At 34.2% G+C, this 71,639-nt stretch overlaps 6 protein-coding genes, 2 long non-coding RNA genes and 1 pseudogene across 10 annotated transcripts; 6 read left to right on the forward strand and 3 right to left on the reverse strand.

The window, feature by feature from the left end:
- Positions 1–1,328: 1,328 nt before the first annotated feature.
- LOC108815944 (uncharacterized) lies at positions 1,329–2,649 on the forward strand. The gene is made up of 5 exons (XR_001943773.2): positions 1,329–1,343; positions 1,459–1,652; positions 2,010–2,211; positions 2,323–2,391; positions 2,471–2,649. It is a non-coding gene; the product is annotated as an uncharacterized LOC108815944 (long non-coding RNA).
- Positions 2,650–6,495: 3,846 nt separating this feature from the next.
- On the forward strand, positions 6,496–8,476 carry LOC108815734 (replication protein A 70 kDa DNA-binding subunit D-like). The gene is made up of 9 exons (XM_018588243.1): positions 6,496–6,616; positions 6,706–6,805; positions 6,895–7,016; positions 7,106–7,190; positions 7,265–7,424; positions 7,510–7,706; positions 7,802–7,925; positions 8,004–8,117; positions 8,303–8,476. Exons 1-9 carry the CDS (start codon positions 6,496–6,498, stop codon positions 8,474–8,476), a joined length of 1,197 nt encoding a protein of 398 aa, XP_018443745.1.
- A 7,606-nt stretch (positions 8,477–16,082) lies between these two features.
- Positions 16,083–20,798, forward strand: LOC108815732 (uncharacterized). The gene is given in 7 exon segments (XM_056991473.1): positions 16,083–16,471; positions 16,563–17,509; positions 17,595–18,156; positions 18,265–18,917; positions 19,004–19,136; positions 19,138–20,075; positions 20,169–20,798. Coding segments are annotated over 7 exon segments (4,194 nt in total). The 3' UTR covers positions 20,741–20,798.
- Positions 20,799–32,455: 11,657 nt separating this feature from the next.
- LOC108818380 (acylamino-acid-releasing enzyme) lies at positions 32,456–36,669 on the forward strand. Of its 3 annotated transcripts, none has more exons than XM_018591338.2 (17): positions 32,456–32,648; positions 32,790–32,948; positions 33,045–33,357; positions 33,457–33,681; positions 33,772–33,969; positions 34,068–34,142; positions 34,323–34,461; positions 34,616–34,767; positions 34,855–34,937; positions 35,027–35,148; positions 35,232–35,310; positions 35,405–35,585; positions 35,664–35,847; positions 35,927–36,118; positions 36,190–36,258; positions 36,347–36,423; positions 36,530–36,669. In XM_018591338.2, the coding sequence occupies exons 2-17, from the start codon at positions 32,810–32,812 to the stop codon at positions 36,594–36,596; spliced, it is 2,295 nt and encodes a 764-aa protein (XP_018446840.2). In that variant the 5' UTR covers positions 32,456–32,648; positions 32,790–32,809; the 3' UTR covers positions 36,597–36,669. The 3 variants fall into 3 exon arrangements, with proteins under 3 accessions (XP_018446840.2, XP_018446839.2, XP_018446841.2); XM_018591337.2 differs by having other exon boundaries at positions 32,457–32,625; XM_018591339.2 differs by having other exon boundaries at positions 32,461–32,625; positions 33,775–33,969.
- Positions 36,670–51,056: 14,387 nt separating this feature from the next.
- Positions 51,057–53,420, forward strand: LOC108816438 (serine/threonine-protein kinase STY13-like). The gene is made up of 6 exons (XM_018589009.2): positions 51,057–52,036; positions 52,122–52,231; positions 52,308–52,504; positions 52,597–52,771; positions 52,853–52,987; positions 53,069–53,420. Exons 1-6 carry the CDS (start codon positions 51,772–51,774, stop codon positions 53,276–53,278), a joined length of 1,092 nt encoding a protein of 363 aa, XP_018444511.1. The 5' UTR covers positions 51,057–51,771; the 3' UTR covers positions 53,279–53,420.
- Positions 53,421–56,170: 2,750 nt separating this feature from the next.
- LOC108816006 (uncharacterized) lies at positions 56,171–57,329 on the reverse strand. Its single transcript, XR_001943781.2, has 2 exons — positions 56,987–57,329; positions 56,171–56,623 (listed from the first exon to the last, which is right to left on the reverse strand). It is a non-coding gene; the product is annotated as an uncharacterized LOC108816006 (long non-coding RNA).
- A 670-nt stretch (positions 57,330–57,999) lies between these two features.
- LOC108815731 (uncharacterized) lies at positions 58,000–59,076 on the reverse strand (annotated as a pseudogene).
- On the reverse strand, positions 58,853–59,734 carry LOC130494537 (uncharacterized). The gene is made up of 3 exons (XM_056990463.1): positions 59,615–59,734; positions 59,071–59,497; positions 58,853–58,994 (listed from the first exon to the last, which is right to left on the reverse strand). The coding sequence occupies exons 1-2, from the start codon at positions 59,650–59,652 to the stop codon at positions 59,080–59,082; spliced, it is 456 nt and encodes a 151-aa protein (XP_056846443.1). The 5' UTR covers positions 59,653–59,734; the 3' UTR covers positions 58,853–58,994; positions 59,071–59,079.
- Positions 59,735–59,880: 146 nt separating this feature from the next.
- On the forward strand, positions 59,881–62,206 carry LOC108815018 (pentatricopeptide repeat-containing protein At4g14850). The gene is made up of 2 exons (XM_018587677.2): positions 59,881–61,484; positions 61,636–62,206. The coding sequence occupies exons 1-2, from the start codon at positions 59,896–59,898 to the stop codon at positions 62,099–62,101; spliced, it is 2,055 nt and encodes a 684-aa protein (XP_018443179.1). The 5' UTR covers positions 59,881–59,895; the 3' UTR covers positions 62,102–62,206.
- The last annotated feature ends 9,433 nt before the right edge of the window (positions 62,207–71,639 follow it).

The following is a 71,639-nucleotide window of genomic DNA, read 5'->3' on the forward strand; positions in this document are numbered from 1 at the left end:
CTTGCGGTTGCTGGATGTTGATCGATGTGGGTCTAGTCCTGTCGATCGACGGAACAGAGCATTCTGAGCCTGACCTTTCTCGCGAATTGTTGCCAACTCTTGCTGTAGATTACCAATCCTCTTGCTTAACCATTCGACATTGTTGTTGAGAGGGCTGTAGACGTCACCAATCCGTGTGTTGATGTAAGCAATCTCCCATTCATCTTTTTTAGGTGATGAACATTCTGGTTGGGTATTGGATGTAATCTGGCCGATATCGATCGATGGTGCTGGTGCTGTGTCGATCGATACTGGTGGTGTAGCTTCTTTCTCAAGCATGTTTCTGATGCTCTCAATCTCCATCCTTAGCACTGCCATATCACTTTGAAGAGCTTTATAGCTGCTATCCAAAGGCTGGAAAGTATCTTCCACCAGTGTGCGGAATTCTTCCTCCAGGTGTGCCTGAGCTCCCCACACATCAGTCACCATATCATCTATCTCATCCTTGCTGTAGGGTACTGGTGCTGGTCTGTATGCATGGTAAGGGTGTGTATGTTCTGGAAGGCGTAAGCAACTCTTCTCTCCAGGATTTTTCTTATGTGCTCCTTGGTGACAGGGATGATTTCACCATCAACTCCCCTAGCATGTCCAAACTCGCCTCTGTGGACACCAAATTCATCCCTTTCTTCCCATCTTAACATAAACTTAGATCTTTGAGATGCCGAAGAGAGAGAAGGAAGAGAACCAGAAACACAGAGACTTTTTACCTTCCAGACATGTAAGAGGATTCCTATCCATTGATTATCAAACCCCAAGACAAGAAAATAAAGTCAGTATTAGTGTTGGAGGTAGCTTTGGTTCCTTCAAACAAAGAGAGATGCTCTCTCCAGGATTTTTCTTATGTGCTCCTTGGTGACAGGGATGATTTCACCATCAACTCCCCTAGCATGTCCAAACTCGTCTCTGTGGACACCAAATTCGTCCCTTTCTTCCCATCTGAATTTTCTGGATCCGTTGGTATCAAAGGCACGTCGTCCAAACTCAATACGTATGTCGGTCGATCTGACTCTTGCGCTGTCGATCGATCTGGGTAACTCGTCGCCGATCGATGGTGAAGAAACGATATCGATCGATGGTGAATTCCCATGTTGACCGAAACGTTGAGGAACTGTATCCTCTGTAGTCCTGGGAATTTGGCTCATTACCCGCGGGACCCGGCCCATTAGGCCCGCTGCGGGGCGGGTGCGGATCCAAAAAAAATTCAATTTTAAAATTCGCGGGTCTGGCGGATTGAGCCGGGAAATGGCGGGGCGGGTGCGGGTTCTGATATTTTGGGACGCGGGTTAGCGGGTAACCCGCATATGGTAAGAAACATGTTGTTTTGGTTAGTTAGGTTTGTGTCGTTTTTGTGTTTTAAGTTATTAATGCGTGTCATTTTTGATTTTGGGTTGTAACTGTGTGTTGTTTTGCATTTTTCAGGGGTACAAAAATAAATTGGAAAGCCCTAATGGTTTCATCCATTTCTCCGCCGAACCCTAATCGCGTCTCATCTCTCGAAGGTCTCTTGATCTCTCCGGTTCGTCGATTCTCTCTGAATCTCAGTTCTCAGTCACTCCATGTGTCTCTAAGCTCGAACTCTGTCTTTCTCTCTCGCTCAAGAACAACTGAACAAGGTATATGTCGATCTCTGTCTCTCTCAACTCTACGTTTATGTCTCTGTCTCTCTCTGTCGCTCTATTTCAATTTCTGTCTCTCTCGAATCACGGCCTCTGTCTCTCTCGATCTATGTCTCTCTCGACTCATTGTCATTGTCTCTGTCTCTCGTTTATGTTTGTGTTTCTGTAAATAAATGTCTATGTCTCTGTTTCTCTCAACTCATTGTCTCTGTCTTTCTCGATTTATGTCTGTGTTTCTGTTTCTGTAAATAAATGTCTCTGTCTCTCTAGATCTTTGTCACTGTCTCTCTTGACTCTATGTTTCTCTCTTTGTTGAGTAAACATAATCTAACTCTTGTCTTTTTTTATTCATAGGTATGGATTCCGACAACCAAAATGGAGCTGACGGGTTGAAGTTGGGAAAACCACAACATATCTGAGTGTTGGCAGTGAGGCTTCGAGTTTGCCACAAGAAGCTTCAAAGGATTCAAATACAGAAGCTGCGTTCTCCCACGACATGATTAGGCACTGATATGTGCTTGTAGTTGACTCCGCGGCTATGAGCCATATGACAATGGTAAGTTACCTTTGTTTATTGCCTCTGGTTTTGAACTGAAACTTACTTACTTAGCATATATGTACTCTGGTTTTGATTTGAAATTGACTTGCTCTGTTTTTGTTTGGACAGAAACTGAGGTGGCCGATGCTACTGATCAAGATTAGAGGTTGCCAACGTTTGAGACCTTTGCATGAACGTGTAAGTGATTGTTACTTAGTCGTCTGCCTTCATTTCATCTATTTGCTTATCATTTATAGTGCTATGTAACTGGTTTCAGCTGAAGCACTTGAGGTCGTGAGAAGAACAAGTGGGAAGAACAAAGATGAAGAAGACCTGTATATAATTTCTTTATATATTTTTCAGTTTGTCTGTTGTTTGTGTGTCAAAAAACTTGTATTTGTCGCTAAAAAACTTGATGCATTTGTCTGTTAATTTTTGTGAATTTTTTTTTTATTATTATTGCGGGTAACCCGCTCGACCCGCTTGATTAATGCGGGGCGGGTACGGGTAATTGGTTTAAGTCTTAGCGGGTCAAGCGGGTAAATTTTGGATCTGAAAAATTAACTCGGACCCGCAGCGGGGCGGGGCGGGCGGGGCGGATCCGACCCGCTTCCCAGGACTAATCCTCTGCCATGGTGACGTGGTGGTTGTCTTGGACGTGAGCTAGGATGTCTGGATGGCCACGTTGCTGTGTGAAAAGCTTTTCTGGTTCATTGGCAACTTGCTATAAATTATATTTTTGTATTAAGGTTTTTATTAAAGATATAGAATATATTAAAATATATATTTTTATGAAGTAATAAAATAATTGATATAATAATTTATTTAAACTTATTTTATGTGTGTTTTCACAACTTTAATAGGAAATCATTTGAAAATTATTATAAATGAATAAGTGATTTACTTTAAATTTAAATAATATAATCTTAAGTTTTAGATTTTATAAAATTTTCTTGTATATATATATATGCTTCCAACACGTATCCGCTTCCAAATTTTTTGAAAAATTTCGCTTTTGCGTTTCCATACACTTTCGCTTCTACGTTTCCGCTTCCGTTTCCATGTAACATAGATACTAAACACAAATTAAAAGTTAAAACAGAGAAACTACTCAAATGGATCTAAAAGTTTAATATTCAGATAACCATACCCGAATCCAATCCAAACTAGAATATTTTGGATACTGAAAATATCGAAAACACAATTATATACTTTAATATATTAGTTTAAAATTTATATCTATTAGATATTCATTAATATGAAAATATCTAAAATAATAAAATATGTTCTAAATACTGAAATATATTTTATCCATTTAAATATTTAAATTGGACAATTTTAATGTAAATTTAAGTATTTAGTTTTACATTATTTAAATTTTTTAATTTTTTTTTAAAATTTTTAGGATTAAGTATATTTGGATTTTTGTTAAAAATTACATAATTAAAATAGGTATCCAAATTTAAACATGAACTGAACATGCAATGCTTCGAACCAAATTCATACCATATTCAAACAAAAAAAACTGTAAATATGTTAATCATATTAAAAAATTAAACTCTAAAATTAAAAATCTGAAATCTGATTAACTCAACTAAATCCGAACAGATATCTAAATACCCATCCCTTTAAAAAAGTATACGACATATCTCTTATTACAATTTAAAATAAATAATTTAATCAGTTAAAAGTAAGTGGTTAACTTCTAATGATGTTTTCGTTTGTGATTATTTAAATTTAATGTGTATTATTTACCGTTTTAGATGATCTTAACTCTTAAGATCACATGAAGAACCTGATGCAAGATCAGATCGAGAAGACATGGGAAACATATTATGCGGTACTCACATCAACATTAATCGGAATTTATATTATTGAAATCAATAAAAACTAATTTCTATGGGTATAAATATACAACCTTTTTATATTATGTCTAAGTTCAAACAACACAAATATTAGATTATCTTATATAAAATACATAATCTTAAAATGTCACCAACATTGTCTGTACAAACAATACAAATAATATTGGATGTCCTTTTTCTTAAAATATTATTTATATTTTATTTGCTTTTGCAAGCATTTAGAAATTAAAAAATGAAATCATTGCTTCGACAGAAGAATTGTTGAAAGTTCATATAACATGCAACAAACAGATATAATAGTTTTAGGTTTATCACCGAAAAAATGAAAAACTTCGATCACTTCAACCGAACAATACAAAATAAATATGGATTTAGAATGATATTTATATTTTAGGAGGTTAAAAAATGTAATACCGAACGAATATCCAGATTAAACAAACATAATATCTTTTTATCTTAAAAAGTATGACTGGACAAAATATCCGGAACTGAAGAACCGAACCGAAACTGACCCAAAAATCAGGGTCCCGAACTCGATCAGACACGTGGTGAATAACCGAATGGATCCTAAACTGATGTATCCGAAGAACCGGTACTCAACCCGATCCGAACTGAGAACCAAATAAGTATCCGAAGATTTCTGAAATAAAAATATATATTTTAAAATATTATTTATAATTATATGTATAATTATTTTAAAAATTAGAATTACAATTAAAAATTAAAAATATTAATTATGTTTGTGTATTTTCAGATAAAATATGATAGTTTGGATAGAACTACTCAAAAAAACAGTGTCTAATGAGTAATTTTAGTTATTTTTGTTACATTTGGGTAGTTTGGATAAAAATTACCCGAACCAAATCAGATTATATGGTTACTTTGAGTACTATTATCTAAACCCGTTTCAGATACGTTAGTTATTCAGGTATTTTCAGGTTCTTTTACATCAAAAGCGAACCCATCCGAACCCGGGAAGACCCGACTCGGAATTTTGTGATACTCGAGCGGGATTTAATTTTCAAATCCAAAAAACCTGATATTCGAAAGAACCAATCGTAGCCGGCGGATACCCGAATGCCTAGACCTATTAAAAAGATAACAAAATCAATAATCTCATCCCGTGCAAGGCACGGGTTATTACCTAGGAAATATAATATTTTGAAATCTCATGCATATATATATATATATATATATATATATATATATATATACTATTAAAGCAGCTGACAGTTTGTGAACCTGCCCCTGAAATCTCAGCCGATTTACCGAAATTTCTAAAAAAGAATTGCAAATCAGGGCTTTTCATTAACATCTTTAACCTATTTGCAAAAAATGGCTCCTCATTTACGACCAAAAAGATGAAAAGGCCTAAGATATATGTTTACACACCTAACGGGCTTACGATATATGTTTAAGAACCCACCTACATTTCGATATATAGTAGAAATGGAAACTGAAATTCAAAATCAAAATCGACATCTTATAGTTTTCCATTCTTCGCACATATTTTCGGAAACAAGAATTTCGTGATTTAAATTATAGATCGCACATATCTTTGATCGAACAAATTTTTGGAAAGGGATCAAAACAGTTCCATGAATATTCTTAATTATAAATGCCAGTGATATTATATAGAAATAAGTTTTCGTGATTTAAATCGGATTTTCCAAATACAAATCCTAACTTATGTTCGAATCTCCGATAATAAAGTGATGATCCCCAACTTTCTCTCCAAGTTTCAACTAAAACCTAAGCACCTCTCTTTAAATCGGATATTCTATAAATACCCATCACCCTATTCTCATTCAAACCCACTCCTTCGAACAAACCAAGAAACAAAAGAATGGCGAATAAAATGCAGATTCAACCATCCAGAGGTTTTAATGAGACGGATGTGGCCGCCGTGGAGGACTTGAAACCATGGAAAAACACGTGGTTCGTACATGTGAAAGTTCTACATTCTTGGAAACAAATCATCCAGTCTGTGGAGACCCTGGAATTTGTCTTTGCTGATGACAGTGTAAGCATTCGTTTTTCTATTAGAATATGGTTTATGTTTTATTTAACATTTTGTTCATGTATTCTAATGTTTCCATTTCATATGTCACGTTTAAGGGACACGAAATGTAGGTATATGGTTTATTTTTTATTTTACATTTTGTTCATGTATACTAATATTTCCATTTCATATTCCATGTTTAAGGTACACAAAATTCACAATATGGTTTATGTTTAATCTAACATTTTGTTCATTTATAATAATATTTCCAATTCATATGCCATGTTTAAGGGACACAAAATTCATGCAACATGTAGAAGGACATTGATTGAAAGTAAGACGGGGCTTCTTACAGTTGGTTCCTGGCGCTACATCCGGAATTTTCAAATTGCTCCTGCCGGTAGAGCATATCGAACCACCAATCATTCTTGGAAGATGAGTTTCAATCAGAATACCGCCGTTACTCGATCTAATCACGTTAATGACGAGTTGTACCTGTCTTTGATCGACTTTCAAACCGTATTGTCTGGAACACTCGATGATAATTTCCTAATTGGTAAACCTTTGTAATTTTTTCTGATACGTGTTTGATGCTTCGTATTATTTGTTTCCAAGTGTTGACATAGACGTTTTAATTACTTGCAGATGTACTCGGTCAAGTTATTGATTGTGGTGATGTTGAGACCATGCAGTGTACTGGGGGAAAGCAACGAAAGAAGCTTGAGTTCACTTTAAGCGATCTCAAGTAAGTCATTCTCATTAAGTCTTTTTAGGAACATATTTCATGAAAACAGGAACGTTATATTACTAACCTCTTTTCACGACTGTTTATAGTGATACCCGTTTAACATGCTGCATATGGGGAAACTTGGCGGACAAACTCCTTTCTTCAATTAATCAAGAAACTGGAATGGTTACTATGCTTCTCAGATTTGCTAAGCTTGGGAGATTTAGAGGTAACATAATTTGAGTTATTAACCATTTTACAACCACTAATACCATTTATATTTGATATTTACATTTAGAGTTTTTTGATAACTTATAGGAGAACTGCAAATCTCTAATGCGTTTGATGCTTCCGTAATGATGCTAAACCCTCCAATACCTGAAGCCGAAGCATTTAAAGTTTTGTAAGTCCATAAGGCTATACTCGATGGAATTAACTAATGCATCAAACTAAGTATTTCCTTTCTATTCTATGTAGGATCAACGATGATGCGATGACTCTAACATCATTCCAGAGTAATGACGACTCTCAAGATGACAACAACAACCGAGTTGGAATTGTGGGGAAGCGTGGTCAGCGTGATAAGTGGTTACTCTTTCCCACCAAGACCATCTATGAAATGATAACCTCAACTCAAGTAAGCATTTATATGAGTTAGTTATATTCTTATATTGTGTTTTTTTCCTTTGTTTAGTATTTTGTGAAATCTATTATAACAACAGGTTGAAAAATGTTTAGTGAAGTGCGTAGTGTATGCCATTGACATGGATTGGTCTTGGTATTATTTTGGTTGTAAATCTTGCAACAAGAGAGTGCTCAAAACCGGAACCACGTTTAAGAAATTGAATGGTAAAGAGATCGTTCAACATAATTGGTGGTGTGAGGAATGCAAAGACAGTGTCATCGATGTTTCACCAAGGTTTTATTTTAAATTTGTCTGACTTCCTCTAATATTTATTTTAAATCGATCCAAGATCATTTCTGAAAACTATTTCTTATTTTTTGTTGTAACAGATTTTGGCTGCACTTGATGGTCAGTGATGATTCAGGCATCTCGAAGATAATGATCTTGGATCATGTTGCTAACAACATTGTGTCCAAAACTCCAGAAAAACTCCTCAATGGAAGCTGGGAAGAGGTAACAAAATGAACAAATATTAATGTTTAGAACTTAGTGTAATTGAATTATACTTTTTGATATGAAATATTTATTCAGCTTCAAGATCCAACATTAGTACCAGACTGTATTAATGATTTGGTTGGCAAAGAGTTCACGTTTGGAGTCTATATTGACAAAGAAAATGTTGCTTATGGAAGTGAATTTTATAAGGTGGGAAAATCTATAAAGATAGACTCACTTCTGTTCCTGATCCAATCACACCAAGTCTATCGAGCAAGCAGTTGACATTAACCAGTGGTGAAGAGGTACCATTTAATATATTCCATAGTAGTTGAAGTATATATAATACATTTGAAATTTCTAAAGTATGATTCACCTTAATTATTTTGGTACAGGATTCTGTCTACTTAAGTGAAAATCAAGAACACTTCGATTCTAATTCTACACCCTCCAGTAAGAGAAAAGAAGAGGAGATCACTAATCTTATCGACCTCAGCTCAACATCTAAGAAATCATGTACAAGGTCGATCAAGATTGAAAAGGTCCAAGATGTGAATAAGAAACGTTGAAGCATACTCCTCAGTACTTAGCATTTCCTTCTTAGTTTGTTTTTAAAACTCATGGAAGATCTTGCTATTTGCAAGTTTAAACTATTTATGCATGTTTCGTTTATTTCAATAATTTATGGTAGTACTTTATTTTTATGTTTGAGTTTATTTTTAAATAATTTATTTTCACAAAGAGAGGAATAAATTTGGTATGGTTTGAATATTTTATGATTGTACTTCTATTATTTGATCGGGGATTCTCTTTTTAAACAAGTAAAGGTTGAGTGTCTTCATACAAGAAATATATCTACTCCTACTAATTCATTTACTTTTTAAATATATCAATAATCGAGTATATTCCTCTTCCTCAAAAAGATGATAATGCATATTCAAGATTGCAATGATTTTTTTTATGACAATACATTTTTTGTATTGACTGAAATTGAACAACTATAAGTATATACTTTTGATTATATCTAGGATCCTAATGATTATCCATATTTAAAAGTAATTTAAAATCAATAAATTAAAATATTTCTCTAACTCGAAAACCGTAACTATATACTTTGTATTATACCTAGGATCTTAATGATTATCCATATGTAAAATATCTTATTGTAAAACAAAAAATTAAAATATTTCTCTTACAACCAAAATCCGTAAGAAGATTCTCCTATTTATACTCACGGTTATATAACACTTTCGACAAAGGAAACAAAGCCACGCTTGGTAGTTGGTTTTTCAAATAAGATCTTATGGTTATTTTCAATATATCTCTCTTTTTTTGTTTGTCTTATTTAAATGCTTTACGACAATTGATTTTTTATATTAATCAAAAATCTGTTTTTCAATTGTTTTAATCGCCATTCATAACCACTTATAAACTTTCCCAAGGTTCAATTAACCAAACTCATCAAATTCGATAAATATCCGTGTTTCGAGAAAGAATAATGCATAAATTCAAAGTAATCATGATTTTGATATGACAATACATTTATTAGTTTGACTGTAATAAATTTTTTTCGGCATATACTTTTTATTTATTGTTAAAAAGATAGTTAAAAAATAAATAAATATATTTCTATCTCTCGAATACCCTAATAACTGCTCATCCTATAAATAGGAGCATTCCACGCTTTGTAAAGAAAACCCTAAAACCTTTAAACCGACTTCTTCAAACTTGGTCTCTTCAGTTTCCAAACAAAAGTAAGTTTCTCATGTTCCTTATCTCCCTTTTTTCTGTTAACGCTTATATTCATAGTTTAGGAATGGAATATATACTTAGATAGATTGAAACAAAATGTTAGATATATCGTGTAGTTGCATAGTTCAATCGGTTGATCTATCTTAGTTAGTTTGGATTTTGTTCTTTTATGATTTTGGAATTCCGTTTTAAATGATAACCGTTATTGTTAGTAAATCGTAAGTGAGTACGAATCATTGTATGGATTTCCTTTGTTTATAAGTGGTTACATTTTTCATATCTGTTCAAATTTTTTTTTTTTAAATGGTATAATGTTCTTATAGATCTGATCTTGATATTATATTTCATATAGAAGTAATAATTGGTTTTTCGAGTTGTCTTCTCACACAAGACTCTCCAGTTTCCTTTGTGTAGATTTTACAACTGTTTTGTATATATATTCTTCTTAACAGAAAACTTGAACCGTTTTTTTGAAATATCATCTGAAGATGTGATTATCTTTCTGTATATTTTATAAATGATTCATTTTTATATATATAAACATTTAAAATTTAAATGCTTGCAGAGTACTCAATGGCAAGTTCACGCGATCTTAAGATGAAGCAGCCGATCGTTGATGACTCGGCAAGAACCTTTGAAGATGGTTTCAAGGAAGCCAAGTTGGACACCACCGTTCACTACCGTGCACTCCTTCGTATCTACAAGGAGTTTCATGATGCTGTCAAGGCCAAACACTTCGAGGAGTGTGAGGTGGAGAGGCACGAGGGAAAGCTTGAGATGCTCAAGCAATTGGAGAAAGGCGCTGATCCTGTCAAGGAAAAGGAGAGGGTCAAAATGGAGCTCCAAATTGCACGGGAGAGGAGCGACGAGGTGAAGGTGCCAACAGGGGAGAATCTACCCTTTACAGCATGGGTGCAGCTGCCCCCAGTAAAATCTACAATTGAGTTAAAATACATAGAGATTGCTTAAGATTCCGTAGCCTAGGTGGTTAAAACTCTTCCCATGCCCCCACTGAACCTGGGTTCGAATACCTTGCAGCCCCCTTTTACCTGGTTTTTTTAACTTTTTATGTTTTTATGCCCCCATTTAAATTTTTTTCTAGATTCGCCACTGGGTGCCAAATCCCGATTGGTGCAAGTTGGGTGAATCTTGGTTGTACGATTGATCTATGTTCTAAGTCACTGCCCCCTATCTTTAAAATTTTTTTTAATTATCGTTTAATAAGTTCCGATCAAACTTGATCGGTTTATGTTTAATTATGTTTTATTTTAAACTTTTTAAAATAATGTTTAATTAATTTCGGTTTCCTTTATATTCCTCTATAATTTTAGTTTCGTTTTTAACTATATAAATTATCTAATCACTAAATAATGCTTGATTATATTTAGCATACAACCCAATAATAATTGTGTTGAGTTAATATGATCCTTAGTGAATATTAGGAATATTCACTTACACAATATCTTTTATTTCTGTTAAGAAGATGATGATAATTTGAAGTCACAACACCTCTATGAAATGATTGTAAGAGGGTTACCAAGACACTCAAAAAGATGGCAAAATCGAGAAAGAGGTTATTCATTTGACATATATTTTTTGATCCACTTATCAAGATACTTGATTATAATGAAACTGTTTTGATAAATACGTATTTATTACCAAGACCTATATAGAAATATATATTTTCTATACACAATTCATACTTACTAAACTAGATATTACTAATCTAGAAAGAGTAATAAATTAGCATACATATATAAAAAATCAGTTACTTTGTTTAACTCAAACATTTTTATTTATAATATATAGCCAATTTATTTAAACATCTCTAAATCGAATCTATATATGTATTCCAAAACAAGATCTTCTTGCGAATTTATAGGCTATCCAATATAGAAACACTGATAAAAATTATTTATATGCGATTGATAATAGTTAACCGTTGATATATATCCATAAACTTGATTTCAAGAATCTTTGTCTCAAGGAAATATTGCATGTATCAAGTAATTACGAATATATATATAATAAAAGATAGTACAAAAATCATTAATACAATCTGGAGCTCAAGCAAATATTACTAACTTTTTGAAAACTTGATTTGCCATTCTATCAAAGTATATTCTATCCCAAATATATACTGTCACAATATTCGTAAATTTCTTTGCATGCAATCACTCCTTATAATCTGTAACCTATATTTGTCACCTCCCTGTATAAGTAGCGATCTTTCACCATATCTCACGGTAAAAATATCAACTAATATGGCTATGGTTACAAACAAACAAATTACTTTGTTGAACAATAACAACCCAGTTAAACGGACTTGGAAGATTGAAGTCAGAGTCATTCATGCGTGGATAGAACCTGAATGGAAAACCAATCGATACTCATTCGAGTACATTGTCGAAGATAAAATGGTATATGTATACTGTTCAATCTATCTATCTTATTAAAACAGAAACATTCTGTTGGACCTAACATTTATTTTGTAAGTTTTTAAATTAAATACACCTTTATACTTTATAGTTAAACATACATTAAATCACTAATATTCCTTTTTTTATACTACTATCCATGTTTCCAAACAATATACTTATTTCTTTATACTACTATCAATGTTTCCAAAGAATATACTTATTTCTTTATACTACTATATCAATGTTTCCAAACAATATATTTTTTATACTACTATCAATGTTTCCAAATAATACAATAATTAACCTTAGTTATTTTATATCTATCATTTTCTCTTTAAAATTTTGTAGAAACATCATAATTTTATAAATTGCAAAATAGTGAACTTTAAAATTTCGATTATAAGATTACCAATTATGAAACTATTACAATTTAAATCTAATTAGATTACATATCGGTCATCCATCAGTTCAATCGGTTAGTCTCGGGTTTTAGTGATTTTTTAATATGAATATTTTAAAAACATAAATTGAATTGTCAGATCTTCTGATTAACCGGTATAATCACAATCGGGTTGAATTTAAAAATACTGATTTAAATGCAAAAATATTTTAAATACACACTCTTTAAAAATTACCAAAATATTTGTTAAATTTAGTGAAATTTTTCATCGTAAAATATTCCGCGCTTCAAAAGCGCGGGTCAAAATCTAGTTTGTTTTATTTATATAACTACAATACAGAAATAATTAATCCATGTATGTTACCCACTATCGCAGGGATGCAAGATACATTGTTCGTGTAAGAGTCTCTTGCTTGCTCGTGTTACTAATTTGCATGTTGGCCAATGGTGCTTCTTGGAGAATTTCTCCGTGGTTCCAGCCGTCGGGATGCACAGAAAAACCACCCATCGTTTCAAGATATCCATCATAGATTATACCATCGTCACCAAGATTTCCCCGACTACCTCGGAAAGGTAAACCGACGTATAATTCCTTCAAACATAACAAGCTAATAGTTTTATATTTGAAGTTAACATCTTTAACCTTGATGTATAATTCCTATTATACCAAACTTATTTTGAATTTCTAGATGAGTGATCATAACCCAGGCTGTAATTCTGGAGATGCTTCAAGTTCTTCTTCATTAAAGCGTAAAGAACGACAAGGTGAAAGTGATGACATGAATAATACAGCAAAGAAGATATGTGATAACAACATCACATTTGAAGAACTAAAGGAAGATTAGTTTTGTTTTGTTCCTTTTGGAGCTGTTAGTTTCAGAATTTTTAGCTTTTTTTCATGAATTTCACTTTGTGTTTTTTAGTACGCTTCATTTATATTGTTATTTTTTCAATAAAATTGGATTTTCATACGAATCATGGTTACTGAAGTACAACTCCATTTTTTGTGCCAAAAAATAATAAATAAAAAGATGTACAACCACATTCAAAGCGAATACCTAACTAAGATCAATCGAATATGTAACACTCTTGGTAAATCAATTGAGTATACTCCAATAGTATACTTTGGTAAACAAAATTGTATATTGTATAAAAAATTGTATATTGTATAATCATAGAAAATAATAAGAATTGATTTGGAAGAATATTTTTTAATAGCAGATTGATCACGTATTAAATATAAACTTATAAATTATTTCACGGAGGAGATCCTGCTATATTTTGTTAAGATTTTATGACTTATATTATGTTAAATAATATCTTTCGAGATATTGAAACCCGATTTTTAGGTCGTCTTTGTTAACCTATATGGATATTCAATTTTATTACCTACCCATGAATACACAATTTACGTAATTTCTATTGTTGCAGAATCTCAATGAAGAAAACGAACAAAGACGTCCCTTTAGGACCACACAATATCGTATCAGCCCAAAAGAGGAAAAGAGAGAATATAGCCAAGACAAAAGAATCAGCAAATACGCAGACATGTAGTTCGAACACGAACAAGACTTCAACTTTTGTGCCCCTGAGCAAAGTTTCACCTAGGGTTCTAGCTGATATATCCAACATTCATCCGCATCACAACAATCGCCGCCTATTGGTTGGTTCTTGAATTTCTATCATTGTGTTTTTTTAAGATTAAGATTTAATATAATTGTTTTATTTATGTTCTTCATTTCAGATAATTACAATAGAAGTTATGAGAATGATATACCAAAACGATTTAAGAGCAACTCTGATAAATTCTTGAGTAAGTATAAAACATGGTTGCATCCTATCTTATATGCCATGTTCGAAAACGCGGCCGCCTAGCCGCCTAGACGGCCGGATAATCGCGATTCGGAAGCTTCCCGCGGCGATTTTGCCAAATCGGCCATTAAAATCGGAAGCCAATTACTCGGCCCATTTAACCGAATAATCGGCCCAAACACCGATTAATCGGCCCATTAACCAACTAATCGGCCCAATTTAGGCTTAAATTTCAAAACTATTCAAATATTTATTGGGCTTCACAGAAAGTCTGGTGCCCAATTACTTTAACATTACTGTCACATGTATGCTCTATATATATAGAGCAAGATATTGCCTCTACTTTTGATTCTAAGCGATGTGGGACTTTTGTCCACCTTACTATTAAAACATGCGAAATAGTTATAAAATGAGGGGAGGGAGCGTCGAACTCGGGTTACTAGGAGAAAGAGATTAAGCCATAGCCACTAGGAAAAGGCAACATCATTGTACAATCAACCATCTGGTGATATATATACATACATGCATATAATAAAAATTCAAAAGCTAGTCTAGAAAAATTTGTATTGTTAACAATTAAGTTTTATAAAACAAATAAATATAAACTTCAATAATAACATACAAAAATAATAAATCTTAATATATTTATATTTTATATTTAATTTAAATAATATAATAAAATAAAATAATAATTAAAACTAATCCCCGCGTATACCCCGATTAATCCCCGATTTTTTGGTAACTCGCTAGGCCCGCAATCACCGCCCGACTAGCGCCTAGCGAGTTTTTGAACAGGGCTTATATGACAACAAATATTGTGTTCAAACTTATTCTTCTTCAAGTTTGTTATTTTATAGACTTTGACCCCGTGTTATGTTTATGAAATTAGCTCTAGGAAGCAATCAAAGTAATGTCAGCAATAATATTGGAGGATGTGACAGCATCTCTAACCCCAATCTTAAGAGAAAGAGATCTACAATCAGGAAAGGCTCTGACAGTACACCTTCTTCTTATTCTGGAATGGAAAATTCCGCCAAAGGAGTTGTTCTATCTGATATTACTAATATAAGTCCATCCGTCAACACCTGTCTGCCGAAGCATCAATCAACGTTTGCAAGTGGTTCATGTGTTTCAAAAATATCTGCCAAAGGTGTAAATATTTAAATATAGATTTTATAATTATTCATTATTTTGACAGTGATACTGTCCACGTTTGGGTTTTTTAGACAAAGGGAAAGGAAAGGTTGCTGTTGGAGATAACAAGTTAAAGAGGAATCATAAAACCAAGAGTTGTAGGAAAACATTGGAACAACAATTTGAGGGTTGTCTAGATGATTCGTCCAGTGAAGATGAAGACGATCAAGGATACCAGTGCTTTTACGAAGGTTAAAATTTATTTGCGTAGTTTAATTTGACGATTTTGAATGTACTTTCAAAGGTTGATCCAAATTTGGCGGGTTTTTAATTTTTAAAAATGTGCAGAAGAATCGGAATTATACAAAGACCAAGATTGCGACTGCAGTAGCGAAGAAAGTGACTCATTTGATCCAATAGAGTCTACAGATTGTAATCAGAGATCACCCAATGTGTTTCCAAACGAGACATCTTCATCAACCATTACCCATGTTAGAAAAGTGACATCTCGCAAACAATGTGGTATTAAATCTTTAAAGTTAACCAACATTTTCTCAAGAGGGTTGTTGTGTGGTTGCAGCTATTAATTGTTTTTTGAACACAGGTTACATTGATTATGGTGATCCTATTCACAAATGTCCAGATTGTGGAGCTATAATGTGGTACGGTAAAAGGTTAAACAACAAAAGAGCTACCCGTAAACCAAAGTTTTCTCTTTGTTGTGGTCAAGGGCAAGTCCAACTTCCTCTGTTAAAAGAGTCACCAACTTCATTGAGACAATTACTTTATGGAAATGATGCAAAAAGCAGATACTTTCGAGAGAATATCCGTCAGTTAAATATGGTTTTCTCTTTTACATCCCTTGGTGGCAAATGTGATCGGTCTGTTCCAAAAGGATGTGGTCCTTTAAAAATGTTTGTACTTTAAGGGGAGAACTATCATTTAATGGGAAGTTTGAAGCCTCCTCCAGGAGACCCTGCTAAGTTTGGACAACTATATATTGTAAACACAGAAAATGAAATTGCCAATCGTGCTTCCATTATTGGGTATTATTTTTTGCATGTCTTACTTATTTAAATTATATCCTTGCTTGGATCATTATAATACTGACTATGGTTTATATTTTATGTATTCCAGAAAGTACAGGAAGTCAACAGAATCGTCTAAAAAGGTAAAAATTAGAGAGGAAGTAATTGAGATTTTGCTGAAGATGCTAAACGAAGTGAACCCCTTCGTCCATCAGTTTAGATCTGCTAAGGATAGATTTAACACTAATCCGGAAGAATCATTCCATATGTGCATTGTTAGCAGTCGTGAAAAAGATGGAAGGACATATGACACTCCGACAGCTTCTGAGGTTGCGGCGTTAATTCCCGGTGATTTCAATTTGGACATGGATAAAAGAGATATTGTCTTGCAAGAGAAGCAAACCGGTTTTCTAAAGAGGATTAGTGAGATTCACCCTTCCTATCTGGCACTTCAATATCCTCTAATATTCTGTTACGGGGAAGATGGCTTCCGACTTGGGATTAAGAAACGAGAAACAACGGCTACAGCTAAACTTAAGAGGCAGGGTATCAATATGAGGCAGTGGTATGCATTTCGTCTACATGAAAGAGATAATGAATGTCACACACTACTGAATTCTAAACGATTGTTTCAGCAGTTTTTGGTCGATTCTTATACATCCATAGAGTCTAACCGGCTCTCATATCTACGGATGAACCAAAAAAGCCTCAGATCAGATAGCTATGACTCTATAGCTCAATCAGAAAACGGTGGTAAATCAGATATGAAGGACCAAGGCAGTCAATTTTTACTTCCAGCCTCATTCACTGGAGGTCCTAGATATATGAAGAACTGCTACTTAGATGCAATGGCCATATGCAAATATTTTGGGTTTCCCGATCTGTTATTAACATTCACTTGCAATCCTAAGTGGCCTGAGATCACTAGGTTTTTAGAAAAACGCGGTCTTATTGCTGATGATAGACCTGATATCATTGGAAGGATTTTCAAAATCAAGCTCGATTCCCTCATGTATCATCTAACGGATAAACAACTTCTTGGAAAGACAGTTCCTTGTGAGTTATTATTCTGTTTTTATAAATTTATAACCTGGGATTTTAACAGATACTAACTGTAACTAACTTTTTTACTCTATTTCAGCAATGTACACTGTTGAGTGGCAAAAACGTGGTCTACCTCATGCACATATTCTCTTATTTATGCATCCTGATTCTAAATGGACAACCACTGATGAAATTGACAAGGTAATATCGGCGGAAATTCCAGACAAAGAGAAAGACCCGGAACTTTATGATATTGTCAAAGATATGATGATTCATGGTCCTTGTGGAGCTGCTAATTGGAACTCACCATGCATGGAAAACGGTGTATGTTCGAAGATGTATCCTAAAAATTTTGCTGACAAAACTACTGTTAACAGAGACGGGTTTCCGGTTTATAGAAGACGAGAAGATAGGAGATTTGTTGAGAAGAATGGATTCAAGTGTGACAACACTCAAGTGATACCATACATCCGTGATTTGTCTATGCGATTTCGAGCTCATATCAATGTGGAATGGTGTAATCAATCAGGGTCTATAAAATACTTATTTAAGTATATCAACAAAGGGCAGGATCGTGTCACTGTTGCTGTTGAGCCTCCAAACACAGAAGATTTGAGTGAAAAGAAAAAGAACGAAATCAAAGATTTTTTTAATTGCAGGTATTGTGAAAGATATTTTAAATGACACCAATCTATAGTATATGCTAGTGTTTTTTTTTATAATGCGTAATTCTAACTCCTTCTTAAACTAACCTTTATATTATTCAGATACGTCTCAGCCTGTGAAGGTGCTTGGAGGATCTTTACCTTTGATATTCACTATAGATCAACTCCGGTTGAGAGAATCCAGTTTCATCTACCAGGGAAACAAATCATCGTTTTCAAAGATGATGACACATGGGAAGAAGTGAGCCGGAAATCAATTGAGAACACAATGTTTATGGGATGGTTTGAATTGAATAAGATCAGTGCAGTTGCTCGGACACTGACTTTGTCTGAGATTCCAACAATGTTCACCTGGAGTAAAGCAGCAAAAAAGTTTAATCATAGGAAGAGAGGATTCGCTATTGGCCGAATTAATTACGCTCCACGAAAGATCGAAGAGGCTTTCTATCTTAGGGTTTTGCTTAACATCGTGAGAGGTCCAACATGTGATGACGATATTAGAACGTATCATAACGTTCTTTATGAGACATACAAGGAAACATGTTTTGCTATGGGGCTATTAGATGATTATCAAGAATACATTGACGACCTATTGCGAGCAAGTTTTACCGAGACTGGATGTTATATGCGTCAGGCTTTTATGATTATGCTCATGTCTAATACTTTGTCAAAGCCAGAAGTCGTTTGGGAACATACTTGGGAATTCCTTTCCGAAGACATTGAGTATATGAGAAGAAGGCTATTGCGTAGACCAGGTACATTATAATCATAAAATGATTTGTTTACAATTTGTTTGTTTTGACCTTATTATAGAGCCACTTATCCAAGTTTATATATTCAGATCTTTGTTTGACCGACGAAGAAAAAAAACAATATGCCCTTATAGAGATTGAGAAGCTTTTAAAGAGTAACGGTTCTTCTTTGGAGAACTGGAAATCTATGCCTCAGCCAATACCAGACGTTGTTAATAACAATGTATTTGATCATGGACGAGCTCAGTTATGACCGGGAAGAGTTAGAATCTGTCATTGAACATGACATACCAAGACTAACAGAGGAGCAAAGGAATATTTTCGATGAGATTACTGATGCTGTTTTCACAGAACGAGGAGGTGTATTCTTTGTAAATGGTTTTGGTGGTACAAGAAAAACTTTCTTGTGGAGATGTCTTTCTTCTACAGTACGTATCAAGGGTCAAATTTGTCTGAATGTTGCTTCGAGCGGGATAGCATCTCTTTTGCTTCAGGGAGGTAGGACTGCACATTCTCGGTTTGCAATTCCTATCAATCCAGATGAGTTTTCAACTTGCTCACTTATACGAGGAACTGATCAAGCGGATCTGGTGAAAGCAGCCTCACTTATAATTTGGGACGAAGCTCCAATGATGCACAAGCATTGTTTCGAATCATTGGATAGGAGTATGTTGGACATTTGTCGAGATCCTGAAAATAGACCTTTTGGTGGGAAAGTTGTTGTTTTTGGTGGGGATTTTAGACAGGTATTGCCTGTCATTCATGGAGCTGGAAGGACTGAGATTGTTATGGCTGCTCTAAATGCATCTTATATATGGAAGCACGTACAGGTGTTGCACTTAACCAAGAATATGCGGCTTGAGTCAAATAATTTATCCCCTGAAGATGCTAAAGATTTGGAGGAGTTCTCACAATGGATATTAGACATTGGAGATGGAAAGATTGGTGACGAAAATGATGGGGAAGCACTTATTGATATTCCTGAAGAGTTTCTGATTCTCGATATTGATGACCCAATAGAAGCTATAAGCAAAGCAGTCTATGGAGATTCCACTTCTTTACACGAGAAGGAACCTAAATTTTTTCAAGACAGAGCTATATTATGTCCTACTAACGAGGATGTGAACATGATCAATCAACACATGCTGGACAAGCTTGATGGTAAGTAAAGAGTGGATTAATATTTTCTACATAGTAGATTTTTTATGTGTATCTCATGGCCATTAGACTAACGTTTTAGGTTATCAAAAGCAGGAGAGGAAAGAATTTATTTAAGCTCTGATTCAATCGACGCTTCTGATAGGTTTTCAAAGAACGACCAGGCTCTGACTCCAGATTTTCTAAACAGAATTAAAGCGTCAGGACTTCCAAATCATAGCCTGCGTCTGAAAGTGGGTTGTCCAGTCATGTTGCTAAGAAACATAGATCCTGTTGGGGGATTGATGAACGGAACTAGGCTTCAGATTACAGAACTGTATGACTTCATGATAAAGGCAAAGGTTATTACAGGGGACAAGGTTGGTAGTATTGTGTTGATTCCCAGGCTTTCAATTACCCCTTCAGACAAAAAATTGCCATTCAAAATGAGGAGGAGACAAATTCCTATTGGTGTGGCTTTTGCTATTACTATCAACAAAAGTCAGGGACAAACATTGTCTGAAGTTGGTATTTTTCTACCAAGACCTGTGTTTTCACACGGACTTTATGTGGCTGTTTCCAGAGTGACTTCAAAGAAAGACTTGAAGATTCTGATTGTCGACAGCGAAGGCAAGCCTCAACGCCAGACAAAGAATGTTGTCTACAGAGAGGTTTTCGATAATCTTTGATTTATGTTTTCATCTATAATTTTTTTTAAGTTTTGCATATTTTTTGCTTTTATTTGCAGACACGGATTTTATGTTTTACGTTTAGTAAACGTTTAAGAATAATAACATAGCTATAAATCGAGCCTATCAGATTTTCATTTAAAGTATACATTTGTCCCTATTAATTGTAACAAGAATTTATATATAATAACACCAATGAAATCCAGAAAATCCCATTTAAATCCTCAGAACCGATAAACCTAAAAAAATACAAATCTTAAAACACCATTAAAACAATTGAAAAATATAATTTTCACAAAGGAACCAAACCCGCGCTTTGAAAGCGCGGATCAGAATCTAGTCTATACTATTAAAGAAGATGACTGTTTATGAATCTACCCCTAAAATTTATAAGTAACTACAAAAATTGCATGTACTTTTTTCCAGATTATTTGCAACCAATCAAAAGTCATTATTTTGTAATTACATTAAAGAGTATTTAATATAATTAAGTTCTTAGGCTTTTTGAAAATTTTGTTTCCTAAATGTTTGCACCATATCTTTCCAAAAAATATTTCACATTATTAATTATTTGAAATCATTTATTAAATGAAACTTCAAAATAAAATCAAGTTGAAATAACAAATGATTAAATCAAGAAAATCATAATACGGGTCTGAATTATCTCAACTCCTTAAAAATAGTTTCATTTAAAATAAAAACTAAATCACATAAACCAAATTTAATAAAATTATAGAAATTGTTTTGAAACGCACAAATGATTTTTTCAATACAAGAGTGTTGAATATATAAAAAAATTATTTAAATTAAAAAATCAGTGTAAAATAAGTTTAACTTGGGTTTAAATAAATAAAATGATATTACGAGTTAGAATTATTTAAAGTCTTCTAAAATTTAGTCATATTGAAAAAAATAAGTCATATAAGTAAATTTAAGATAAATTTCATAAAAAGTTAAAATATACAATTTATCAAAAATCATAACTTTTATTACATAAAATAATTTTCCAACAAAAATATACCCACCCTTACCTTTTTGTCAGCATTATTTGCAAACAATCAAAAATCATTATTTTGCAATTACATTAAAGAGTATTTAATATAATTCAGTTCTCAACTTTTTTGAAAATTTTGTTTCCGAAATGTTTGCAGCATATCTTTCCAAAGAATCTTTCATGTTATTAATTTTTTGAAAGCATTTATTAAAGGAAACTTCAAAATAAAACCAAGTTGAAATAACAAATGATTAAATAAAAAAATCATAATACGGGTCTGAATTATCTCAATTTCTTAAAAATAATTTCATTTAAAATAAAAACTAAATCACATTAACTAAATTTAATAAAATTATAGAAAATGTTTTGAAACGCACAAATGAATTTTTCAATACAGAGAGTGTTGAAGATTTAAAATATTTTATTTAATTTAAAAAAAAATCAGTGTAAAATAAGTTTTTTATTAACTTCAGGTTAAATAAATAAAATCATATTACATGTTAGAATTATTTAGAGTCTTCAAAATTTTATTCATATTTAAAATAACAAAAAATAAGTCATATAAGTAAATTTAAGATAAATTTCATAAAAAGTTAAAATATATAATTTATCAAAAATCATAATTTTTATTACGTAAAATAATTTTCCAACCAAAAATATACCCGCCCTTTTTAAGGGCGGATCAAAATCTAGTCTATCTTATTAAAACAGAAGTACACATATAAAAATACCCTTAGTTTTCAAATTTAATTACACTTCCATGCCACTGAGAATTAAATTGAGTTTCCTATTTTAATGCTTGTATTTTCAGTTAGATTAATGTCTTTTCCTTAAATAAATTTGAGTTAAATGTAATTAAATTGAATGTCATATTTTAATGTTTGTCTTTTCTAATTAAATTAATGTGTTTTCCTTAAATAAATTTTAGTCAAATGTAATTAAATCAACTTTAAAATACATCTATATTCAGAAAACTATTGAAACAAATATTAACAAACTATTGAAACACCCTAAACTATGTACAATTTGTTTTTAAAAGTTAGCTTCCACGTTTTTGGTGTTATAATATATATACCATATATAAAAAATTAATGATTACTACTATAACTTACGAATAAAGTATTTTGCATATATATTAGGCTGATTCACTTGTGTTTTAAACTTCCTAATTATAATTTTTTGGAATCTTATCATCAATTTTTTTATAACAAGAATATTCCAGCGATATCAGCTTCATGTTTTGAAAATAAAATTAATTTTATTGCCATGATTTTGTTAAAATTGACCGGTCAAATTATATCCCATCCAATTGGGTTTTTAGATTATTTGTAACTTATTTTTAGTTTGATCCAAACTTATAATATACTAATAATACATTTCAATCATACAATTAAATATGAAAAATGTCAATATAATTTTGATCCAGCATAGTATATTAATATATATGCACATCCAATCTTTATGTATATTTACATAACTGCTGCAACACACATCTAATAAAGAATATATAATACGATACAATAACAAAATATATGATATACATAAATCACTAAATAAACACCCGTGCGGTCGCACGGGTCAAGATCTAGTCTATATTATTAAAACTGAAGTACAATCTAGGTTTGTTTGGAAACATGAATAGCAGTCTTAAAAAAAAATTGTTTGGAAACATGGATAGCAGTTTAAAAAAATAAATTTGTTGGGAAACATAAATAAAGTTAAAAAAATTTGTTTGGAAACATGAATAAAAATATTAAAAATTAATATAATGTTGTTTAGAAACATGGATAACATTATATTAAGAAAAAAATAATAGACTTGTATTATTAAAAAATTAAAGTCTATTATATTACGAAAAACTATCTATTTGGACAAACTTTAAAATAAAAGAAAATGAGCTAATCTAACTACCTAAAACCATTTTTATCTTAAATAATCATAAAACAAAATTTAAACTTTATATACATATTTTAAATGAAAATAACAATTTAAAGTTGATTTATATCAAAGATTGATTCAAAAAAATATATATATACTCAAAATTTTATCTTTACAAAATATTTTCAAATAACCATTATTAAAAAAATGTTTTCAATATATATAAGAAAAATACAATACAAATTCCAATTTCATATAACAACTGAAATTATGGTTTTTATATCATATTAAGCTTTAAAAATATAATATATGTGATTATTTATATGATGTATGTATTTAATACTATTAATTATATGATTACTTATATGATGGTACGTATAAAATACAATTAATTATATGATGATATAAATATGATATACAATAGTGACTAGGGGTGGGCGTTCGTGTATCCATTCGAGTTCGTTTCAGGTTTATTTGGGTTACGGGTTTCCGGAATCAACGATTTCTTAAGATAGATTATATTTTTGGTTTGGATTCGATTCAGATCTTTGCGGGTTTGGGTTCGGATAACCCATTTAAATTATTATTTTTTAATTTTAAAATTCAATATACTTTAAATTTTCAAAATCTATAAACAAAATAATATATCACATATAAATTTGAATAACATATGTAAAAATACTTAAACTTAACATATAAATTGATTTTTTAAAATATTTGGATAGAGAATCGTAATTATTTTAAGTAATTTTTGTATTTTGAGTATACTTTAAATATTTAGTATTTACTTTTGACTATTTGTATATATATATTTTTTTGACAACAATAAAAGTAACTATGATCTATGCTCTTCTGGTTCGGAGAACCAATCCGCAGGCCTAGAATCGACATAAAACATAGTAGAAGGGGAACATCTCGCACTGCGTGCCAGCTTGTCCGCCACTAGATTATGTGCCCTCGAAATATGCCGGATCTTGAAGGAAGGAAAGAAAGTCTTACTGCACTGGAACTCCTCTATATGTGTAGAAAAAGCCGGCCATTCCTCAGGTGATGACACCATCTTCACTAGTTGAGAACAGTCTGTTGCAAAAACTACGTCTGAGAAATTGAGGGTCTTCATGCACTCCATAGCCCAAATCAAGGCTTCACATTCAGCATGCAAAGCAGATAAGCTTCTTCGGAGATTCATAACTCCCATCATCTTCTCAGTTGAACCTTTGATTATGCAGAACCACCCCTGTCCGGAGAACTTGTCTTGTATTCTCCATGCCCCATCAACAAAGCAAATTCTCGATTCCTCTGATGAAACCCAATCAGCATCGACGATACTACTCTGTTGCTTATCCGGGGACAGTTGTTGTGCTTCTGTCCATACTTTTGCCTCCACCTCCGCCACCCTTAGGATTTCCTGCGGACCACCTGCTTTATTTGTGTAAATCTTACTATTCCTATTCTTCCAAATCCTCTAGTCTATATTTGAGAAGTGATTTGCCACATGTCTTCTCTACAATCGTTTTCACAAAAAAAATTGTGATGTGGCTGGCTATTAAGATTGATGACATGTCATATGGTTAAATATGACATGGACAATTACATTTAATGCTTATATATATTTTTTGAAATCCTTTTAAAATATGTCAATAACTCATATATTACATTTAATATTGATTTATATTTTTGGTAAACTTTGTAAAATATGTTAATAACTCATAAATCATCACTAAAATAAATATATTCAAATATGACATTTTGAATTTCGAAATATTATATAATTTACTTTTATAATTATTAAATTTTTGTTATCTAAAATTTTCTAAATTTTCTGAATTTAAAAAAAAAAAATCGTAATATCATTAGTTTCTTTTAGATATCTACAAATTATATAAATATTATTTAGTTTTAATTTTTGATAACTATACAATTTTATATGATTTTTAGTAATTTTTTACAAGTTGATTTAATACATTTAACCAAATGAAATAAATAATATTTTTATCTAAGATCTTAACTTTATATTTATACATATATATTCTTAAATATACCACATGTCTTCTCTACAATCGTTTTCACAAAAAAAATTGTGACGTGGCTATTAAGATTGATGACATGTCATATGGTTAAATATGACATGGACAATTACATTTAATGCTTATATATATTTTTTGAAATCCTTTTAAAATATGTCAATAACTCATATATTACATTTAATATTGATTTATATTTTTGGTAAACTTTGTAAAATATGTTAATAACTCATAAATCATCACTAAAATAAATATATTCAAATATGACATTTTGAATTTCGAAATATTATATAATTTACTTTTATAATTATAAAAATTTTGTTATCTAAAATTTTCTAAATTTTCTGAATTTAAAAAAAAATTAAATCGTAATATCATTAGTTTCTTTTAGATATCTACAAATTATATAAATATTATTTAGTTTTAATTTTTGATAACTATACAATTTTATATGATTTTTAGTAATTTTTTACAAGTTGATTTAATACATTTAACCAAATGAAATAAATAATATTTTTATCTAAGATCTTAACTTTATATTTATACATATATATTCTTAAATATAATTTTAAAAAAATTCTCTTAATTTTATGATTAATTAATGATATTTATATTAATTATTGGTCAAAATAATAAAATATATAATATTAATAAATTACATTTTAAAATATAAAATTTAACTTTTAAAAATTTATCACTACACATGGTGCAGGAAACACCTAGATTAATAATTGTGACATGGCTACTAAAATTAATGACATGTTTTATAGATTAATATGAAATAGAAAATTATATTTAATGTTAATTTATATTTTTGGTAAAATTTTTAAAATATGGTAATAACTCATATATTACATTTATTGTCGATTTATATTTTGGACTTTTTTAAAATATGGTAATAACTCTTAAATCATTATTAAAATAAATATAATCAATTATGGCATTTCAAATTTTGAAATATCATTTAATTTAAAAATATTTCAAAAATATATACATATTTTTAGAAAATTATAAAAATTAAATCATAAAATCAAATTAAATCGTAAAATCATTAGTTTCTTATATATATTTACAGATTTTATAAATATTGTTTAATTTTAATTTTGACAATTATGCAATTTTACATATTTAATTAAAATAAATAGATAGAAAAATCTGCCTAAGATTATAATTTTAGATATATACATGCACATTCTTAAATATATTCAAAATAAACAAAATTGTTTTTATCTTAATTTTAGTGTTCAGTTAAATCAAATTTATATTAAAATATTTATAAGAAAAAAGAAAATTTATAATATTAATAAAAATAAATATAATTTATATTTATCTATTAAACAATATTTTAAAAAACAAATTTACTGCACATGGTGCAGGAAAACACCTAGTATACCATATAATCTAGGGAAAATAACCAAAATCATAATCCTTCGGTAATCTAAGAGGTAATCAATATTGTAAAAAAGAGAAGACGTTGGGAAAAAACCCGGGGCTGAAGGTATAGATGACAAAGCCCATATCTGCAGTGCTGGTGGACATTCGAAAAAAAATATGATTAATCGATTCCTCCTCAGCCCCACATAAACAACACCTTAGATCGCAATCCATGCCTCTTGATCGCAGGTTTTTCGCAACCGGAATAATCCCCTTAATAAGTTGCCAAATAAAATGTCTCAATTTTGGTGGACATTTCAACTTCCAAGTATAACCTAGTAATGGGTTAATATCAGGACCCATAACTAATTGTTGAGGACCTCTATCTGGAAATTGTGATTCCACTTTGTACCCTGACTTAACTGTATATCTACCAGTCTATGTGAAAGCCCAACCATAGGAATCCGACCAACGGAAACGACTAATTGCCAACCCTTTAATGATATCGACATCATCAGGAATAATGTATTCATTAAGCAAGTCGATGTTCCAAGACAAAGTAACCGGATCTATGAAATAGTCCACCTGTAAAGAAGTGGATAAGACCTGAGATTGATTTTTGGGGATTGCTGACCTCGGGGGAGGAGCAGGGAGCCATTGATCATTCCATACTGAAATAGATTGTCCAGTTCCATCTCTTTTGATTAGCCCTTTTTGAACCAGAGATCTAGCTGAGCAGATACTTCTCCAGCCATAAGATGGGGAGTAAGATCTATGAAGATCCAAAGGATCTGTATTCCGAAAATAACGACCTTTAAAAACTTTTGAAAACAAACAGTCTGGTTTGTCTATCATACGCCATAATTGTTTTGCCAGTAGTGCCGTATTAAAATCTTGGAGATCTCGAAAACTTAGACCCCTGTCATTCTTATCCCGACACACTTTATCCCAAGACAGCCAATGAATACCCCTTTTATTACCGCTTCCACCCCACCAAAAATGAGAAATTGCCACTGTAATTTTCTTTGTAACTGTTTTTGGTAATCTATAACAAGACATCACATGGTTCTGCATTGCAGTGGCTGCCGATTTTATCAAAACCTCTTTGCCTCCCTTGGTAAGAAATCTGACCGTCCAACTATTAATCTTCTGATTGATCTTCTCATTCACATACCCAAAGCCCTGGACTTTTGATCCCCCTAGACTTTCCGGTATCCCCAAATAGCTACCCATCCCTCCCATCTTGGTAATCCCTAACTGATTTTGAATAGCGGACCTGTTTTCCTCTGGTACTTTGTGCCCAAATTGTAGAGACGATTTTTCAAAATTTATAAGCTGCCCTGATACAGCCTCGTAGTCTTTCAGAAAATTTAGGATCACCCCACACTCAGCCGAATTTTACTTACAAAAAAATAAACTATCATCGGCAAAAAGTAAATGTGAAATCGCAGGACTTCCTCTCGAAACTTTTAAACCCGTCAATTTCTTTTCTCGTACCTGTTTCTTAATATTTGCAATAAGAGCTTCTGTACACAAAATAAACATATAAGGCGAGAGAGGATCCCCTTGCCGTAACCCCCGTTCTGGGACGATACTTCCTTTGGGTTGTCCATTAAGTAACACCTTATATTGGACCGATGAGATCAATTCATGACCCTTGAAACCCATGTTGTACAAAAGCCCATTTTCATCAGAAGTCGTTCCATAAAGGACCACTCCACCCGATCATAAGCTTTACTCATATCAGTTTTAATAACCATAAATTTTTCCTTGCACGCATTATTAGTTCTCAGTCCGTGGAAAATTTCATGTGCAATCAGAATATTATCTGAGATCAATCTCCCCGAAACAAAAGCCGATTGCATCTCTGATATCAAATGTGGAAGTATTACTTTCAATCGCTGGCATAATACCTTTGAAATAATTTTATAGGCTACATTGCATAAACTAATGGGCCGCAATTCCGTCATCCGACTTGGCCGAACAGTCTTAGGAATTAGACAAATATTTGTCAAATTACGCCGATCATCAAAAATTCCAGAACTGATAAAGTCATTTACCATTTTTACCACATCATGTTTAATCACCGACCATGACTGTTGGTAGAAAAGAGCCGTCATGCCATCTGGTCCCGGTGCCTTTTCAGGATGCATCATAAATAATGCTTTCCTTACCTCCTCCTCCGTTGCCATAGCCGTTAATCTCCTATTCTGATCCCTAGAAACCAATTCCGGAACTTCCTCTAAAAAACTATCAAACTCCGTAGGAGAGGTAGACTGAAATAAATCATCGAAATATTTAATTGCAACCTGCTCAATCTCTGATTCTAAATTAGTCCAAATCCCCTCCTCGTTATATAGACCACTTATTCTATTCTGGATCCTCCGTTGCTTAGTTAAAGCATGGTAGAACTCAGTATTCCTATCACCATATAAATGCCATGTATTTCTACTCTTTTGTTCCCAATAAAGTTCCTCATCTCTATAAGTGCTTTCTGTAGCGTACTTATAGTCTCCTTCCCATAAGCTGGATTATCCTTCCGCCATACTGATATTTCGTGACGACAGTTGTGAATTTTATCAACTATTCCTCCCCTTTGTCCACTTCTATGCACCTACCAACCATGTTCGATGGACTCCATCAGACCCTCGCTTATCAAAGCGAAACTGACGACGAAATTTAAGAACTTTATCGTCTATTGTAGCTACTATTGGTCTATGATCAGACCCTACCATCCCCAAATATTCCACGAAAGAGCATGGAAACAAGTTGTGCCACTCATTGTTCCCCATTGCTCGATCAAGCCGACATCTAACCGTATGACCCCCGCGTCGTCCCCTCCAAGAAAGAGTGTTCCCTAAACTCGGGAACTCCGTTAGGCCACAATTTTGAATCGTATTATTAAAAGAAAGAAAGGAATCCGCATGGCGTAGAGGTCCCTCCACCTTTTCGTGATTTCCGGTAATTTCATTTAGGTCTCCAATGATAAACCACGGTTCATCCCTAATGATACCCATTCGTGTAAGCCTTTCCCATACCTGATCACGAAGACCTTGATTTGGTTCCCCATACACAAAGGACTATTTGTATATATTTTCCAGTATTTAATATATATTCTGGATGTTTTTATATACATTGAATATAAAATAATTAATGTATGTAAGTATATAAATCTATTTTCGGATACATTCGGGTATCCGAAATACTTCAGTTTCAATCGGATTCGGTTTCGGTTCTCTAAATACAAAATTTTTGAATAATTTGGATATTTAATCAATTTGGTTTGGGTTTGGTACTACTTTTTTGATCGGGATCTGTTCGTTTTTTTTTATTCAGGTTTTTTGTTGAGCCCTAATATTGACATGAAAAAGAATAGAAATACATTTTATAAAACATACATCCGCGCGGGTCAAAATCTAATAAATTTTTACAAAAGAACTAAATTGTAACAGTTGGTTAATATTCTATCTTCATTTGTTAATATGTTTTGAGTTATTCTCTAATTTATATTTAAAATAAATTATTATTATTATAAAATTATAATTTTTTATTGTAGTTAGTTTTATGATTTTGGGTATAAGTTGAATTAGTAGATCCACTCATGTTGTGAGTATATTGAGTTACATATGTTTTTTTCAAATTCAAACTTAAGTATAATTATTTTTCATTATATTTAAGTTAAATGAAACTAATTTTATTTATCGTTTAAATGTGCATGTATTTTTATAATATTTATCAAATTATATATTGGATGTTAAATTAATATTAGAAAATAAACGATGATCATTAGGAAATTACAACATAAGTAACTAATACATTTTGGAAGCTTATAAACACATATCAATATTTACAATAGTTAATATATTTAATAACTTTTAAATATTTTATGCCTTAGATTTATTGAATTGTAAGATGAAATTTATTTAAAATAATGTTAAAAATGAGAATTCAAATTTGCTTTGGTATTTTGATTATGGTTATAGTAATTTCCACAAACATTAAAACAAATAATTAATATTAAGAAAATAAATAATTTTAATAATGATAAATATAATATATCTTCCTCCTTAAAGTTTATAGTGTTATTATATTTTAAACATTTTATAATTAATTGATCAAAAGATGTTTGTTGTTAAATTTTTTTTAGTTGTAAATATATCTTAAAAAGCAGTAAAAAATATCTTGATTGTATCTGAGAAATCATATATAAGTAAAATATAATTTATCGATATTTTATGTAATTGAAATATATTATAGTCAACTAAATATATGAAAAATAAATAGAATATTTGAATACTAATTATAAACTATTTTAGTCAATTAAACATGTACCAATTTATGTTACTTAATTATTTTATGTAATCATCTAAGAAAAAGATAAATATATAAAAAGTATTTCTATTACTTTGAAAATATATTTTTTGTATTGTTTAAATATGTTTAAAGAAATAATATTTATTTTTTTAATATCAAACTTATGTGTGTGAATTGTTTTTTATGAAATCACATTATATACAAATATAAATTTTTCATCTAAGAAAATATTTTATTACTTCAAAGTATTTTTATGTTATTTAAAATATTTTTTAAATAGAATATTACTTTTTGTGAACTTTCCTTTTTAATGAAATCATATATATACATATATTTTCGTTTTTAAATTCGTTTTTTAAACTTTAAAATGTTTCCTTTAGTGAAATCATATTATATAATATATTTTCGTTTCTCAATTCGTTTTTTAACTTTATAAATGTTTTTTAGTATATATGTTATTTGTAAAATTTTAAGAAGAAGCTAATAAATATCAATAATAATATTTAAATGTAAAAATTTTAATTCATTAAAGGTATCAATGTAATCAACAATCGTGAGAGTAAACGTGAGCGCGACATATAGGAAATTGACTTCTCAAATAATATTATAGAGCTAAGATTATTTAAACTGTTATAAATGATTTTGAAAGCGTTAAAATAATTTATAAATCGTATAAAATTATTTTTCAAGACCTCATAAATGATTTTATGAATCGTTATAAATAATTTTATAAATATTTAGAAGTTATTTTATAAATCTTCATCAGTAGTTCAATAATCTTTATGAACGGATTTTTTTAAATAGTATTATAAATTTTATTATTGATTTTTAAATTATAAATGATTTTTTAAAAAATTTAAAGGATATAAAAATTTTTGTATAATTGTAAAGTTATTATATCAGTTCCAATAAATTATTATTTTAAAAGTTGTATAATATTTATGAATATTTTGATTGCTAGAAAGGAATTGAGGAGAGATTATATACATTTTTCTTAATTTTATAAATAGTTACTATTAATCATTTGATTCAGTTAAGAGCAATAGAGCATTGAGGAGTATGAAATATTTTTTTTTCAGTTAAGAACACTGAAGCATTTGATTCAAACTGAATAGCCTAACCATATAAAGTTTGAAGATAATGAAAAGTATAAATGGATCATGTAACATCGAAAGTTTACAACATAATTATTATATATTTTGTTTATTTAGATGGGGAGAATCTTTGCTCACCCACTCACTTTCTCCGTCAGTTTGAGATTTGACTTCCGTTCCCCTCATCTTCATCTCCCATACTCCCAGGTATCATCACTCTTTCAATCATCGTAAGCCCTTCTTCTCTTCGCTGTTTGTCTCTCGATCTCTTGTTATCACGATATGTTCTGATTGTATATTGGTTGGTATTTTAAAACTAAGGATGCTGAATCTGATTACTGGAACTGTTTTGCAATCATTATGTGTTTCAGTTGCAAAGCTTGGTTTAACCATGGATTCTTATGGAACTGGCACGGTTAAGGAATTAGACCAAACTAGTGAGGAAGAGTATGCAACGCAGTCCAAGTTAATCAAAGAGTTTATAACTATTCCCACCATTGACAAAGCTTGGATCTTCAACTCTGGTTCTGGTACTGATGACCTTTCTTTCACATATCAAAAGTTGACTACTTTGGAATTAAATATTATTTTTTTTCACTTTATGAATTGCTTTTTTTATATTGCAGGTTCTCAGGCAATGGTTGCCATGAGTCAAGCAAACCTTTTGGCTAATAAGAGGAGGAAGTTTATGTTATCTGGACATATCTCAAAAGAAGAAAGTAGTGACCAGTCTGTAAACTTTCACTGGGCGCCATTTCCTGTAGAGATGACAGGCGCATCTGCTTTTGTCCCCTCTCCATCGGGTCTGAAGCTCCTTGTGGTTCGGAATCCTGATGATAACGAATCTCCTACAAAGTTTGAGATATGGAGTTCGTCTCAGCTAGACAAGGAGTTTCATATTCCACAGAAAGTGCATGGCTCTGTATACGTTGATGGATGGTACTGTACCTTTTTTCTTTTTTTTTTTGCTTATTTCAAAGTCAAGGTCTTGAAGAAGTAGAAAAATGAGGGAGGCTTGTGTATGTACGTATGATGCAGGTTTGAAGGAATCTCTTGGAACTCAGATGAGACTCGTGTTGCTTATGTTGCTGAGGAACCATCTCTTCCCAAACCTACGTTTGACCATCTAGGTTATTACAAGAAAGACAATTGTTTGGATAAGGATATTGGAAGCTGGAAAGGTCAAGGGGATTGGGAAGAGGAATGGGGAGAAGCATATGCCGGAAAAAAGCAGCCTGCCCTGTTTGTTATCGATGTTGACAGGTTTCCATCAATCTCTCTCCATTGTAAAAAAAAACAAGAAATAATTACTCTTTTATATTTTCTGATTGCTGTCTCTCTGTTTTTTGCTAGCAGTGGAGAGGTTGAGCATATCAAAGGAGTTCCAAGATCGATAAGTGTTGGACAGGTTGTTTGGAGTCCAAGCTGTAAAGGCTCAGCTAAGTATCTAGTTTTTGCCGGATGGTTAGGAGATAAAAGAAAGTTTGGTATTAAGTACTGCTCCAACAGACCATGTGCTGTTTATGCGATTAGACTCACAGATGACCCGAAGTGAGTACTGTATTTCGCTTCTATGACTCACTAGAATACAACTCAATCATTACTTATTTTGCGAAATATGGTTGATAGAGTTTGCCCTTGTGTTCCAGAGATAACGCTAACGAAGCATTCCCTATTCATAATTTTACTAAAAGCATAAGCAGTGGTTTTTCCCCACGGTTCAGGTTTCATCTTATGAACTTCTTTCTTTGTCTTTCAAATTATTTATTTGTTTAAAAGCATTTGGTCTCCATGGTACTATGTTTATAACTGGTCCATTAACATATGTTAAGCTTCTCCTTTACTTATAGCAGTGTTGATGTGAAATTTTCATTTCGTATTCTTTTTTCTTTTTTCTCTCACAGCAAAGATGGTAAGTTTCTTCTGTTTCTATCGGCAAAGACAGCTGTTGATTCTGGGGCGCATGGGGCAACCGAGTCACTTCACAAGATTAACTGGCCAAGTGATGAGAAACTTCCTGAGTCAACAGATATTGTTAATGTGGTGAGAGATTACAGACCTTTTTCTCCCTACAGAGGCTTCAAACTTTCTTTGAGCTCACCGCTTTTTGTTTTCTTAACAACTTATATAAATCTTTCTACACCAATAATAGTTGTCTTCAAAATAGTAATTAAATTTGATACATCTTGTAATGCAGATTCAAGTTGTGAATTGTCCTGATGATGGTTGTTTCCCTGGCCTCTATGCTACCGGCCTTCTGGGTGATCCCTGGTTGTCAGATGGACATACTCTTATATTATCTTCCTACTGGCGCAGTTGTAGAGTGATACTCAGCCTGAATTTGCTAAGGTGGCTAATGAGTAGATATGAAAAGTTTTGAAGATATCTTCTGCTGCTGTCTAACTGATGATTAAAAATTACCTTGTGGAATTACAGTGGCGAACTGTCGCGTGTCAGCCCTAATGATTCAGATTATTCATGGAACGTTCTTGCGCTAGATGGTGATAATATTGTTGCTGGTAACAACTTTGAGCAAGCTCTTAATCTTAGTTACTAACTGTGACAATGTCATCTTACACAATTCTATGTTTTTCTTTTCTCTGAGCAGTGTCTAGCAGTCCAGTGAGTGTTCCTGAAATTAAGTATGGAAAGAAAGTTCTTGATTCAGCTGGGAAGCCTTCATGGCAGTGGTCAAAAATCCAAAAGCCAATATTGACATGCTCTGAGAAGGTTGAATCCTATTTACCAAATCCTCTTGTTGCAAATGATGTTAAGCGTTTTGTTTATTAATCTTCTTGTCTAAACCGACGCAGGTCACGGCAAGGCTTTCATCTCTTCAGTTTAAAATTCTGAAAATTCCAATCAGTAATGTTTCTGAATGTCTTACGGAAGGTACGTTTAACACTCAATCTTGTTTCTTACAAACAAGAAATTCATTTCAGGTTGTTTGTTGATAAGCTTTCTTGCTGATTTCTATATGATCAAGGGGCCAAAAAACCAATTGAAGCTATATATGTATCGTCTTCAAAGTCCAAGGAGAATGGGAAATGTGATCCTTTAGTTGTTGTTGTCCATGGAGGGCCTCACTCGATTGCACCATGCAGCTTCTCCAAGTCTTTGGCCTATCTCTCCTCAATCGGCTACAGTCTGCTGATTGTAAATTACAGGTTAATTTTCCACTAAGTTCATCAACAACCTTCTGGAGATCCTAACTTAGCGCTTTGGTGATTCATTTGAGTTGTAAGGGGTTCGTTGGGATTTGGGGAAGATGCGTTGCAGTCTCTACCTGGAAAAGTTGGATCACAGGACGTGAACGATGTGCTCTCGGCTGTAGACCATGCCGTTGAAATGGGACTTGCAGACCCGTCTAGAATGACCTTGCTAGGTGGTTCTCATGGTGGGTTTCTGACTACACACTTGATTGGCCAGGTAAATGTAGTTCACACACCTTTGGAAGTGATGGCATCATAATGTAAATCATCATCCTGAAACCAAAGTATTGCTATAGGCGCCAGATAAATTTGTGGCAGCAGCTGCAAGGAATCCTGTGTGCAACCTTGCATCAATGGTTGGGATTACGGATATACCTGATTGGTGTTTCTTTGAAGCCTATGGTGACCGGACTCACTATACAGAAGCCCCATCACCCGAAGATATGTCTCGTCTTCATCAAATGTCTCCTATATCACACATCTCAAAGGTCAAACCACACCACTTCCCTTCTTCTTCGATGTTTTTGAAGACATTCATTTAATGATCCTTGTTGTGCAGGTGAAAACACCCACTTTGTTTCTCTTGGGAACTATGGATCTCCGTGTTCCCATTTCAAACGGATTTCAAGTAAGATCAATCTGCAACTTGCTCAAGTTTGCAGATCCTAAACATTATTGGTAATGCTTGTTTATTCGTGTATTCTTTATTTTTATAGTATGTGAGAGCCTTAAAGGAGAAAGGAGTTGAGGTTAAAGTGTTAGTCTTTCCCAATGACAATCATCCCTTAGACAGGTAAAACACAAACAAACAAATGCTAGCATCTCTTATATTGTTGATAGCATCTCTATGAGAAAGTTTGTTCATATCTAAAGCATCTTGTGTCTGTTTTATTATGCAGACCGCAGACGGATTATGAAAGCTTTCTCAACATTGCTGTTTGGTTCAACAAGTACTGCAAGCTGTGAACACCTCATTTCTTTTTATTGTCTGAATACTGAGTTTATTAACTGAAGTGGAAATAAAAGAATCAAACGCTCAGGTACTCCTGCCCGAAAAAAAAGAGCTGAGATACTCCTGCCCGAAACTGACCGGATTTGAAATTAAATATATCTTTATTTAAATCAGAAAAATTATTAAAAGACTATGTAACCAACAGAAACTTGCATAATTACAACCCAACCAGGACTATTTCGCGGACTATCCAGACCCGATCCACAAAATTCGGATCTCTTTCTCCGTAACTTCCGAAAACTTTGTAAAACCTAGTGTAATTGTAAACTTGGTGTAACTGTACAGAAATTAATTCCTACTTATATTATTGTATGAATATACATTGTATCTAATACAAGTTATTTAAATTGAACTAATGCATACTTTTAGATTGTAATGTTTTATTATATTAATTTTTGGACACGGTTGATGTTATTGATATATTTATTGATTTTTTTTTAAAACATTAATTTATAGATATAACTAGAAAAATTACAAAATGTGAAGAGTCATTTACAGAAATTTATTAAAAGTAGATAAAATTAATTTTCAATTGGCAATGCACGAGCAGTCAAGTGTATATCACAAGCTGCACAATTCCAGAAACAAAGATCGCATTTCCACCGTGATTTTGATCCATTTAGGGAGACTACAAACACTAATTTTATGATTCTGGAGCACCAGCAATCATATGTCACATTAGGATCTATCATTTCAGCCATAGATAGAAACATGGTAGGTTTTTCATAATCTCAATGGCCTGTGAGTTCCCAACTATTGATGATTTGAAACATCTGATCAACATGTTGACGAGTAAAAGCATGGTAGTTGTGAACCAATCCTCCATCATCAACACTAAAGGCTAAGTTCATCATACCATATACAAATAGGGCCAACAAGCATCCTCTCTCAGCAGCAAGATATTTTTTTTTCTTACCAACTAAATGGAGGATGAAGAACTCATACATACCTCTCAAGTATATGGCCTCTGGATTACCCACACGGTAGCAACTAATTCTGAACATTCGAACATCATTGACCTTGTCTAGCTAGTCATTCATGTAAATGAGACTTGCCGATCTGTAGAAGTAATCATATCTTCCAATTTTGTTTAACCCGAAAAAAACAATCCGTGCACAACCAAAGTCTTGGATACTGGTCGTTGCTACGTTGTAGAGAATCTTATGAATCATTGAAGGAGGGAGAGAAGCCAAGTTCATCTAACTTTGATAAAATAAAATGGTTATTGTGTGAGAGAAATCTCGTAAATTATTTGTTACTTGTATAAGTGATAAACCCTTGAAATTTAATGAACCACTCACCCAAATTTAAGCAGAAACATGTCCATTTATAGGTGATTTGATAGACTCCTCGACTGTCGCATCTCTTGGATTTAACTTATTAAGATATATAACTATGTATAAGTAAGTAAAATTAAGTGATTTAGATTGTCTAAATTTATGAAACTAAGAAAAATGTAACAATTAAGATTGTATAAATATTTAAAACTATGTAAAACTTAACGAAATTTATATAGTCTATTGTTGTATTTTGCAAGAAATGATTAGTATCCAAAACGTAATGTATATATTTAACGACAGCAACCAGCAGTATTGGAGATAATAAATGAAAATGATAATATTTAGTTTGAGAAAAATCATGTAATTAATGATTCGAGCAGTGGCATGTCCATTTAAGGGTAATTTGATTGACTCCCTGAGGAAGCACGACTTCTCTCACACGCCTTCTCACTGCAACAGTCGCATCTCTTGAATTTGGAACTTTGTATAACTTTAATTTATTAAGATTTATTACTATGTATAAGTAAGTGAAACTAAGTGAAACTAAGTAATATAGATTGTCTAAAATTTTGAAACTAAGAAAAACGTAACAATTTAGATGCTATAAATATTTGAAACTTTGTAAAACTTAAAGAAACTTAGATATCATATTGTTATATTTAAAAATTTCCATAGTTGGATTCAACATCCATTTTTCATAGTTGTCTTAAGAAGTAAAATTTCTTCTTTTAACACACTAACTTTATTGTTTGTGTTTATGTTACTTGGTTTGTTATTTATGTTTGTAAAATTTGGTGTAACTTAAAATAATTTTGGTTAAGTACATCATTTTTGTTTGTCAAACTTCGTAAAATTTAGTATTACTTTTTTTCATGTTTGTGTAATTAGGTAAAAAAATTCAAAAATTTTCATTTTCGTACGTCAAACTTTGTATAACTTAATATTTTTTCTGTTTGTACATTTCGGTAAACTTTGTCAGAATTTTCATTTTTCATTTGTCAAATTTCAAAACTTAAATAACTCATCACTGAACTAGTTTGATAGAATTTATGATTAATTGTACAACCAAAATCTCAGAAATACCATGACAGTAACAATAAGACAACATACAACTATCAATATTTGTCTTCCATTATTGGGTCCTTAATCCACATGGTCATTTGAGAAACCACAAGGAGACATCAATAGTATTGCAAATAAGGGTTTGAATCAGATTTGGAGAACTTCTGGATGATACACCCGCCGCTGTAGCTTCAGAGTTTTGTCTCTTGATTAATCACTATTTTCTGGAAAAAATCTAAAAATTGCAGATTATGTGAAGAAAGATGAAAAAGAAGAAATGAGATGAGAGAGAATGAGGTGAGAGGATTGAAAAGATGATAGAAATGAGAAAACCCTAAAAATTAAAGCAATTATAGTTGCCAACTTCGTTTTTGGGGTCTGGAAAAAAAGAAATTTTTTGGAGGGAAAATTCTGAAATTGGAGCGGGAAATTTTTTTACAGCATTTTTGGGTCGATGTTTTACCAAGTTTGTAGTTTTACAAAAAGCTTCAAAGTTTTACTTTTCTATTTTTTGCATTTTTTTTAGTTTTACTGTACTCAAAAGATTTATATTATAGTTATACCACTTTTATTTAGTTTCCTACAATCAAATTCCATCAAATCATGTTGTGACATAATTAATTTTGTTGCATATATAAATTTTTTGATGTCACAAGGACAACACTAAGATAAAAAGCATAAAAGAACAATGTATTTCCTCTATTATGTAGTACACAACTATGTGATAAAAAAATTAACTATAATTATTGTAAATTTAAATCATAAAATACTAACAAATAATAATCATAATACTTATAAGCAACCAAACAAATTAAAAATTGTTTCTTCAAATTTTTATATTTTATCAGTTTTACTAAGTTTTATTTAGTTTTTTTATCGTATTGAACAATCATTTTGAATAATAGATACAACTAATCGTGGTGTGTATTTTCTTCTAGGTTCCCGAATTTAAATATTTACGAGAACAAGTATGCACTTTTTTAATCGAAACAAATTAGAGTTCTTAATATTCGGAGCTCACAGTTCAAAATAGTAATTTCAAAACAGTTATGATGTGATGCTCAATCAACTAAATCTTTTACATGCTCTCCACGTTATCCAAATCAATACCTATATTATCTCTATCTCGAATAACAACATCTTCCACTGGTTCAGTCACCTTAAGATGTTGTTATGTTTTTTCAATGGTATCAAAGATTTTATTACCATATAACTCAAATTTTACCTATTTGTATATGGATTTATGGTCATTTTTCTGCATTACTAGCATACAAACTACCTTTACCTTCGTTTGGATTTCATTCATGACCATCTCCGGCTTTATAATAGTACTTTTAATAATCAAAGTGTATGTTTGTGAAAGAACTCGTCGTCTCATGTAAAAATCAAAATGATTAACAACAAGTTAGATGAACTTGCACGGTTTAACCATAAAATGTTACCAAGTTATATAGTTTTACCATTATAGTTATATTAAGTTATACAATTTAGTTAGTATCATTTTACTTAGTTACACAATTTTACTTAGTTGTACAGTTATAGGTATACCAAGTTTTACTACGTTTTCTAATTTTTTATCAAAATAATAATTTGATACATTTTTTTATATTTTTTGTCATACAAAAACAGACTCATATTTATAATTATATCAGTATTTTGAATATTCAAATAGATCGAGATTCATTGTTCTTAATCAATTAATTGTGAATACGAATTTGAAATTAAACCTCTTCAAGAATGAATTAATGGAGAAGATGAATGCCAAATTGAATAGAATTTGAATGGAATAATTAAATCTGGGTTTGAGATTTACAGTGGAGAGAGAAAGGAAGAAGATAGAGTAAGAGAGAGAATGATTTTGATTTGTTTAGACACAAAGGATAATTTAGACATTGACCATTGAAAGGAAAAGTATCAAAACACATAAGAGTACGCCAGATCACGTGAGAGTATGCTAGATCACTTTTTGCCTCATTAAGAATACCTGAGCACTTTACTCGAAGTAAAAAGAACTTATAAATTAAAGAGACTTTGGTCCAGTGTGTTTATATAGCTTGGCTTATCTTCGATTGCTTGCAACAAAGACGTGACTTCCGATTTAGACTTTAGAACAAGGGTACTTTCAGGCCATTACCATTAAAGCTGGGCATGATTACTCGTTACTCGCCTTAAACTCGCTACTAGACCCGTATTCGTCTTGAAAATTTAAGTATTCGATGTTGTCAAAGCAAATAACAAGTCGACAATTTTCATTATTTACAAGGCCAAGTCAAGTATCATTATTTTTTTAGTACTTGACTCGTTCGCCCCGTTACTTGTTCTATTACTTGCTACTTCCTCTGTTTCTGAATAAATGTCCTTTTAGAGTTGTGCACACGGATTAAGAAATCATTGAATTTTGCATATTTTTCATACAAAAATATCATTATCCATACATCTCGACCAATAGAAAAATAAAATGCAGAATAAAGTTAATAAATTTTGCATTGAAATATTAAAACGACACTTATTTTACAACAAAAAAATTCTCTACAACGACACTTAATATGAAACGGATGGAGCATTTGTTACATGATCTATTTATTATTTCTTCGTATTTATCTTTTTTTTACTTGCATTTAGGATTGAACATAAATGCTTAGTAATCTTCTTATACTTGTTAATTATTTATTATCCATCTTGAGTTTAAAATATTCGTCGTCATCTAGTCACATATTACATATGACTTGTTATTACTTGTTACTTATTTAGAGAAGACATTTTTTATTTGTTTTCTCTATAATATGAACAGATATTTCGTTTAAAGTAATTCATATGTTATTTTAAATAGAATAGGCAAAACATACTTTCATACCTATTAGATATCTATTTCTTATAGAGTAGTGTTTAGTAAATAGTTTTTAAATATTCCGAAAAACTCGTAAATATTTCATAAGTACTCGTAAATAGTTTACAAATACTCGTAAATAATTTACAAGTACTCGTAAATAGTAAGTAATAGAGTAAGACAAGTAACTTGCAAGTAATTCATTTTTGATCAAGTACTCGAAATAACATACTCGTTTCTAACAAGCCAAGTATAAGTCAAAAATTTTATTATTCGTACAAGGCAAGTCAAGTCGCAAGTACATGCGAAATTGCATTTGTTCGCCTTGTTCCCAGCCCTAATTACCATCCCCTAAACTATATTTGAGAAGTGATTTTGCCAAATGTCTTCTCTATAATCATTCTCACAAAAATAATATGATATGACTACTAAAATTGATGACATGTCTTATAAATTAATATGACATGGACAATTATATTTAATGTTAATTTATATTTTTGGTAATCTTTTTAAAATATGGTAATAACTCATATATTACATTTATTGTCGATTTATATTTTTGGACTTTTTAAAATATGATAATAACTCATAAATCATCATTAAAATAAATATATTCAATTATGGCATTTCAAATTTTGAAATATCATTTAAATTAAAAATATTTCAAAATTTCGAAATATCATTGCTGGTTTTGATTTTGTTGGTGATTTATAGCTTTACAAATCTATGTGGAAAATCAGGGTCAAAATAATTTGATGCATAGTTCTTACATTTGATAATGGGTAGTAATGCATTTCATAATGATGGCTGTATAACCGACCACAAATGAACTGGATTTTTTTTGGATCAAGAACCAAAATGGTTCGGGTTTAGTAGAGTTCAACCGAATTTAGTTAAGTTAAATTATAGAATAACTGAAAATAATATAGTAACTGTTTTTAATCTTTTTTGGTAAATTTTAAAATTTTAGTTATAAAAACTTTCAATAAAAACTACAAAAGTGAAAATGCAATATAAAATTAATACTTTTACTTCAATATTTATCAATGTGAGTTATGAAAATGTAAAAATAACATATTATAAAATATTTTTATTTTTATTTGTAATATTTGTAATGATTTAAAACAAAAACCCTAATTAACAAAAAATGCTTTTAGTGAATTGGAAAGCAATTGATACTGATATATTTTTGTTTCACGGTTTAACCTGATCTGGTTATTTCTTCGGTCCGAATTTATAAATGTGTTTATATATATTCTGAAAGTTACTTAGAACATGAATATATAAAAATTATATTATAAATAATTTCATCCCGTGCAAGGCACGGATCTCAACCTAGTTTCACAATAATAAGTGACCGAAATATTGATATCGTACTAAGCTTACACGTTAGGGTATATTCACCCAATATTCTCTTTAACAAATATTATTCCATAATTCTCAGTATTCCTACTACCGAGATTCTATAAATACTCTAGCATATTATTTTGACCTCACACACCAAATCTATAGGAATCATGAGCAAAGAAAAATGGCACCTCCTATCATTCACACCTGGAAATCATGAATGGGGTTTTTTCCCACCAAAATTGTTATGGAAAGAGTCAAAAAGAGAGGTGAGTTTTGTCGATTTGGCAAATAAAAAATTCCAAGTTTTGTAAATTTGTATGTAAACTAGCCCAAATTTTTTATGTTAGTTTGTAAACAAGGCCAAAAATGAAACTTTATTTTTTTGTTTTAACTAAAATACATTATCATTTTTACTGTGTTGCATGTAAATGTATCAAAATCTTATTTAATAAATATTATTACATTTAACATATGCAATTTATCGATTGTATAAATTTATACTAATAACTTATTAAGAAGTGATATATTCGAAACTAAGTTAGAATTAATTACTAAAAAGTAGAGCATAATTACCGAACTACATAAATATATAAATCTGGGCTAACATACGTCAGTAGTAAATTGTCATTTAAATACATAAAAACTCAAACATTGAAAATCCCACACACTTAATCAAAATAAAATGTAACTAAAATTAATGTTTTAACCAATATATTATATATTGTAATATATTGATGGTATTGATATATACATTATCAGTGAAATCTAATTCAAAAAATCCATAGTTATAAACAACAAAATACTTAGAATATTATATAATTTTTAAGAAGATATTTGCAATGGTTTTAATATGATTATAGCCTTAATATTTTATTATAAAATAATTTTATCATTAAAATAAGTTTAAATAAGTTATTTCATTTAAAATAAAACATAAAATACAAACTGATTTAGGCTTCAGCATATAAATAGAGAACAATAAACTCAACTGAAAAAAGAAAAAGAAATGAAACAAAACACAAAAAAAATGAAATTAAATCCAAATCAATGTTCACAAATATCAGTTTGGTTCCTAAATCTCTGAAATTAAAAAAAAAATTAAACCAAATTGAAACCAAACTGAGAATCCAATGTGTAAACTGAATATCAAAAATACACTTTATATACCTTAATATAAGTTATATTTTGCTTTAAAATTATTAAATATTCTATAATACTATATATAAACCAAATAAGTAAAAAATGCCGGATTATCCTACTATTTTTTTAATATTGTTGTAAAACTAAGTGGGGAAACGTGTTTCTATTATTAATCTCGACCAGGGGTCTTACATATATATACATCAGGTCGTGTTTATCCTAAGTGGATAAGTACAACAGTCGATAAGCATTATCTCCTGCGGTCGGTACGGTCCTGGTCGGTCCGGTTATGTCGATCACAATCTGCTACATAACACTCCCCCTTGATCGACACATCCGGTACTGGTTCGTTGCATGCTTAATGTTGCCTCATTAAAACCTCTCCTGGAAAACCCCAAAACCAATGTGGCAAAATGGGAAACCATGGACAGGAAAAAGAGTACAACACATGAACTCCCCCTGATGAATGCATCATTGTAGTAGACGCATTCCATCTGGTATCCGAGTCTTCCTGAACGTTGAAGCTGCATGTGACTTGGTGAAGATGATCAACTGGATTCTCCTTGAATGAACTAGTGAATGTTGGACGTCTTGATGTCTTTGGAACTCCATAAAGATGTGGTCAGGATGTACATCTTTGCTGCTGATCACTCCATGTCTTGGTCGGACTGATGGCGCTTCGAACGATGCTCGGATGGACTTTATAGTCTGCAATAAAACTTTACTTGCAGGTCCTTTTCATGTCCAACGGATATACTTTGGTTATATGGCTTTATCAAAACATGGACATTCAATATATATTGAGTCTTCTGACCCAAACACATACGAACCACTTCTCTTTATATCTTTTGCCCATTTGGACTTATTTCTCTTCGTATGTGCCAATTGTTTTATCCATTGTAGCCAGTCTTTCTTTATTTCCTTTTGTCGATCAATGTTATGTTATAGACCTTGTCTATACACGTCCATTACCATGAGTGTCTAAGGTAAAACCATAAATAATTATTTGCTGCAATGGAACTCATCAAACTATGAATTCGCAGTCAAATGCACTCATATCTTTTATACATAGCTATCGATCTTTTCTTGCCTTTAGCAATACTATACTTATTAAGCCACGACCAGGTATGCTTCTGGTCACTATCTTAGATTATGGTTCTCACTTTAGGCGTGCTGACTTAATCATTCACACACTCACACGGCTATGATTTTTCTGCAGTTTTACCATATGTAAGACATAGCCTGTTTAATCAATTGATAACTTGTATCATTGAAATCATTGAACTTCTCTTTAGGTTGGTTTGTTATAAACATAACACAAGGAATTATAATATCCTCTATAGGGATATATGAACTGGTTGTACTAATTATTTTCTTAGTCTATCATTCGCAGCTGCCTTGTTTCAGTCCATGAATAGCTTAGGAACAAAACTATTCTATGAGAATTTCTTCTCATCTTTTTGATACTTTTATCATTTCTTTATCCAGTGATCAATATGCTACTTACTACATTTAGTTCTACTTATATCCAGACCTTTTCGAATTTGTAGTAGCATCCACCACATAGGAGTATATCTCCTTATAATCTGTTCCTTTGGTCTCTGTGAGTATCCTTGTGTAATCAAGCCATTCCTTGAATACTTTAAATAGGAATATGAACACCTTAGTCCATGTCTCACGATTTCTTTTCCTTTCCCACACAAGACCTATTTTTCATTGGTTTTATCTTATCAGATGGTGTTTCTATATATGGCCAATACACCCATCTCTTTTATAGATTCTTTGAATCTTTCTTTGAACCCCCACGGTTTTCTTTAGTCTATGAATGCATTCTTGTATTCTCGTGGGTTCTGATCCTCGCTTATATCTTTTAAACTCAAGTGCTATTTCCTTATGCATCTTTATATTTTATGTGTCGACACTTCTTTTATAGTGTTCCATTGTGTTCCAGACATGAACTAATCGATTAGAGATTTCATTCTTACTAAGAACCTTCATTACCTTGCAGTTTAGCGTCCCAAACTACATGATCTGGTATCTTAGATGTTTAGCTGCGCAGCCTTATCTCAATGTCTGGTCTGGTTTCTCTTATGACCTCGGATATGTCATTTCTATGCACCTTTCTTTTTATTTCCGAGGTTCCTTATCTTATGGAACATATTGGTCTATCTTTAGACTTTATAGCAACTTGATTATGTCTCTTATAGGACATTAACTTCGTGGTGCTTAAGCTGGTATGACTTAGTCATTCTTTTTCTTTTCTTTTCGGGTATAATCTGTCTGGCATTCTTTTAGCTAGCTTTGTATGATCTTTCTTTGGACGTCTTAAATCATATTCTCTGGTCTGAGGATCTTGCCAAGACAAGGATGGTTAATACCATTCTATTTCTCTTTATACTTGTACCAGCTTATTTCTTTCTCCCCCTGATGTTGGATAGTCGGATTTATCATGTAATCTGTAAACCTGGCCTTAATCTGATCACCCATATTTTGGCTCAAGGTCTCTTTATAAAATCGTGGGAGGAAGACATTCTCATATCCAACATATATTCCCAATTTTATCTCATCTTCTTATGAGGTTCCATCCTAGACGGCACATATTATTGTGGTGGTCTAAACATAATCTCTTAGGATGGTCTATGTCTGGATCATGACCCTTTATCATTCTTAGATGGGAATATCTATGCTCACTTTATATGGCCTGATGCATATTTTTATTACATGTAAATCCATGTGTTCCCAAGCATTAGCTAGTGATCTTTGTATCACAAAGAATTTGGCCAAGTTCTATCATGGTCATAGACCATGTCATTCGGATTTTTAGTGTTGTTCATGTACCACGGGAGTGTCATTTCTCCCCCTCATGAACATGCTTATAAATCTTTAGATGCTTGGAACATTATAGCCTATTGAGTTTCCTTTGTGTACATGTTACAAAACGTGAGATTCTATGGGATAACTCTTTTGTGCCTTTTTCGATATCAATCTTTGCATCAATTTTAAAGACCTGGATGGCTAGTCCAGTCATGCCATAAAGTGTATAAAATTTCGTGGTCAACCTATCTGGTTACCTAGGCCTTTTGCCTTTATCATACTGCTCTTTTAGCATAGTTTAGATCAGCCGGGAGTACAATCTCGACCATTTCTATGCCTTGGGCGGTTTTTATTTATAATCTTGAAGGAACTTTTTTTTTCCTTTGCTCATTGGTTCAATGTGGAAACCATTCACTTTTCAAAATTTTATAACTCAAATGGGACTTTTATTTGGGTGAATAATTCATGCTCTTTTTAGGCAATGCCTTTGGTCGGATGATTTTTAATTACTATACTCATTTTCTAAATTTTCATTTGTCATTTATCAATCAAGGAATTATCAAGCAAATCAAGCAAGATAATATAAGACCAGAATCAACTTTTATTATTGCTATAAATTTTATAAATGACAAGCAAATCAAATCAAAACATAAAACATGAAATCAGAATGTCTGAATCTTTGATTCTTTAATCAATGTGTAAGCCAACCTCACAATTTATATTTTCCATACGGCTTCCTCAGATTTTTCTTATATATCATTTTCATCCTCAATGTTTTCAGGAGGTTTCATATCATTGTCTTGTTTCTCAATGTATGTTTACTGAATTTTATCAATCAGTTGATGGTATCTCGAATTTTCTGCTTTCTTTGCTCGGTTGCCAATAGGCATGATAATAAGTCTTTATAGGTCGTGAAACCTTTTAGACTTATGTGATAACAACATATCCTTTGAATGAAATGTGGAATAGTTCATATAAAATAAGTCCTCTTCTGTTACCACTTCAGCACATAGTTTAAAAACTATAGGTGATTCTCATTTGAGCAGAATGATATTTGTCCACGGATTCAAAATCCTAGAACCTGAGAATCTTTCATTCATCTATGGCCTTTTGCCATAATACCATTGAGAATCTGAAGTTTTGTTTTGACCAGAGGTCATAAGGATCCCTAGTATTTTCATACTGCTCTCTCAGATCCTTAGTGAGATGATAGCACATAATTGTTTTGGCTTTATTTTTTTATTTTTCACTTTCAGTTACATAATTACCTTGATTAATACACTGTCCGAGTCCTCTTGACATCAGGACTATTGAAGTGTTCATTTGCCATTTTCAATCAATTATCTCCATAAAGATTTTAGGGTAGTATAATCTTAAGTTTCGAAATTCGACATCTGAAATCACATTATCCAAAACATGTCTTAATTTATGTTAAATAATCTTTTTAGAAAATTTTATTATTCATATCAATACTTTTTATCACACGCACCAAAGAAAGAATTTTTTTTTTTTTAATAAGTATTGATGCAAGCAAAATAATCGAAGTTATGATGCAATCTTAGAAAACATTTCTAGATGATCAATGAATCAGAGAAGTTTCCCATAAAATTCTATAAAAAGAAATTTCAGAAAAAGAAATTTCTATAAAAGGAAACTTTCTATAAAAGGAAACTTTCTAAAAATGGAAACTTTATATTTTCGAAACTTTCTATAAAAAGAAACTTTCTATTTTCGAAACTTTCTATAAATGGAAATTTTATATTTTCGAAATTTTCTATCAAACAATCAAGTAGACAATCGAATTTCAAGTTAATCAAAAAATAGGGTTTTTTTTTTTTTTTTTTTTTGATGAAATCGATCAGGTTTAGATTTTAAAAGGGGATTGATCGATTTCTAGGTTTTATCGATTTGATCATTAAGATCAAAGAGGTTTTGAGATTCAGAAACCATTGTGGTTTTGATTTTAATTGTAAAACAATCTCATATCGAACTTTTGGTTTAAGAGTTTCGATTTACTCATGGAAGGGTTTGGACCTATTAATCTTTGCTAGGGTTTGATTTGGGGTTTTGCAAAATTTTAATGGTCATTCCTTTATCAATCAACCATGTTCGATTATGAGTTCTTTTAGGTTTCAAAGTTTACCTTTAGAACTTTGAAGTGTAGATTTGGACCACCGAGAGCTGGAACAAGTCGGATCGCGAACTGCATGACCGGAACGGATCAGGAGCTGGTCGCGTGTCTTAGGTTGAGCAAAAACCTCTTGTATCTTTAGAAACCTTAATCAAAAATGAATCAAAACAAGTTAGTATAGATAGATGAACTAAATCGCAGAAAATAACAAAGTATAAAGAGAGGCTGCGGTTTAGGCTTTTAATTAGGGTTTTAGGATAGTTGACGGCGCGGGTTGGAACGGAGCTTGAGGGCGCGTTTGAGATCGGATTGATACTAGGTTTGCGGCGATGGATTCTTCACGTCAAAATCTTCAATTTGATATATTACACGTCGTCTGGATCCTTACGGTTTGAGAGAACGAACGGTTTGAAGTCGTCGAATGAGTTTTAGAATTTCAGGGTTTTAGGTCACTTGACGGCGCGTCTTAGAATAGAGCGTGAGGGCGCGTCCGGAGTCAGATAGAGGCGAGGCCGACGGCGTTAGATTCTTCTCGTCAAGAGCTTTAATTTGATATATTACTCGTCGTCTGGTTCCTCATGGTTGAAGAGATCGATCGATTTGAAGTTGTGCCGAAATTAGAGTTTTTAGGGTTACTGGCGGCGCGTATTGAAACAGAGCGTGAAGGAGCGTCTGAGATCAGATTGACACTAGGTTTACGGCTTTGGTTTGGTTTCGTCGAGAGCTTCGATTTGATATGTGGCTCGTCGTCTGGATCCTTACGGTTGGAGAGATAGAGCGATTTTAAGATGCGCCGTTTTTAGGATTTTTGGTGGTTTTGGGTAGCTCGGGTTTTAGAGAACGTATCGTGCTGATAACGTGTTGTAAAACTAAGTGGGGAAACGTGTTTCTATTATTAATCTCGACCAGGGGTCTTACATATATATATACATCAGGTCGTGTTTATCCTAAGTGGATAAGTACAACAGTCGATAAGCATTATCTCCTGCGGTCGGTACGGTCCTGGTCGGTCCGGTTATGTCGATCACAATCTGCTACATAACAAATATGAAATTATTCTAATTTCACAATAGAATCAAACCACTTGAATATTTTTTATCTAAAATATTTATATTTATCTAAAATATTTATATTTTATTCAATAAATCAAAACGTCACGTTTACCCCAGTTATTCAAAATCATCAAAAAGGAATTAAAACCAAAGCCAAATTAAATTAAAAAATTTATTGTGATCTTAATAATTTTTTTCTAAACCAAATGGAAAACCAAAATAATCATATAGAAAACAAACCCAAATGAATAAATAATAGAATTTATATATAGTTCTTATATCTCTTGAACGGAACAATTGAAATCATTGAAATCATTGAAATCACGATTGAACCGAAATCCAAAAATCTGTAACTGAACCAAAAACTAAACGTCCATGTTTAATCAGAGAATAAAGAGACGGATTAGTAAAATTATCAAAAAAAAATTCTACCCTTTAAAGGTGCAGATTAAAATTTTGTATCTTATTAATGTTTCAAATGTTGTTTTATCAAATCAAAACATATAACTGTACATAAATTTCATAGAAAACAATTAACAAAAAATATTCCCGCCCTTTTTTAAAGGCGGATCAAAATCTAGTAACGCTTGAAACTGCGACCACCTGCATTCATAAACTCCGCACCCGCAACCGTAACCACTGCGTTTGAACCAGTCAGGCTTTCCGAGTATGAATTTGAGGGACGGGGTCTTACACGATGGATACGCATATTTGATGAAATATATGCTTTGTTTGTTGATATATAAGTTTGAGATAGAAACAAATAAAAACGTCTCCACAAAATCAGCATGAAAGAAACAGCTTCTCGTTCCGTGTTTTACTCTCCATCTCTCTTCCAACGTTTCCTAAGCGTTCCTTTGTTTGTTATCTTCTCTGATTCTCTCTCTCTGAGATATTCTCTGTTTTCATCCACACACCAAGAGGAGATTTTTGAGAAACAATTCGAAAGCCATAATTAAAATTCGATTTTGAGATCTTTTCAATATTCTTATTGCGTGCCTCTTGTTCTTTGTTTTCTGCATGTCCTACTGCATGATTCAGTTGACTTCTGGATTTGTTTTCTTTATTGATTGAGTTTAGTATTAATTTCCCTGATCATTATTGTGTTAGGTTAGATAGAGCATACGTATAGTAAGCAAACGTTTTCTTAGGGTTCGAAATTTCGTATGGAGAACTTTTTTTGTTGGTTTAGAAAAAAACGAGTTTGAGAGCAGATACATGATCTTTAGTTTGGTGAAAATAGTTTCTTATTTAATAATCTAGACTTTTTCATCATTTAGGCCGCACTTGTTTAACATGCTTATCAAAAGATTATTTTAAAAAGCTACTGCGTAGTTTCATTTAATTGACTATTAATCTGAAGAAAAACTTGATTTTGTGATGATAATGATGAAAAGATAAGCTTTGAGTTAGAACCTTTGGTTTCTGAAAGTTACGTGGTCTGTGTTGGAGTATTTGATTTGAATTCAAGACATGGAGAAAAGATCAGGAGAAGAAGAAGGGGGTGTTGGGAAGAAAGACAGGATCTTTCGAGCAGATAAGATCGATTTAAATAGTTTAGATAAACAGCTTGAGAAACATCTGAGTAGGGTTTGGTCGAGGAACCTTGAAATAACTCATAAAGCTAAGGAGGAAGAGTGGGAGATTAATTTGGCTAAGTTGGAAACAAGGAATGTTATTGCTCGTGGTACTTTTGGGACGGTCTATAAAGGCGTATATGATGGTGAAGATGTTGCAGGTTAATTCAAAAGAAGAAGAAAAAACAATCAAGTAGGTCTTATGTTAGATTATGACTTTTTTGGTGCTTGTTTGTGTAATGGCAGTGAAGGTGCTTGATTGGGAAGATAATGGTAAAGAAAGCACAACAAATAGGGCTTTATTTCGTCAAGAGGTCACTGTTTGGCACAAACTAAACCACCCAAATGTCACAAAGGTTAGTTAAAATAATTTTTTTAGGTCACATAATTGAGGAAAGTGTATGGATATATTTTCATCTATGAATGTAACAGTTTGTTGGAGCATCAATGGGAACAACGAATCTGAAAATACCAATACATGACTCAGAAAATTCGTTACCTCAACGAGCTTGTTGTGTAGTTGTGGAATATGTCTCTGGTGGAACGTTGAAGCAGTACTTGATCCGTAATAGACGCAAAAAACTCGCGTTTAAAGTTGTTATCAAACTTGCTCTCGACCTCTCCCGAGGGTAATCACCGAATTCTCGTACATTACTACTCTTATAATTTTTAAGATGATACCGAAAAAGCAAAACCGCAGTTTTTTTTTTTCTTGTTGCAGGCTAAGCTATCTGCACTCAGAGAAGATAGTGCACCGTGATGTGAAAACAGAGAATATGCTTTTGGATGTTCAAAGTAATCTGAAAATAGCAGATTTTGGAGTAGCGAGAGCGGAAGCTCTGAATCCAAAGGACATGACTGGAGAAACGGGTACTCTTGGATACATGGCTCCTGAGGTAAATGTTTAAACCATTCTCTACGGTCTATTTCTCTGTTTCAAAAACAGGAACCGAATAAAATTAGAGTTTTGTTCGTAGGTTATCGATGGTAAGCCATACAACAGAAGGTGTGATGTTTATAGCTTTGGGATATGTTTATGGGAAATCTACTGCTGTGACATGCCTTATCCTGATCTTAGCTTTGTCGATGTTTCTTCAGCTGTTGTCTTACATGTAAGTTTTAACTTACGTAAATGTCAAAATGCCTGTAGAACAAAAACTCTGTAACTTGTTTTCGTTTTCGTTTCCTAACAGAATCTGAGACCGGAGATTCCTAGATGCTGTCCGACAGTATTGGCGAATATAATGAAGAAATGTTGGGATGGGAATCCGCAGAGACGACCGGAGATGGTGGACGTGGTGAAGATGCTTGAAGGAATTGATACCAGTAAAGGTGGCGGTATGATACCTGAAGATCAGAGTCCCGGCGGCTGCTTTTGCTTTGCTCCAGCTCGTGGCCCCTAAAGCTTCCTTCTCTCTCCTTTTTAATCGTCTGGTTTTCAGTCATTTTCCTTCACATTGAATGATATTTGTTTCTTCTACTCCAAGAATCATCCTTTATTTTCTGAATTTAATTTTGGTCGTTGCGTTTGCTCAAAAAAAAAAAAAAAAATTTGGTCGTTGCGCATATTCAAAGTTGACCAAAAATATCAACTCATATGGGTTTGTGTGGTGTGAACAAAAGTAAAAGAAACTCCAACTTCAACTTCTCTCTAATTCGCCTATCTCTCTAACCAAAAAACTTCAACTCATAGAGAGGATTTTAAAGAAGTAATTCGCCAATCTCTCTAACCAAAAAACTCCAACTTCTCTCTAGAACTCTGACCAAATCTAGTTCCGGGCCAGCCTCTCCGGTGCCGGAGGCTCTTTTTCCCTTCATTTTTTCTTTTTTTCCTTTTTCTCTCCCCCTTGTCGCCTTATCTGTGCCGAGATGTAAGTCACTCTGGGTCGGTAGAACTTTACCGGAGAGTTGCTATGCGTCGCGACGGTACAAATTTCTTGCCTTTACTGGAGTAACGGCGAGGTTCACGTAACGGCGGAAGAAGAGAGGGTCGGCTTTTAGAGCTAAGGAGAAGTCAGATCTAATTTTCCCTATTTTCAGATCTGTGACGAATCCTTTCCGGGGAAGGCGTATGACACGGTGGTGACGCCTCCTCTATCATGGATCTACGCTCCTCTGCGATGGTGAGACGTATGGAGGAGAATTCTCAAAGGTCAACGGACAGAGCTTTGGTTCCCGGCTTTCGGGGACAACATGAATCAAGACTGACGACGAAAGAGTCGTCCACCGGAGGAGTCTTCCTACGGTCGGTTCATGAAGGAGTCTCTACACCTAGATTCGGGAAGTTCTTAATGGCCATATCTACGTTAAGAGACTCATAACTTTGGAAGTGTGGATTTGCTATACCATCTCACGTCCTTTGCTGAAGCCCGGATTTCAGTCGGCCGTCTCTGTCCATTTTAGGCTGAGGACCGGAGCAGTGAAGTCGGAGAATCTAAGCCTAGCTGAATATGCATGCGCCTCTGGTGTTGATATTATTGGACAAGCACTACATTCTGATCTTTAGGACCCAATAGTTGGGTCAAGTTTAATGTTATCAGTATAGCTAGATGGTTCTCTGTGTCTGCAACTGTTCTAGTGTCATTGAGGTCGAATTTAGGGGTCTAAGAAAAGAGTTTATTTCGGGTCTTGGAGTGTCCGTTCTTCTCAGTGTGGCAAAAAATGCAGTGATGTTCAGTTATGATGCGTTGGATCCATCTTCAGTGATTCAAGGTGATACTAGACTACATCACTATATTGGTTTAAGGTCTGTTGTGGTCAATGTAAGTGTCTCTTTGATTCTGATGAATGATTGAGATGTTGAGTAAAAAAAAAAATTGGCTAAATAGGCCCTAATGGAATATATTTGTCCCTTTGTACCTTTCAGTCTATATGTTTGTTTAAATATACATTTAATTTTTTAAAATAAGAAATTATTCTGATAATTGAACAAATAATACAATTTACTTAACCTTTAAATAATAACTAGTTCGATATTGTGGAGAATGAGTGTCAAGCCTGCTTAAATGAAAACGAGATGGTAGCACCAATTCCACAAGAGCATAGTATTGAGGAACCTCAAGACTTAAGCTTGGATAATGTCTGCTTGGTGGATGGGTCATAGATTCAATTTATGGGGACGCAGAACTACAGATGGCCAGAGACTGTCTTGCATTCCGAAGTAGAAGCCCTACGATGGGTAATGGAGAGTATGCTTCAGCACTTGACATTTCAGAACTTTGAAACGGATTGTAATGATATGATCGCGATGATAAAGGATCCTCATGCATGATCAAGTTTTGAAAAATAATTGGAGACGATAAAGACTCTCTTGATATGCTTTTCAGACTTCTAGATCTCTCACATCCGAAGAGCACAAAATGGAATTTCAGATTCTTTTGCTATGACTGTGAGATCGTTTCATAGAGAGCTCTGTTACATTTTTTCTTTCTATTCCGGTCTAATTATCCAGACCAATTCAAGTTTCTGTAATAGGATAGCCGTTCGTTGTAAAAAAAACTAGTTGGTTTCCTGATTTATGCGCAGAGATAGATCTTTCAAAATAATTTTACATATAAATATAAATTTTATTTTATCAATTTAAAAATAAAAATAAAAAAAATCATAGATAATTATTTTTATTTATTTTTGTTTGACTTAACAATATTTACTTTAACTTTTTGTTTAGTTAAGTTAAGTAAAATTTTGTTAAAATGAACAGTTTTTTTATCTTATATTTATATATTAAAAAATAAAGTTCCAATTATATATATATATATATATATTTTTTTTTTTTCATCATGCAAATTTATTTATTTTATTTATTTCAATAAAACAATAAGAATCACATAAAATTTATTGTATAATATTTAAATACCAATAAATTTAATAAATAGAAAATTTGTAAAACAATAGGTTTTACGTTCTTTGTGGTTTTTTTCCTGTTACCTTTCATTCAACAACAAGTGGTCCACTTTCATGATTACTTACAACTGCATCTTTTAATTCATATTGAGGGGAGAGCAATGGAACACATATTAAGAATGTGGAGGATAAACAAAGAGAGACTCTGAAAGAGAGAGAGAGGGTTTTGGTGAGTCGTGGGTTCAAGCATTTCTCAGTGGTTAGAAAGGTAAAGACAGGGACTGCAAAACGCTACAGCCAAAGGTTCCTCGTGCTCCACTAGTTATCACAGAGGCGCAAGGAGATATCATGAACTGATATCAAGATTCCAAGACTCTGTGTTCATGATGGCTTAAGTTTACTACAATGTTCATGAAAAATAAACCTATAGATAAGAGACCGAACGAAAGCAAAAAAAAAAATGAAACTCTTTAACCAAAAATTTCTGCTCTAATTGTGAATAAGCATCAACTTCCAAGAATTGTTTCAGTTTCTTTTTTTCAAAAAATTTACAGTATCTAAGAGAGCCAAGAATATAATTAGGTCCAAGACTAGCAAGTGTTTCGGCTCAAGAATCCTCTCTCAAAGGGCTGTGCTTGTGTAGTCAGGGACGAGGTTGACCAATGTGTCGAGAGCATCAGGATGAAACTTCGTTGCAAACAGATAACATGGCCGTGTGACAAGGCCAATGCAGCTCACATCCATGCTTCAAGGCCAATGTCGTTCTTTGTCGTCTTCTTCCTTTTACTTTTCATTCAACAACACATGGTCCATTTTCATCGTGACTTACAACTGCATCTTTTAATTCATATTGAGGGGAGAGTAATGGAACACATAATGACGTTCACCCGAAGAAGAAGCCATACCTGAAAAAAAATTGTAAACAAATAAATCAAACCAACACTTGATTTTTAATTTTCACTTGATGTAAAAAGTACTATCACCAAACCACAAATTATTTTTTCTATGAATCAGAAGATTAGAACTCCGCAGAATTGTTTTTAAAGGAATTGGAAACAGAGAAGTTGAATACAAAACTTGATGTTTTACTCGAATAACATATATTTAGTACTAACATACATTAGTTTATAGAGAAACAGAAAAAACCAAAATCAATTTTTGAAATTGGAAATTAGGGATTTCGAATTGGGAATTAGGGTTTTAAAATTTAACATGCAATCAATCTATCTATGCTAAAAGAACTTCAAATAACATAGATTATGTCTTACAGATTCAAGTAACTCGATTTATGGTGGAGGACCCAGGGGAAATCGAGTTCTTCTTCTTTGCCGATGACAGTGACGAACACGACGGAGGTGTGGAGGAAAACAGAGATGAAGACGATTCATGGTGGAGTAGTTGGCGGAGATAGAAGTGATGGTGGTTGAGTTTCTAGACCAACGAAAGAGATGGAGGTGTCGGAGATTGAGATGGAGATGGAGATTTGGGTTTGTCGTGAGTGAAGATAAAGATCCTATAGAAGGATATAAAGTATAGCAGATATTATTAGCAAATATTGTATATTTATTATACTCCTTCTGTATCATTATAAGTGAGTTTTAAAATTTTTTCACAAAGATTAAAAAAACACAAAATTTTATGTGATTTATCTTGTTTGTATAAAAATAGCATTAAACAATATTATCTCAACCAATTAAAAAAAGATACATTATTTTGTAATTGGCTAGAGATTTCAAATGATAATTAATTGTATCTAGATTAGTGTGAACTTCACTTATTCTGAAACAAAATAAAAATCATAAAACCCCACTTATATTGATACAGAGAGAGTATAAGATATTACATATATTTATATCAACATGGATTAGGAAATATCATCAGTATAAATATGTATGTAGACTATTATTCTCAATAGATCCGACAAATTTTATTAATCTTATACTCTCATCATTCTCAATAGATCCGACAAAAAATTTTGTTCTTCTTTATATTTAAATGTATTTTATTAAGAAACTATAGTTATGAATTTGTGGTTAATATTTAGAAGGATAGGCTTTTAGTAATTTGTTGCCATTTATTCTAGTAATTACAAAATTATAAGAGTCATTCTAGTATTTAATAGAATGATAAGAGTCATTCTAAATAATTTCTTTTTTTTTAATTATCTAACGTTATTAAAAAAATGATTACAGAGGAACTTGGCATGAAATTCTGAAACAGCTTTCAAGAGTTTATTAGCCTCATTATGCAACACAATACTTATAAGAAACCTAATAGGTTTTCAGAGATAGAAACCTTTGAGGGAGGCGAACTTATTGAAGATCTCTTCTTCACGTTTAACAGCATTTTCTTTCTTCATCTCCCATTCTGGTTTCTTCAAGTTAGCTGCTTGAACTTCATGCACCACTTTAGGAATCGAGTTAGCCACCATCTTTTGCCCATAGCTCAGATCAACTGTCTCTTTCTCCTTTTTACTGATGCAACGGGTCAGCTCAGTGCGTCTCGCTTGAAGCTGAGCGATTTGCTCATCAATCTGACGAATTGTCTCAGAGTTTGTATCAACTTCCGTCTGGATATTTCGTAGCTTGTCTTTTAAATCGCTGTACTCGTACTTGAGAGATGCGACTTTGGATTTGTTAAGCTCGAGAGCAGAGAAGAACCTATCAGCTTCCACTATCACGTTCTTGTTTTCTTGAAACACTTGGCTGAAAGTTGGTATCTCTTCGATAAGCTTCGACCTCACAATCTCTTCAGCTGAGAGGCTTGGATCTTTCTTGAGTTTTGTTGCCAAGGCTGCTAGCTCTGCAGCTTCATTAGACATGAGCAAGGAAGAGAAGTCTTTGTCGAGAAGCGATGAAAGCTTCATCCTAGCTTCTGCCCATTCATATTCTTTCACTAGAGAGCTTGCACTTACAGGAAGAGATGAATAAGAAGAAGACTCCTGTCCTGGTTCTGACGGCTTCTGCTGAAGAAGATTCTCCAGTTACCTAGACATGAGGAATCAGAGCATCTTCTTCTTTCTCTGCAGGGTTACCTCTGCGTTTCTTCATCCTCTTGCAAGGTTTTGTTGCAGCTGCTTCGTTCTCTTCTTCTTCTTCTAAGTCAACCACATCGCCATGTTTCTGTCTTGTGGAGCGTCTCCAAGAGGATGGCTTCTTTTTGGTGGCTTCTTTCTCTTTCTTTTTCCTGCCGGTAGGTCGTCGAGTTGCTTTAGGTGTCTCTTCCTTCCATCCTCACCTTCTTTGGATGTCTCTTCAAACAGAGATGCAGCGTCAACTACATAAGAAGGAAAGATAATCAATATGTCAGCGCAGTTTAGAGCTTTATGACAAAGCAAAAGAAGAGCTTTTACTGATCTCTATCAGCAGGTTGAAACAAAGCCAGGGATGTTCCAGCAAAAAGATGCAAAAAAGGCATTAACATCCATCTCAGGGAAATTCGTCGCGAGATAACGAGAAAGAGTGTTTTTGCTAGCAAATGACTTTGGTACATTCTTCATCTTAAGCCTATCAGGGAGGATGAGGAACCTATCCTTATGAAACCCAGTAGCACTCACTCTCCTCCCAACTCTCCACGTCCAAACATCGCTTGGGCTCGGAAAATCAACTGGTGCAAAAGGCAAACCTTGCCCATAAGAAACCGGTGGAATCGCCTGGAGTTGGTTCAGATCCGTTTCACCAGGAGTGAAGGAGCTTCTGTTACCATTCTCCTTCACATGATCATCACCGTCATTCTCCCAAAATTTGTGGTTAGTGTCATCAGCACAAACATGTTCATACCTAGTTCAAAACCAAGCTGATCATGGTCTCAATTGAACACAATCCCTACTAATTTCATAGAGTTCAGAGCACGCAAACTGTGATGCGTATAATGATATCTCGAACTATAAAACTTACGGAGGAGGATTTTGACTCATCTCTTGATCCGTATCCATAGGAGTAGACTCGAAACCCTAATGTCCTGCGATGGAGAAACAACTAATCAAACAATAGCATCAAAACATGACAGAAATTTAGAAAGTATTTTTGTAAAGAAAGAAAAACTGTAATAAAGGTTCGAACTCTTTTATCAATTCACATGTTGATAAAATTACCATTACACCCTTCGGTTTGGAAAATTACAATAATGCCACTAACAGATACAAATAGTCGCCCAAATAGGTCCGGCGTAACTTGTTATGACACTCCTCACGGCGAACGCTCTGGGGTCACTTCTGGAGAATGCAATCTCCACGAGCTCTATGCGATTGGGCCGTGTGGTCCACGCGCGAATCGTCAAGACCCTCGACTCTCCTCCACCTCCGTTCCTGGCAAACTACCTCATCAACATGTACTCCAAACTCGACCATCCCGACTCGGCTCGACTCGTTCTCAGCCTCACTCCTTCCCGGAACGTGGTCTCTTGGACGTCGCTCGTATCCGGGCTAGTTCAAAACGGTCACTTCTCCTCCGCGTTGCTTGAGTTCTTCGAAATGCGACGAGAAGGCGTTTTCCCTAACGACTTCACTTTCCCTTGCGCCTTCAAAGCCGCGGCTTCGTTGCGGTCGTCAGTTACTGGGAAACAGATTCATGCGCTTGCTGTCAAGTGTGGACGTATACTTGATGTGTTTGTTGGGTGCAGTGCTTTTGATATGTATTTCAAAACTAAGCTTAGGGATGATGCTCGAAAGATGTTCGATGAAATTCCTGAGAGGAATCTTGCTACTTGGAATGCTTATATATCTAACTCTGTCACTGATGGAAGGCCTAGGGAAGCTATTGGAGCTTTTATTGAGTTTAGAAAGATTGGTGGACACCCTAATTCCATAACTTTTTGCGCCTTCCTTAATGCTTGTTCAGATGGGTTGCTTTTGAATCTAGGCGAGCAACTGCATGGGCTTGTGTTTCGTGGTGGGTTTGATAGAGATGTGTCAGTGTGTAATGGGTTGATCGATTTTTATGGAAAGTGTAAGAAGATTCACTGTAGTGAGACTGTGTTTGCTGAAATGGGTACGAGAAATGCTGTTTCTTGGTGTTCGCTGGTGGCTGCGTATGTGCAGAATCATGAAGATGAGAAGGCGTCTTTGTTGTTTCTGCGTTCAAGGAAGGAGATTGTTGAGACTTCTGATTTTATGATCTCAACTACTCTGAGTGCGTGTGCTGGTATGGCAGGTCTTGAGTTGGGAAGATCAGTGCATGCTCATGCTGTGAAAGCTTGCGTTGAAAGGACTATCTTTGTGGGAAGTGCACTAGTTGACATGTATGGAAAATGCGGATGTATAGAAGATTCAGAACAAGCTTTCCATGAAATGCCTGAAAAGAACTTGGTGACGATGAACTCACTCATCGGTGGATACGCTCATCAGGGTCAGGTTGATAGGGCGTTGGCATTATTTGAAGAAATGGCACCACGTGGATGCGGTCCGGCTCCAAATTATATGACGTTTGTGTCCGTGCTTTCAGCTTGTAGTAGAGCAGGGGATGTGGAAAACGGTATGAAGATATTTGATTCAATGAGGAGTAGATATGGCATTGAGCCAGGAGCTGAGCACTATTCATGCGTTGTGGACATGCTAGGGAGAGCTGGGATGGTCGAACGAGCATACGATTTCATAAAGAAAATGCCAATTCAACCGACAATCTCGATTTGGGGCGCTCTTCAGAATGCTTGCAGGATGCATAGTAAGCCACACCTCGGTGTAATAGCAGCTGACAACCTTTTTAAACTTGACCCTAAAGATTCAGGCAACCACGTTCTGCTTTCCAATACGTTTGCAGCAGCTGGAAGGTATATGAACCTTCGTGGAATGTTGAATTTTTCATTCATGTTGCTAGGTTAGAATCATCTTGCTAGGTCCAATGCATTCGAATTGGACTTGATGTGAAAGATCGTGTGTTTTTAAGCATGATCTAACTTTATTATAACCGATCGTTGATAGGTGGGCGGAAGCCAACACCGTGAGAGAAGAGATGAAAGGCGTAGGGATCAAGAAAGGAACCGGGTATAGTTGGATCACAGTGAAGAACCAAGTCCATACCTTTCAAGCTAAGGACAGATCACACAGAATGAACAAAGAGATTCAGACAATGCTAACCAAGCTAAGGAATGAGATGGAGGCTGCAGGGTACAAGCCTGATCTGAAACTCTCGCTTTACGATCTGGAGGAAGAGGAAAAAGTAGCGGAAGTCGCGCACCACAGTGAGAAACTGGCTCTAGCGTTTGGCTTGCTAGCTTTACCACTCGGTGTTCCCATCAGGATCACCAAGAACCTTAGGATCTGTGGAGATTGTCACAGCTTCTTCAAGTTTGTGTCTGGGAGTGTTAACAGAGAGATCATTGTAAGAGACAATAACCGGTTTCATCGGTTCATGGGTGGGACGTGTTCTTGTAAGGATTATTGGTAATGTTGTTAGTTTAGGTTAAGTTTTTATATCTTTGTAAAACTATAAAGAGAGTGACTAATTCAGTTCACTATTAATTTTGATGAATATAAACATTTTCAATAATAACATACAGTGTTCTGTAATCGAATATAGGCTAATCAAGACTTGTGTAAATCTGCGGTTAAACCTTGGTTATCACAGAGGATTTCTGTCTAATTCGTCTATCTGAAGATTTACATGGAAATCGTCTAATTGAAATAAGATATTTAATTTTTTTTTAATTACAAAAATAACCTAAAATGACTTAAATGGAATTCATTTAGTTAAATATAATATTTAAGTTTTATTTTTCTCGTGAAAGACTTCCATGTGAGTCTTTTTAAAAAATTCAAATTTTCTGACATAATTCGATCAAAAACTAATATATTTATCCTAGAAGACTTATCGGAAATTATTCACTGGTATTTTAGAATAGACTTCTCTCGATGTCTTCCTTTGTAAATTTTCAGTTGTAAAAATGACATATAAATGGAAGACTTCGTGGAAGTCTTATGCACGACTTTCGTGGAAGTCTTCTACGTCAAAGTAATAAACTTTCATTTTCTCTAAACATATAAAGATTTTTTAAAACATTTTCTTGTTAATATATTAGTCGACATTGGTGCTTCCGAATGAAATTCATAACTTAATTTGGTTTTAATTATGAGGTTATCAACATTCATGTTTATTAATGTTTTTAGTTAATCCGAGAAGACTTCTGTGGAAGTCTTTTACGTTAGTTTTTGTAAACTTGTTAAGTAACTTTAAGATATGTTTTTTTAACTTTCAAAAGTGTCAAGTAACTTCAAGAATATCAAATCATATGGTTTAATGTGTCTTATTAGATCATAAGATATCATTTTTAACTTTCATGAGATTTGAAATTTCAATTTTCACTTAATACTTTGAGTTTTCCGCTTTAAATTTCCTGCTTTAAATTTAAGTTTTCTGAGAAGTCTTCTTGGAAGTCCTCTGAAAAGTATTCCGAGAAGACTTCCACGAAATCTTCCAAAAGACTTCTAATGAAAGTGCTATATCTTTGAACTTATATAATATTTGATCCGATGTCAAAAAAAAAACAAAAAAAAATGTAATATTTGATCTTTTGTGAATTTGACCAAGTTTTCTTGAGAAGTCTTCTCCCTTAGTTGTAACAAATTTGACTATTTTTGTGTTATTGTATTTTTCTATTAAAGTTGTATCATTAACTTTAATAATGTCAAGTACTTTTAGCAAGATAATATTGTAGACATGAATATTTTTACCAAATTTTTTCATCATCTTTTCAAATTTACAAAAACAATTCACAAGTAAAAGAGTACACATACAAATCACAAAGCAAACCATTAACAAAACTATTATAGATCATTATTCCAGAAAGACAAATTTGGACTCCACTTGATATGGAAGAAAACTTGTCAGAAGAAGCTTTCTAGCGCATTATATATTAAAAGACTTCCACGAATTGACTTCCCAGAAATCTTCCAAAGTCTAACTCAAATTTGGAAAACCTTCATATTTAATAACGTTCAATTGGTTTCAAAAGAGAAAAAATGAATGGAATATTAGATATATCTACCTTTATAGAAAACAAAAAAATACATATGCAAAATTTATAGATTTACCTTTAAATGAGTGGAAGATGGAAACCATGTGAATAAAACCTGCAAAAACAAGATAAATTAATAAGAAAGATATGAGACAAAAAATGAGAAATTGATAAAAAAAAAGAAGTTTGGTGTTTTCAGGTTCAAAGTGATTAGAGAGAGGTTTGAGAGTTTTAGTTTGGGAAAAAATAGAAGTTTTATGCAACAATAGGTTACTAAATGAAGAAAAAATCAGACATGGTTACTTACCAAAACTCACTGATCTGTTTTGAACAAAGAGGCATGGGAAAAGACTTCCAGGAAGTCTTCTACCGCAATATATTTTAAAAGACTTCCCAGAAGTCTTCCAAGATCTGACTCATATCTGAAAAACTTGCATATCCAAACCCATATCTTAAAAAGCTGCAGATTCAAAAAAGTTCAATTGGCTTCAAATCAGAAAAAATGAACGGAATATTAGATATATCTATCTTTATAGAAAACACAAAATACATATACAAAATTTATAGATTTACCTTTGAGTGGAAGATGAGACCATGTGATAAAAACCTGCAAAAATAAGATAAGTTAGTAAGAAAGAGATGAGACAAAAAAATGAGAAATTGACATAAAGTTTGGTGTTTTCAAGTTCAAAAAGATTAGAAAGAGGTTGGAGACTTTTAGTTTGGGAAAAATGTAAGAGCTTTATGCAACAAGAGGATACTAAATAAAAAAAAATTAGACATGGTGACTTACCAAAGCCCTCAGATTTATTATGAAAGAAGAGGCATGGGAGAAAACTATATCAGAAGACTTCCATGAAGTCTTTCATGAAGTCAGAAGACTTTTTGGTCTTCTAGTGCACTATGTTTTAGAATACTTCCACGAAGTCCTCTAGCGCATTATATTTTAGAAGACTTTAGAAGACTTTTCAGAAGTCTTCCAAACTCTGACTCAAATCTGAAAAACCTGCATATCTAAACTCAGATCTGAAAACCCTGCATATACAAAAATATTCAATTGGCTTCAAAATAGAGAAAATGAATGGAACATTAGATAGATCTACCTTTATAGAAAAATCAAAAATACATATACAAAATTTATAGATTTACTTTTAAATAAGTGGAGATGAGAACCATATGATTAAAAACCTGCAATAACAAGATACATTAGTGAGAAAGAAATGAGATAAAAATGAGAAATTGATATAAAATTTAGTGTTTCATGTTCAAAGAGATAAGAGAGAGGTTAGAGAGTTTTAGAGTGAGAAACATTACATTTTTGTTGCAGCCATTTAAGAGGAAGAGAGAGAATGTGTGAATTTTCTTTATATAGTAAGAAAAAGTTTCCAATTATGTTAAATATTTTCGATTCTGAAGACTTCCTCGAAGTCGTCTATGCCGTAAATATAAACTATGAACTCAAATAACTACTAACCAAATAGAAACAAACAATTCCTTAAACTTAAATGGTGTTTAATATACAAAAAACTTAACGCATATAAGTCAAAATTTATTTTTTCAAAAAAAAATGTTACGCTTACAAAATCTAACCCTAAGAATTACAATAGGACAATATATTTTACCAAACTCTTTTTGAACGACGAATTACATAAATAAAAGCACTAAGGCAAATCAGAGTTGGAGTTACATAATGCTGATTTTGCAAGCTTGTCAGCAATAGAGTTTAGAGATCTAGGGATAAGGTGAAATGAAAAGAAGAAAACATAGATGATAGAGACTCGATGTCCAGTGTTAATCCATAGATTTCCACCGGGTGTTGCTTCGAGTTGAGTGCTTTGATAAGCACCTGATTATCTGAGAGAATGCAGATTTTAGTGAAGTGGAGCGTCCTTGCATGTACCAGAGCTTCGCTAATAGCACTGGCCTCTGCCATGAGCGCAGAAGCCACATGGGATTCCGTCGAGGATCCTTGTCCGAGTGCCTGCCTCGTAGAGTCTAAAAATATCCAGCCAAAGCCTGCTTCCTTATTTTGTGATGTCCATGCCGCATCCGTGTGGCAAGTCACATCCTCTTGACCTAAAGTTGGGGAGGGTCTCAGGTGGAGTGAAGGTTGTACTTCCTTTGGGGGTTGAGCTTCTTGCCACTCTCTGGCTAGGCGCAGGGATTTTCATACTATATCTTCTGGGATAAGATCAAGCTTCTCAAAGATCAGAGAGTTCCTGGCTGTCCATATACACCAGAGCTAAGGGAACAGATCAATACTCACTCCAGAGGGTGGAAGACAAATCATACCTTCTTTAGCGATGGCCTGTTCAAAGGAGTCGAAGGTAGTTGGATCAGTAGGTCTGCTGAGGGGGAGGATCTTCCAGATTCGTTTGGTAAATCTTCAACGGAGAAAGATATGAGTTACAGTTTCTGCTTCTCCGCAGCGTGAGCAAGTAACAGCCTCAGCTAGTAAGCCACATCTTTGGAGTGTTGCTCCTAAAGGTAGAGCTTCTTATAGTACTTTCCAAATAAAGAATTGGATCTTGGGGGCCGTTCTAATGCTCCACAGATTTTTATCCATTTAAATTCTGTATTTTTCTAGAAGTTAGGCGTAGTTATGGCCTCTGCATTTGCTGCTTCAAAGTACCCTGACTTCGTTGAACAAATTCCTGAGGCTAGAGGCGTCCAAATTATCATATCGCTAGCTCCCATCTGGCTCGGTCGCATAAGAAGGATATCCTCTGCTTGTGTTGGGAACAGGGAGTAAACTTTCTGAGCATTCCAGTTTGTTGTGTTCCTAATGAAAAGATCAGACACAAAGAGATCTTGGTCTTCTTCCTTCGTTGGTTCAAATGGTGTGGAAAATGCTTCAGCTTTGATCCATTGTGGGAACCGAAATTCGCACTGTCGATTTTAGTTAAGTTAAAACGTAGGAAAACTAAGTTGACCTAGTTTTTCCCGAGGATCCCGGCTATCTGCTGGGCCACGCACGACAAAGTTAATACGAGTCTAGTTTGGGAATAAATGCGTAAAATAAAGAGAGCAAAAAGAAAGAATCTTATTTCCGAATCTGCGGAGAGCGTTGGACAACAGGTCGAGATCTCGGCCGCAAGAGCTGTCGATCGTCGCTAGTCTCAAAACCTAGATCTAACCTAGTTGAGTCGCAGCTCGCTAAAAAGGAAATAAACGCCTCAGTTCTAAGTTGCTCTGGAGTGGTTTCTTTCTTCTGATTTCGGATCCCCCTTCCTCTGCTCCTAGCTTTGCTTATATACTCCCATATGACGGTCTATCCTTGATGGGCTGAGTCCGCCGCGGGCTGGACTTTTTCCATTTTCGTCGGCTTTCGCGTTTATCGGGAAAGTTGACATTTATCTTTTCGGAAAGTTGACATTTATCTTTTCGGAAGTTTAACATTTATCTTGTCATGCGAAGATAATTGTAAACCGTCGTATCTATTCTTTTAGAAAATCGTAAACGGGTTGTTCGATCGGGTTTGGTCCCTTTCGGGCCATCTTCCGGTCTTCCGATGTTTTCTACGATTTTCTTTGAAAGAATGCTCCTACTTGGATGTCGAGTCTTTCGGAAGATCTTCGATCCATTGCTGAGGCACATGGTGTTTTAAGATAACCATAGCCGTTTTATACGAAGTCTTCCTGTCCGTTGACGTCTTACGGGTTCTTTGGAATCTTGGAGCAGGAAAAGGAGTTTTGTTTGCGGGATCTCGGAAAGTCGCAAAACACGGATTTCTGGCGACCCGGAGGCCTAGAACTTACGCACGAAGACTAGCCGTCCGATGACCCGAGCCAGCACGGGGCTAGCCGCCCGGCGACCACGGCCAGCACGGGCGCTAGCCGCCGGCGGCCACACGCCAGCACGGGTGCTAGCCGCCGGCGGCCACGGCCAGCACGGGCGCTAGCCGCCGACGGCCACGGCCAGCACGGGGCTAGCCGCCCGGCGGCCACGGCCAGCACGGGCGCTAGCCGCCGGCGGCCACGGCCAGCACGGGGCTAGCCGCCCGGCGGCCACGGCCAGCACGGGCGCTAGCCGCCGGCGGCCACGGCCAGCACGGGGCTAGCCGCCCGGCGGCCACGGCCACGTCCGGAGTTGGCTGCTCGGTTCCTTCGGCGTGTGCGTGTTTTTTGCGTTTTTAGTTTTCCGTAGGTTTTTCCTTGTGTAGAAAATGTTTCTAGCAGTTGATTTCGAGATGATTAATCTCGAACTTAATATTTTCCCGAGGTTTCTCGATTAACAATTAGTCTCTCGAGGTTGCTCTAACATTTTTCATGTTTTTCCGAGACTTTCGGACATCGATTTCGTCTTGACCGATTTTGACCCCAACAGTTAGCCCCCCAGCTAGCTAGGACCGTAGGGTTCGTAGGTCCTAGCTTGCGGTATGGTTCGCGAGGAAAGTATGGAGACGAAATCGTGTCGAAGGTCGGGGTGAATAGTAAAATCTTTGCCTATAAAGACTTGTGAATCTTTTACCATTCTTACTTCACCCAAGAATCTCAAGTTAATCTCTCTCTTGCAAATTCTCTCTCTACTTTTAAGAAAAGAATGACTTCAAGATCAAAATCCTCGAGGAGGCAATCTCACTCGTCTTCGGATAGTTTTCACGCCGAGGAAGAAGTTCCGAAGCCCGAGGTTTCAGAGATCAACAGGAACGCGTACTGCGACGCTGTCTTTGGTTCTGATGCTCCCCTTCCCGTGATTCCGATTCCCCGGCGACCTCTGAGGATGCGTAAGGAAATTGACTCGCCGAGCGAAGTATCCCCCGAATATCTCGGAATTCTTCGAGAGTTTTATGAGGTTCCGAAGGGAGTCGTGTTTCGCATTCCCCGTGGGAATGAGAGTTCGGAGCATCCTCCGGAAGGTTACTTTACTTGTTACGAGGCGTTCTTGACGCAATGCCGACTGTGGTTCCCAATCCCTGGAATCATTGTTCAGGCCCTCGACCGTTTCGGAATCGCAATCAGCCAGCTGAACGTGTCAGCTTTGGAGAGCTGGCTTGGAGTTGTGATTTGAGTTACGAGTTAGGGATAGACCTTAGCCCTGCCGATTTCGAAGGGTTATGGAACTCCAAGGCGACAAGCATCAATGGAGTATACTCCATGAAGGCGAGGACCAATTTTTCGGTCATCCGTGGAGTTACCTCGCACGCCAAGGATCATGTTGATCGTTTCTTTTTTTGTGAGGATAGATGGAGAGTCTGTCGAGGAAGGCTTTCTCCACCTATTCCCGACGGACTGGTTGTACCAGCGAGGTAAGATTGTCGCATCCCCTCTCTTAGAATCCGAAAGGCGAGTACTGAACGTGCGTTTGTTTTTTTTTTTTTTTTTTAGAGAACAGGTGTCTCGCGCATGTTCCTTCCGATCTTTCGGTCAAGAGGGACATCTTTAGGTCGAGGCCTTGTTCCTGGAACTCCTTCACTCTCGACCGGATTCGAGGGGCGGTCGCGCTTCACCGATCGCGAGGTGGTACGCGGCCCTGCGTCAATGATAGATCCTACGTTTTTGCCCCTTTAAGGCAGAGGCGGAGACCTCGTAAGGATAAAGGATCGCTTTCGAGACTTCGTCGGGAGATGGCGCGCCGCCGAGATATGATCCTGGCTTTACCTCAGAGAATCGGGATGTTCCTCCCCCGGGTGACTTCTTTGACGAACTCCCTCCGGCGTTTTCCCGTGACGAGTCTTTGGACAACGAGGAGAGGGACAAGGTGACTGCGGAGGGTGCTCGCTTGGTCAACGAGGTTTGTTTTTGAAACTTGAGTAACTCCTCTTTTCTTTTTATTTGACCTCGGCTTCTTTGCAGGCCGTGAGAGTTTGGAATGCATCGATCGATGGGAGTTTCCGCACTGCCCGGCTGGCCCGTTTCAAAGCGGAGGAAACGGAAAGGGAATTTGCTAAGTATCGGTTGGAGGTGGAGGAGCAAAATCGCCGGCAAGCCAAGGTCCAGGCTCGAGCCCTCGTTCGTGCGGAAAGGAGCGGACGGAGAAGAGCTGCCGCCGAGCTGAACCGAAGGGCCGAAATTTTTTCTACCGAGTTCGAAGCGTACAAAGAGGCTCAGGACTTTGTAGGTGATTTTCGCGAGTGCCGTGGTTCGGTCGGTACTCTTAACAAGATGCAGCGTGAGGACTTCTCTCTTTCCGGCGAACTTGCCACGATGGATGGCTCGATGAGAATATGTGCCAACGCCGAATCCTTTGTTCCTCCGATCGAAGGGAGAATTCGAGAACTGTGGAATCCTATCCAGTCTCGGAGGATACGGCGGATGTAGGCGAGGGTTCAAATGCAGGCGACGGGGGTGAAGAGGTTGACCAGCCCGACTCTTCGTTCGGAATATCTCTAACCGACTGTTATGCATTTGATTATAATTTGTGATAGGCCAAGTGTGGCCGTATGTATGTGTGTTGCGACCCTTAGGAGGTCGCGTGACTTTGTGTTTTTCGGGATCGGCCGTTGGTGGCTTTCGAATCCCTGTTATAAATGTTTTTTATGAACTATGCGTTTTGATTTATACTTTCGTCAAGTGTAGAGGGTTTGAATACGTGTAGTCACTTCGCATTCAATCTCTTTTTTTTGTCGCTAGGTCCGTAGGTCACTTTGTAGCGAACGTTAGGTTTGTAAGCGATAAGAGGCAAATTTTGGGATCTCGTATTCTGGATACTTATGCCTATGAGATGTCTTAGATACCAGCAAGGCCGGGTTTAGGGCAAGACCTAGGTCTACTTTCGGACTGAAGCTGTGCGATGACAAATCGGCTTTCGTTTTGCTTGTTTGCGATTTCGACCTGACTCGTACCGTTCTAGAATCTGCGAAGTGCTTATCGGCTTATATGATTCGTTTGGATACGAGTCGAGCTACTTCCTTTACGAAGAGCTAACCAAAATTTGGATTTTTTGTATAGCGCGCTATGATATCCTTGTCGGATGCAAAAGGACTCCGTTAGAAGCCGGACTACGAATTTGATTGAGTGAAACGTTTCTATATTTTTCCGTCGGGGCCAATCGACGGAAGCGAATTTTAGAGTCGCGGATGGACTGTTTGGTGGAGTTTTTAGAGTCGCGGATGGACTGTTTGGAGGAGAATGGAGAATCAAGACTTTTCGGGAACTAACGACGTCTCGCGTTCCTCAAAGATATGATTTTCGTTTTCCTTAATGTTTACGCGTTGAGTAAGCATTTGATTCAAAAGAATTTATAATTTATAATGTAGATTACATGAAAAGTGTTTTTGCGGGAGTACAAGGATGTCTGTCCCATCTTCCCCCCCCTTTTTGGTGAGGGGATAGCTGAACTCGTCGGGTTGCGACGAGCTGCCTACGTACCTCTTGCGAGGATCAAGCCATCTCGTAGTTCTGTTTCTGTCGCGGTTGCTACTACTCCACGATTTCCGGCGCCTTGACTGTTTCGGCTAAGTCGGCGGTCGCGTTGGGAGTTAGGTCATCCGTTTTCTCGGCGATGGACTCGAGGATTTTCCCGCTATCCTGAGTCGTGGCCTGTTCGGACAAATCCGAGTTGTTTTTTGCTGAGTTCTCGGAGATACTCAGGTTCTTCTTGGTTCGCTTCGGGTTAGCTACTGGGGCGTTCCGATTGCTGCGAAGTTTATGTTCGGCTAGGAAGCAGAGTCGCGACTGTTTTTGGCTTCCCCAGATTACCGCTGTTCCAGTTGGTGTTGGAAACTTGACGCCGAGATGGTAAGTGGACGGGACTGCCTTCATGGCATTTATCCAAGGAGTTCCCATTATGGCGTTATAGATAGCCGGGTTATCCACTACCGCGAATTCGACGATCTTCGTGACTTCTTTAGCCATGACCGGGAGTCTGATTTTTCCGAGGGTCATGGATGTGACGCCCGAGAATCCAGTTAATGGTCTTGGTTCTGGGATGACTTCTCCGAGGGGTATGTTCATCCTCTGCAGAGTGTCGCGGAACATGATGTTGACCGTGCTCCCTGTATCGATGAGGATGCGGCCGACTTCGAGATCC

Source organism: Raphanus sativus, chromosome 7 (assembly GCF_000801105.2).
Source record: "Raphanus sativus cultivar WK10039 chromosome 7, ASM80110v3, whole genome shotgun sequence".
NCBI lineage: Eukaryota > Viridiplantae > Streptophyta > Magnoliopsida > Brassicales > Brassicaceae > Raphanus > Raphanus sativus.

Coding starts and splice junctions, on each gene's coding strand:
- LOC108815734 (XM_018588243.1), top strand. CDS start 6,496: ATGAGTTTCAATCAGAATACCGCCGTTACTCGATCTAATCACGTTAAT. Junction 7,425..7,509: donor AAATGATAACCTCAACTCAA/GTAAGCATTTAT, acceptor TTATAACAACAG/GTTGAAAAATGTTTAGTGAA. Junction 7,707..7,801: donor GTCATCGATGTTTCACCAAG/GTTTTATTTTAA, acceptor TTGTTGTAACAG/ATTTTGGCTGCACTTGATGG.
- LOC108818380 (XM_018591338.2), top strand. CDS start 32,810: ATGGATTCTTATGGAACTGGCACGGTTAAGGAATTAGACCAAACTAGT. Junction 35,848..35,926: donor CTACACACTTGATTGGCCAG/GTAAATGTAGTT, acceptor GTATTGCTATAG/GCGCCAGATAAATTTGTGGC. Junction 36,259..36,346: donor CCATTTCAAACGGATTTCAA/GTAAGATCAATC, acceptor TTATTTTTATAG/TATGTGAGAGCCTTAAAGGA.
- LOC108816438 (XM_018589009.2), top strand. CDS start 51,772: ATGGAGAAAAGATCAGGAGAAGAAGAAGGGGGTGTTGGGAAGAAAGAC. Junction 52,772..52,852: donor TTGGATACATGGCTCCTGAG/GTAAATGTTTAA, acceptor TTTTGTTCGTAG/GTTATCGATGGTAAGCCATA. Junction 52,988..53,068: donor CTTCAGCTGTTGTCTTACAT/GTAAGTTTTAAC, acceptor GTTTCCTAACAG/AATCTGAGACCGGAGATTCC.
- LOC130494537 (XM_056990463.1), bottom strand. CDS start 59,652: ATGGATACGGATCAAGAGATGAGTCAAAATCCTCCTCC. Junction 59,498..59,614: donor ATGAGTCAAAATCCTCCTCC/GTAAGTTTTATA, acceptor GTTTTGAACTAG/GTATGAACATGTTTGTGCTG.
- LOC108815018 (XM_018587677.2), top strand. CDS start 59,896: ATGACACTCCTCACGGCGAACGCTCTGGGGTCACTTCTGGAGAATGCA. Junction 61,485..61,635: donor ACGTTTGCAGCAGCTGGAAG/GTATATGAACCT, acceptor GATCGTTGATAG/GTGGGCGGAAGCCAACACCG.